The following is a 72,089-nucleotide window of genomic DNA, read 5'->3' on the forward strand; positions in this document are numbered from 1 at the left end:
AGAAACGAGGATAGTTTGTTCCTCTCTCAACCTCGTTAAAAAATGAAACTGGATGTTTCGAGGAAAGTTCCTGTTACTGAGTCAACCTCGTTAAAAAAATGAATCAGGTTCGAGGATAGTTCCTTTTCTTGTGTCAACCTCGTTAAAAGATGAAACAAGGATCGGTTATATAGGTAGATTGTAGAGGGTAGTTATGAGCATAGTTCCTTATCTTGTGTCAAGATCGTTTAAAAAATGAAACAAGGGTTTTGAGGATAGTTCTTTTCCTGTGTCAACCTCACTAAAAAATGAAACAACTCCCACGAGTCTTTCCAAGATTTTGAAAGTAAACCTTCATTTCATCCACCTGGTTGAATGCAATGAAGCTTGGGGGGCATGTACCTTGATTTGAATCATTATGCTGGGGGCATGCGAACTTATAACAAGCATAGTTTTTTGTTTCAAGCTTGCGTAAACATGAAACCGAATCCGAGCATAGTTCTTTTCCTGTGTCAAGCTCGTTAAAAAATGAAACAAATCCTCCTCTAATTGAGTCGAGAGTTTGACTAGATCTCGTAAATGTTAAGTTGTATATTTAGGTTAGTTATTTCAGTTTTTTGCATAATTTTCTTACAGTTTTAGGTCGAGTCTTTCAAATGATCTCGTAACTGAACCTTCATTTCATCCAACTGGTTGAATGGAATGAAGCTAGGGGGCATGCGCTCTAACAGTTATGCTTAGGGGGCATCAAGCACAGTTTTCTCTCTATTTCAAGCTTATGTAAAAATGAAACTACTTTGAAGCATAGTTTTTCTCTGTTTCAAGCTTTTGTAAAAATGAAACCTATCTCGAGTCAATTTCAGTTATTTTCAAGTCTCGTTAAACTCATGAAAATACCGAGATTATTTTGCTATCTTTCATTCTCGTAAAACTAATGAAAATGCCGAGTTCTTACCGTCTTTTCCTGCTCGTAAATTAAATTGAAAGTAGGCCATATGAGTACATTTTTATCATTTTTTCGAACTCATTAAAATTTACGAAAAAATGAAAACCATGAGTACATTTTTACCATTTTTTCGAACTCGTTAAAACTTACGAAAAAGTGAAACCTTAGAGTCATCTTTAAGCCCTTTCTGACTCCTAAAACATGAAAAGATTGCCGAGCATTTCTTTTACACTCGTTAAAACGGAATTAAAAGACGGTCCTCTTACAGCCCTTTTCTGACCGTAAAAACATGAAAAGATTGCCGGATTTTTGTCATTTCAAATTCGATATTGGAAATAAAACGACGTGTCCTTGATTGCTTTTTACTTTTCAGATCAGAGACACTAATCATGAAAGTACTCCTTGGTTGTAAAGATCAAGCGGTTCTCTCAAGTATTATTTTATACTTTTTCAGGCTTGGGAGACACAAATTTATGAAAAAGGTTAACCCTGGAGTCTTCTTAAGTTTTTTTAGACTCTCTAAAATTGAAAAACGCTGAGTTTCTCCTATACTGGACTCGTTAAAATTTCACAGTAAAGGACCTGTTCGATTACAAACAGGAACGGACCACTCCTTCTTAGGGTTCGAATCTAAACTAAGTTGGACTCATCCGAAGGATGAGCTTATAATCAAGCAAATGTTATCCTCCTCAAGCTTGTAAAAAAAATAAAGAGGTACTTGCCAGAAATGGTGGGGGAAAAGAGAGAAAAATGAGCCTATTTGTTATCCTTTGTCTCAGAAAAACCTTATCACCACTCTTGAACACGACACTTTTCATTCACCTGGGTTGGGAAATCCTTTGCCTAATAGTTGATCAAACCACATTGAAAGTCTTCAGCCGTTTCCAGGTATTAACATTGGGTCAATTGTCACCAAGCCATCTGTTGTGTTGTTATGTGTTCAAGAGGTCACTGCAAATAAACCATTCATCTGCAAGATACCTGTCATCCATCTTGACCATCCCTGAGTCAGTCCTTACAACTACATTTCTTCAACTTGATCTATGATTTCGTGTTGTGGGCTTGCCTGCAACGGATCGCTTTCTATCGACATCAGCTCATTATCTAGAAAGATGATCTAGAAATCGTCAGTACCTTGAAATCTGCATGCCTCAATGGCAGGTTTCTCGCCTTTGACGACGGTTTACATCATTGACTTTCGATCGAAGGATTCCGTGACATGTTCGACATCAACACATTCATTCACATCTCACGGATTGTACTGGGTACTTTGAGAACCATTGACATCACTGGTGTTCTCTCTCACACTTGTTAACAGTTTACATCATTGACTGGTAATCAAGTAGTTTCTACCATGTTCGACATCAACTCATTTATTCGCATAGATAGAATCGTACTATTTCGGGAAGTAGAAATGAAGACCCTGGATCTAGTTTCCGCCATCCAGGCTGCGAGGAGTTTTGTATTCATTATATAGTAGACTAATTATAAACAGATGGCTGCGTCCATACTGTGTCTACATGAGTCTATGATTATGATGTACTGCGAAATCATTCCTGTATCAGAGCAGTAGTTAGTTTGTTAGTTAAATTTTCAATCTGAGTATGGGAATGCCTACCTCAGCGATGATATGATCTCATATATGTATTTTGTGTTGAATATTTGCAGGTTCCGACTGGGCTCTCCACAAGATAATCCTTGAAATGATAAAGTGCTTCGCCCTTCCTAGATGATATGAAACCCTAATCTACTATAGGCTTCGCACTTTAGGGGGCAATCTGTTACACTAAAATTTTTCACCATGACTATTTGCAGTCAGTATGGCTCCATCAATTGTCATACTGTCCTCCTTGGCAAGTCTTATACCTCTGCTCCTCATGTCAAACTCCAAGAAAGAGAGAAAGTCCTTAAAAATTCAATATAACTCTGGTTACGTAGTTTCTCTTACTTTTACCTGCGTGTTCGCACCTCAAGTACATAATACCTGCGTACTTGTACGCTCTATCTGTAAAGGGGTGGGTGCGTACTCCTGTAAAGGTCAAAAGGCGCAAGTTTTACTTCAAAAAAGTTACTTGTGGTCAATTCTAGAGCATTCTAGAAGATGGTTTGACGTGGATTGAGCGCCTCCAGATGGTTCATGCATCCCAATGAAAGAGGAACTTATCCCATGAAGAGGGGAGCTACCCATTTGAAAGAGGAGCTTATCCCATTGATGGTGGACCTGATTAACTTCCTCCAAAGCATTATAAATACAGGCATTGGGCCAGAGGGAGGGGAGGTTGAAAGTTGAACATTCCTAAGGGTAGATGCTGCTGAAATTAGGACTCCCTTATAGAGCTTGAGAGGAGAGATTCCAATCCTTTCCTCGCTTCATTTGGAAGTCGGTGAGCTGATCAAAGTAGAGGAGAACTCATGCTGGACCCTGGGAGGGACCTGCACAACACCAAGGCACTGGTTGTAATGGTTTCTTTTGTTTCCAATTAATACAATTAAGTTCATTTTCCTCAACAAGTTGTTATATATAATTTGTTTCATAAACTCCTTGGTCTTTATGATGAATATGTTTTATGATATGAGTTATTCAGGTGCTATGTAATCGTTTGCTTGTTAGTGAATGCAGGCTTCAAGGAGAAGGAGCTCATCTGGATCAGAGAGGCTTGGCTGCTACAAACAGCGTTGGACTAGAGGTAAGCCTTAAACACCTGGTTGCTTTTATTTTAAATGCATATTTAGGGAAAGATAGTGCTTGATTGTTTTGTTTGTCACTAGAAAAGCCTTGTTTTCTAGGGAGGTCGGTTTTGTTCGCAAAATTGACTCTTTCCGCATGACAGGACCTTCTGGCTCTTTTCCTTGGACTCTAGTAGTTCTTGGAGGTTTTGTTCGGAGGGCTTAGCAGACAAAAACCTAATATGACAAAGAAGATTAGTGTTAGAGAACCTATGGTTTGCGAGAAAGGCTTAGGAGTTCTAGGAGTTAAGGGGTTTAGGAGTCAAGGGTTAAGGGAAAAGGGTAAAGGGTTAGGGCTGAGGGGGTTTCAAGGTTGGGGGTTGTGCTATAGGAGGTTTAGGGGTTAGAAGTTAATGGCTTAGTAGTTAAGGGTTAAGCATGGGTTAAGCACCAAGGGCTTAGGGGTCATAGGATTTAGGGGTTAATTGCTTAAGGGTTATGGTATTTAGGTGTCAGTGGGTTAAGGGGTTAGGGTTTAGTGTTTAAGGGGTTGGCAGCTTATGGTTCAAGGGATCAAGGGGTTAATGGGCTATGATTTATGAGTGTAGCGCTTGAGGGATTATGGCTTTAGGGTTAAGGGGATAGGAAATTTAGTGGTTATGGGTTAAGAGCTTATGGGTTGTGATAATGGGGCCCCTAATCCCCTTATCAAAACTATTGTGGGTTTCCTTATCAATTTCTCTCATTTCCTTCCCTCTAGGCCCCCTAGCCCCTATGCCATGAGGTCCTAAGGCCCCTTCTCATTCTCTAATGTTAGGATTATAGATCTCAGTAAACCATGCTCGAACCTCTCACTTCTACCCATCCATGCTACCCTTATGTCTCCTTGCCCGTTCAATACACCAAAACATCCCCCTCCTCCAAAATTCATGAGAATTCAACATTTGGAGGTGATCATTTAACAACAGCCTCTAAAATTTTATTTTTAATGAATTCTTTTTTTTTTGGGGGGGTGTCCAAAACTACCTCCAAAAGTTACATTGTCATGACTTTTAAGGTGGTTATGAGTTATGAGTGTATGTGTTAAGGGATTATGGATTGGGGTATAAGGGGATAGGGAATTTAGTGGTTATGGGTTTAGGGCTTATGGGTTGTGATAATAGGGCCCCTAATCCGCTTATCATAACTATTGGGGGTTTTCTATAAGAGCCCTGGTGAAAAGTTCATGTAATAAAAGTTAATAAAGGAAAAATAAGACCACGGTTAAGGGACACTTATACCAAGATAAATGTTGGGAAAAGATAACCTATTGAGCATCATTGGGTGTGTTTATGGATAAAGGGAATGGCTAAGGCTTTGGAAAGGAAAAAAAATCATTTTTGGCACATTTATTTATGAAAATAAAGGAAATTAGGAGAAAACCAAAGTGAAAGCTTAGAGGTTGCATGTGAGGAGGAAAATGAAGGAAAATAATGGAAAATGAAGAAAATAGGGGCCTGATTGATAAAATAGTTTCTAAGGATCATTTTGTAACCTTTTGTCAGTCGAGTTTTGGAGCTCTCCCATTATTATCTCTCTCTCTCTCTCACTCTTGGTCACTTAGAGTTTTCTTGGAGAACTCTAGCCTTGGATAAAGGAAGGAAGAGCAAGCAAAGGGAAAGTAAAGAAGGAAAGGATCAAGAAAGGAAGAGTAGGATCAAGAAAATTTAGTAGGAATATTTGTAGGTAACATATTGCATCTATGATTTCCTAGTCGGTTTTGACATGCATGGCTTTGCATGTTTGTGTGTGGTTCTCTTGATCTCGGTTGCATGGTTTTTCCAGGTTATGACAGTGATTTTCAACCTAGCCTAGCCTTTTTCCAAATGCCATGGTGTGTTGGGATGTTTATCCTGGTTTTGAGTTTTGGTTTTCCGGATGGATTTGAGAATCCAAGGCAGAGGTGGTCTCAAGGTTCATTCCCAAAGGCCTAGGAATCCCTTGACTAGTTTTGGTGGGATACACTGTAAAGCTTGAGGGAGGAGTCTCAATTTAGGGCCTAGTGATTTGGGTTTGGATTGTGGTAAAGACTAAGATATTGGTCTCGTTTTAGGGCCTAGAGATCCAGGATTGGATTGTGGTAAATCCTGAGAGACAAGGAGACAGAAAATTCCTAAAGGATAGTGATGGATTTTGGATGGAATTCCAAGTTCGATTCAGCTTTGTGATCAAAGCACTATTTTGGTGTGATCATGCAGTTTCTGTGAATTAGAAAAGTTGTGTACACATGCAGGTATGAATAAGAAAAGGCACGTACAATTTCCACTCCATGGTAATATAAATACAAAGGGTCTTTACCATGGTATTGACCCATAGTATTGAGCCCAACAACAGATATTTGATCTCTTTTAAGAATACCATCAGCATTACTAAGGATTTTACCTATGCTATTACATAAGGCCTAAGCTATATAAGGAGATTAATATCAAAGTGTTTGGGTGTGAAAGTGATGAATATTTCATGAATAGTTAGATCTAAAGTAAGTTTGAATATAATGGTCTATTAATTAATTGTTTGATATGAAATTAAGTATGCACCCAAAAATTTGATGATGGATTAGATCCAATACATATGAAATGACTATATTGATAATGGATTGATTTGATCTATAATATTTATGTATAACACATGTTTTATTATGTATCCTGAGAGATGGGTTTATTCTAAAGGTCTGATGTGCATCGAAGTTATAAGTCAATAGTTGTAGATATGTACGCAGGTTTGATAACCTAAAAGTTGCATACATACACGAGTTTAATGTTGGTAAGTTGCGCATCGATTCTACACTTTGGACAGATATGTATGTGGGTTTTATTCCTGAAGAGCATGTATACACATGGAAGTGTTTTGTGTAAAGCACATATATAATCTATGGTTTTACTCGATAAGACGTTTGATTAGTCTAATCAGTCTTGCATTGTTTTTGATGTCTGTCAATGAATTCTTACTTGATGATCTGGGTTTAACATTGATGTTTGAATTTGAATTGATTGATTAAAGATTGACGTTGTTGCTAGTTGTATGTTATTGAAGATATGTGATGGTTATGTGATTATTTTAGAGTAATTCAGTGATTCAGGGTGTAACTCAGTGTTTGTTTCAGAATGACATTGATTTAGTTTTAGGGCTCAATGTTTTGAGATCTATACGCAGCTATGCTTCAAGGAAGTCACGTATATACATGGATTTACTAAAGTAAAGTAGCGTATATACTCTCACATTTTATTGATCATGGTTTTTAGTTGGTTTAGTGAGTTGATGCAGTGTTTGGGTTTAGTCTTGGTATTTTGGTTACACTGATCTAATTACTTTGGTTGTTTGAGAATAGTTTGATTGATTTGGGTCTCAGTTCTGTGATTGGTTGATTCAGTTGGTTCAATGATTGAGTGATTTGTTGTAGTGATCAATTTCAATTTTGATATTTGGTATTGGGCTTAAATGATGGTAGTGGGTCCCGTCTAAAAATTTAATGAAAAGTTTCCTACAAGTTCTGATGTTTTGTATCATGTGGATCAAGTGTGAAACTTTATGAAATGAGGTCCATGGTGGTGTTGAGGGTTGGAGCCTTCAGTAAGGGAGTCAAATATTCCTTCCAGTGGTAGCTAGTAAATCAGATCAGGGGGTAGGAGCTCCCTTCTGGTGGCTCCAAGACTTGTGAGGTGCCAAGGAATGTTAGTGTGTGCCAAAACATGCCAAGGTGTGCTAGGGGTTTGAGGAGCACTAGGTCTCTCACATTAATAGAATTGATTGAGATTGATTATGTATTAAATAATATGGTTCCTACACACATTAGTGGAACTAAATATAAATGGAATTTTCTAGATAATAAACCTAACAGAGATGAATCATGTGTCGACTCATAAGAAAAATATATGATGAATCATGTGTTGACTCAGGAAAACTGTATTCTCATTACTTGAAGGAAATGGTACACATTAATTACTTATTAACAAATTGATTGAATCTAACCACTATTGCCTTAGACACATAATGAAAAAGACTCCATAACAATGGTTTTAAATTGTTATATTTTGATAAAAAAATATAGCAATAGTCACATAGTGTCACCAAAAACTCATTGGAATGATCAATGAGGACAAAATTTTTTAACCATCGCCAAAAGTAACCAAAAAGAGCATTTGTGAGGGACAATAAGATATCGTCACTAGAAGTGTCACCAAAGAGAGAATTAGTGATGGTCATTTAACATCCCTCACCAAAACTGTCATTGAAAATGGCTTTGGTGACAAACCTTAAAGGATTGTCACTATATGCACTTACAACAATTCTTTTTAAGGATAGTCACCATATGAAACAATGGTGATGAACCTTAAAGGCTCGTCACAGGCATGACCCTCATGAATGTAATTTTTTCTTGTAGTGTAGAGTCCACCCGGATGATGTAGCTCATGACCCTATGTCGGATGAATCTGTTTATCTGGCTAACTCTATTGATCCAAACACAATGTTTCTGTCTAGATCTATCGTCAGACGACCTCATGCTACTTTATGAGAAAAAACATGATCTCTTGGGGGCAGGAACACTTCAACCACTATGGCTCATTCAATATGTCATTACCAAGGTTATTTCCAAAGGATCATATGAACTTCAAGACTGTGATGGAATACCGCTTGTCAAGCCCCATAACAGACTCTATTTGAAAACATATTATTCCTAGTGCTCTAATGGGCATCTTCTTTGTAATTTTATGTATATACGTTTTTCTTCTTTTGGTTTGTCTGGATATTTTTGGCTTTTAAAAATGGTTATTTGTCTCATGCACATCTCTTTCTTGCATAGATGTTCACATCACCCTTATCATACATTGGATACGCATATGGTGCCAGTCGGCACACACGACACGTTGCACAGTTGCTTGGGTTCTTTACACACCTGAGTTTCAACTATTTAGTTCTGGAAGAGTCTTCCTTGGTTATACTACCAATAACATTGTTGAGTATATGTCGATCATTGAACTCCTTACTAAGGCTACATCTCTTGACATCTCCAATCTAGCAGTTAGGTTAGATTGTTAGGTTCTTGTTATGCATTTGACTAATCATTATCACATTCGCAATCCAATCTTGTTATGTTACTTTTTAAGGGTATGAATTTTGGAATGTGAACTTGAATCTCTTACTTATGAACACATTCCCAGAGAATCTAATGCATTAGCTGATTCGTTGAAAAATTATGCATTAGATTGGGATTTGTCACGTTCCTTATAGTTACATCCATGAGTGTATGATTTTTCATCATAAAATTTACACAAAACACAAACACATACACCATCAAAATGACCAAAAAATATATGTGTATATCTATATATATATATATATATATATATATATATATATATATATAGATAGATAGATAGATAGATAGATAGATATTGATATTGTTTCTAGTCTTTTCACATCGAAAAATCCCAAAACTTGGGTGTTTTATACAAAAATGGCTTTGCTAAGCCTCGCTCTAGCACCTGATGGCCATAATCTACTCTTGCTACTCATGCTAATAGATCATTGCTCTAACCTCCTTAGAGGCACCAAAAACTGCTCTGGTACTCCCACTGTGTGTCGCTGCATATGAATTGGTATCTCTCTCATGGGAAGAGGCGGCACACCAATGCAATATTCAATCCTTCGAGGTTCCTAGAAACCTCATCCAGACTCTTTGTGTCATCTCCCTCTTCAGTGGTTGTCGCGACCTCTATTGCTGCTCCATCCCCAGGTAGCTGATCACCCCACCTAGCATGGCAGGGCATACCCACAGGATGAATCATTGCCACATCTGTGTCAAACCAAGCTTCACGTCAGAAATTTTCACCCATAACAAAAAAATTGCATAAACTTCGAAAGAAAAAAAAATTTGATCCCTCATCCATCCTCTTACATAGTGTCCCCTACTAAGTTCCAAGTGGAAATATCAATTTTGGATTCCCCCTATAGTTCATGCTACAATACAGGTGGTCCTCAATCATGGGGATCTAGCCTTTGAGGCACTCAAAGAATGCATCCTCAAAGAAGTGTCTAATCAGTCTGCCTCTTGTCAGAGGTGCTAAGGCTGCCCACCGATCCTATCTAGGCTCCTTGGGACCGGATATACCTAGACTCATTTGAGGCCTCATCATAGGCACTCTCTCTAGTACAAAGGAAACAATTAGGGTATCATACCCAAACTCTCTTTGGGCCTGAGTCTTACATAATGTGAACTCTACTTTTACATATTAGAGAACTCCCTCACACCAATTGAACACTTACGGCTATAAGAAATCCAATTCCAGTAGCAAGTGGGCTTTTGTAGCCACATGTTGACTCTTAGCCCCTGCCAAGTGCATGATCATCCTTATAATAGACCTCAATGGTCTCGATGCTATCTACACTACTAGAATCATGTTACTTGATGAGCCCCAAAAATGTACAATTATTTGGGCTCATTCAACCTCCTAATTTGGCTTAGTCCACCATTCTCATTTGTTTATTGCAATTTTTTTGATTATTTTTATGTTAATAGAGTGAATTTGGTTAGTCATTATGCCAACAAGTCTAATGGGTGCTTTGTGTAGCCTTTTTGGTCAACTTGGAGACAAAATTGAAGGTCTTAATGAGCACTTGGCAGCCAAATTCGTGGGAGAACAAGCTAGAGGATTTGTAGGAAGGTGTCCCCCTCATTTGTGGGCCCTTACCTCGAATTATCCACCATCAGCTCGGAGTTCAAGGGCCACCGAATCAATCAGCTCAAGGACAGCCAAGCAAGTCAAGTTGGACTGCTGTTAACTACAAGTCTTGGGCAGCCAAGTCCCTAAATTTTAGGAGGACTGTTGGGTCCTCAAATTGTATAAATAAGAGGGCTTAAGACCTCATTTCAATTAGTCATTTTTGGGTTAGCTAGTTAGTCAATTTGGTTTTTGCTCTTTGTAAGCCAGTTTTGGCATGACATTAGACTTTTGATTATGAATAAAAGCAAGCAGTCTTCCTTTGTATCAATATTGTTCCTTTAGCATTTCGTTTCCATTTTCCTTTACATGCATTCGAGTATAGCTGCTGATTTAGATTTCCTGTAGTGGTTAAATAGTTGCTGATTTGGATTTCCTGTAGAAGTTAAACAGATTGGTTTTATCAGTTAGAATTGTTGTAGTTGTTTGGAAGTAGGCTGAGTAGATTAGAGTGAATAACAGTTAAAAAAGAACAGGCTGACTGTATGCTCATGATCCACCTCTTTCTAGAGGCAGGGATCGCAGACTGTGCTGCCCATTCAAAAACGTTTGCTTACATGTTAATGCTCTCTTGAACGCAGTCTTGGTGATTGATAGAAGTGTCCATGAATGTCAATTTCTTGGAATGCTTCATTACTTCAGTACCATATATCAGTTTCCTTCACAAATACATTGTTGTTCATTGGTTTAAATAAGTTGTTGGCATACGTTAATAACTTTTACTTGCAGGATTTGGATGATTTGTCTCATTTCCACCGTGCAACACTACTCCATCGTTCTCCTACCTTCCCGAACCATGCCCAGACCAACTATCCATCCACCAACGAAGCCCTTTGGTCCTCAACTACCCCACTGCTCATATCCCCTGTTTTTTGCCTTCCCTTCCCTCTATTTCCTCTAAGACAAATCTGCCTCTACACTCACCCTCATCTCCTCACCTCACTATTGCTGAGCTATTACCACCTCATTTCCATCCTACCTATTCACCCATACACTTCCTCCACTCCTCCATCACCCAAAACTCCAACCAAAGACCTTCCTGTAGAAATCCTGAGACTTCCTGTAGAAGCCCCTGCAGACTTCCTATAGAAGTCCATAACCTCGGTTGCATAGCATCCAGACCTTGTGGAACTCTCTGAAAGAATGCCAGGGATCCCTTAGACCCTTCCTGAACCTTCCAAACCTCCCTCAAAGCATTTTCATCCTGTGATTCATTCCTGCACAGTGGAAAACTAGTTAAGAGCTCTTGCATGACAATTCTCATAAATTAGTCCAAAATACAAAAAGATGTTTTCTCTAGTTAAAGGCAGTATAGACACATGCATTTGATCATCATAGAAGTGGTGGCACCTTTTCTCATAAGTTTGCATCTTCATTTCCGCATTAGTTAGATTAGCTGGTAAAATTAGGGTTTACTAGGGTTTCCATGCTTTGGTTGGCTTTCAGTTCATTTTTGCCAAGTAGATTAGTTTTCTTTGAGATAGCTTTCATCCATCATTTAGAAAGATTCTTCTAAGAGCATATAGAAGTTGGCTTGAGCCCTAGCGGACTTGTGCCAGCTGACCAAGTGACAGCTGCGACAAGAGCTAGTACTTGTGCATACAGCACCGTCGCTTCCAAGTTTGTACGAACTACCGGGTTGATAAAATTAGAGATAGGAAGCCCCAGGAGTTGTAGCATTATTGTTACAATACTGGAGCCCACCATCTTTTTGGCGTCGTTGTCGGGAAAGCGGTAGAGTATTGGTGATTGTTGCTATTCTTCTATTTTCTACTACAACCTTATGCTAAGTAGTTTATTTCATTTCCATTATGCAATTTCATTTATGCAAAAGTAGATTAGCATTTCTTGCTTTCATAGATTAGCATTTCAATTCCACAATTTCATTTCTGCAAGCGTAGATTAGCATTTCAATTCCGCAAGCGTAGACTAGCATTTCATTCCTGCAATTTCATTTGAGCAAAATAGATTAGTCTTTTCCTGCTTTCATTTCAATTCCGCATGTTCATTTTAGCGAGATAGTTAGTTGCAGTTCAATTTATTTCAGTTTTGCAAGTAGAAGTAGAAAAAAGCAAAAATCAAGCAAAAAGATTTCATTTCATGCCTTGTAGGAGTAGAGATAAGTTAGAAAAATGATTGCAAAACACCCCCACTGCTTCACACAGCCTTCTCTCTTCTTCGATGGCTGTGATTGAAGAACCCCTGGGTGGACATCAAGACATATTTGAAGAACCTCTAGGGGAGAAGAAGAAGAAAACATTCCTCTGGAGCAAATGGCTACAAGCAGAAATGTTGGGAGCAACATCTTGTCCAAAGATGAATTTGAAAATCAGATCAAAGATTTCAAGAGTGATATGAGGCAGTTTCTTGCCATGCAACTGGATACCTTGCGGATCCAACAGAAGCAAGAGGAAGCCAAGAGGGCTGTGGTCATTTTTTGTCCTAGGTGCACTAGAAAGCATCCTAGGAACGAATGTCCATTGTACTCCATAGAAGTGTGTTTTGTCTGTGAAGAATACCATCCTACAGATCAGTGCCCTTCCTTACCCAGATTCAAAGCTGCATATCAGAGAGCCAAAGGAGCCACTGAATCACTTTATTACATGAACCAAAGTTGGCTGCATGGACCTAGATCTTACCAGCAGGAACTGCAAGGGACACCCGAGACCTATTATGACCCTTATCAAGCCACTTTCATGCCTTCTTGGGGTCCCCCTGCTCATCCTTCCCGGTCTACACCTCCTCCTTGGTCATATCCTCCTTTTTCCTTCACAGATCCATATTATGCCCAACCAGCTGCTCATTCGTTTCACTCTTATGCTCAGCCACAGCCTCAGTGGAATGCACCTCATCAGGGGTGGAGGCCCCAATACAACACTCCTTCCGCTCATTTTCCTCCACCACCTGCTCATCCACAACCATCGCCTCCTCCTCCACCAAGGCAACCCCAAATGCCTACCCAACCATAATGCCATCCATCTCCATCTCAATTTCACACCTCCACTCAGCTACCCGTACCATTTCCAAAGCCATGCAATGGAGTAGCTCAACCCAATTGCAAAGTTGAGGCACAACATGTGCAAATGACTCCTCTTGAGCTCAATGATCTTCACCATAGCTCAGGAAAAGCATTGCAAAAAAGAGATCATCTTGAAAGCATTAAAGGATCACATCCAGTAAAAGAAGATTCAAAAGAGGAGATCAAAGAACCATGGGCTGCACTTGATCAAGAGAAGAGATCTAAATTAGAGACCGAGAGAGTTCCCTCATGGTTATCATCAAATCCTCCATGTACTCAAGAGAAAGATCAACAAAAAGAGGAAGATCAGAAGGTCATGATAGAAGGTGACATGAAGAATGATCCAAATCAGCAAGATGACCAAGGATATCAAAGCTATATTGAGATATGGTTTCAGAAGGTCACTAAGTTGCAGCAGTACTCTCCTCCTCAGCTATGTTTTGTACTTTCAAAGTCAGATCATTTTGTCTCTGAAAGTTGGATAGTTGTCAAAGCATGCATTCCGAGCCTTTACATCATTTTGTCTCTAATCTCGATGTGCACATGGCTCCATTGGAAGTATTCTTATACTTGAAAATGATTTTGTTTTTCAAGTAGGGTAGGGTAGAAGAAAAAAAAAAAAGAAAAAAAAAATGAAAATAAGAGAAAAATAAAAATCTAAGGTGAAAACCTCCTCGGAGGTGCCTTAGATTGGCTCATTGATTGAAAACCTCCATGAGGCGGTCAATGGGTTGAAAAAAAAAAAGAAAAGAGAATAAGATCTTTGGGTGAAAACCTCCCTTGGAGGCACCCAAGGCAGGCAATTAGGGTGAAAACCTCCATGAGGCGCCCTAGTTGTTTTTCAAAAAAAAAAGAGAAAAAAGAAAAAGAAAAATAAAGCTAATCTCCATTGCATAATTTCATGTTGCAGCAATGACATTGCAGGTTGCAAGAAGGACGTTTCATGACAGGAGGAGCACTCAAATCAAGGTCAAAGTAATTGTTCTTGTGCCTTCTACAGGAAGCTCTGTATTTCTACAGGAAACATCCTGTAGAACCTTTGGACGAGCCAAATCCAATTTCAAAAGTGAATCTGATGGTGGGAATCTGTTGATTAGGCCTACAAGCACTTGTGTGTCCATCCCTTGCCTTTCTCCATCATTTTTTCACCTCCTTGTGCTTCTCGTTGTGCTTCTACAGGAACTTCCTATAGAAATTGTGGGAAACTAGGCATGCATTTCAAAAAGTGGTTTGGCAAGCATGGTAGCTTCCTCAAAGGTTCAGAAGTCCTCCTACAATCTTCCAACTCCTCCTCCATCATCTCCATACCTGCATCACAGCCAAAATTCATTTTGTCATACCATGCAACCAAAATGCAAAGGCCTTGAAGCAAAAATCCATAGAGCAGAATTTGTTTATGCCATAACTTGAAAACCATGCATCCATTTGACAAACCGTTTTATGGGGAATTGTACAAGGTTGATGACAACATGCCTGAGCAGTTTCATGCAATTCTGGTGCACGGTTTCCAAGAAATCAGCCTCCATCACCATCAGCCATTTTTGCATTTTCTCCATATCTGTGCATCCGTTTTAAAACCTGTTTCATGGGGAGATGCACATGGGTGATAGTAGCCTAACCAAGCAGTTTCAGCCGATTCTGATGCACAGTTTCCGAGAAATCGACCTCTGAAATCTTCAGCCATTTTCCATTTTTCTCGAAATCCGTGCATCCATTGATCACGAATTTGCTATGGGAGATGCATAATGATGGTAGGAACATGCTCACCGAGTTTCATATCAATCCGATCTGCCGTTTGGGAGAAATGGCAAAAATAAGTTCTAGTTTTGTGACCATGCAGCAGCAGCAGCTTGAACGGGCAAAGTTGAACGTGAAAACGATTGCATGCAGCTTAGATCCGGCCAGAGGACACCTGCACAAGGAAAAGCAATCAGAAATCATTAGCCAAGCCTCATGCAATCAAAGAATCAGAGCATGCAGCAGCAAGAAGCTTCACAGGCAGCCGTTTGGCTTCAGGTACGTGACAAAACCTATTCCTCTATTGCATGAATCTAATTCAAGAACTGCATGAACGAATGGAGTGATGGAATTAAGCCATGAATTTAGGAAGGTTCACTTGATGTCCAGTTCTCTAGCAAGTCACGCAGCATGCAGGGGTCAGCCATGCACGTGAAAGTCAAAAAACGGACAGTTAGTGTCAGCTGCTTGAACTCCAGTGCAGCGGATCAAGAAGAAAACATACGGTTCATAAGTAGAACATGCAGTTCACGATAGCCTAACTGTCTGCATGGCCAACACATGTCTCTGCCACCTCACTCCAAAAATCACGCAGAAATCTGAGCGCTCAGCTGTTGGTCAACTTGCACTTGCAACATGATTCACTCGAAGTGTATTCAAATTCAGGTATTGCTTCCCTTTTTGTGAAGTTACATACTCTGAAATGCGAGCTCATGCTGTGGAACTATTGTTTGTCTTGTCTCAAGATGGAGATAAACGAAAATTAGCAGAACATCTTGGAGAAAAATATATGAAATGGTTAGCAAAACTTATTTCAACATCTTCAAATATGGTCTTGGCGGTTCTTCCATGGCTCTGTTTGGCAGCGTAGGTGGTGGTATTTACACCAAAGCAGCAGATGTAGGTGCTGATCTTGTTGGCAAGGTTGAGAGGAACATTCCTGAAGACGATCCACGCAACCCAGCTGTCATTGCTGATAATGTTGGTGACAATGTTGGAGATATCGCTGGTATGGGATCAGATCTATTTGGGTCCTATGCTGAATCTTCCTGTGCAGCTCTGGTTGTTGCATCCATATCATCATTTGGAAACTCTCATGATCTTACTGCCATGTGTTATCCCTTGCTTATTAGTTCAATGGGTATCATTGCTTGCTTAATCACAACTCTGTTTGCAACTAACATATTTGAGATCAAGGCTGTGAAGGAAATTGAGCCTGCATTGAAAAAGCAACTTATTATCTCCACAGTAGTGATGACTATTGGCATTGCTACTGTAAGCCTAGTTGCATTGCCTTCATCCTTCACTATCTTCAATTTTGGTGCCCAGAAGGTTGTAAAGAACTGGGAGCTTTTCTTCTGTGGTGCTATTGGTTTGTGGTCTGGCCTTGTTATTGGTTTTGTCACTGAGTACTACACTAGTAATGCTTACAGCCCTATCCAAGATGTTGTCGATTCATGCAGGACTGGAGCAGCAACTAATGTTATATTTGGGTTGGCTTTGGGATACAAATCTGTTATTATTCCCATATTTGCTATTGCAGTAAGCATTTTATGAAGGAAAGAAAGCTGCCGCAGTCGGAAAGTATTGTCATGTCAGGAACAGAAACGTGAATCAAGGTTAACCAATGGAAAAACAGTGATTTAAAGGCCTGGAAACACTTTTTCCCATCCAGCTTTGGCATGCAATATCTATTCTCGGGCAGTTCATTGTACGTGTGTGCTTTTATAATACATTAGACTTGCCATTTGTGTTGGATTCGTCAGCTTTCAGGCAGCGCAGTTCAAGGAGAAGGCACCCCCAGCCAAGCAAGTAAAATCAGTGAAATTGGTTCTACAGGAAGCTAGCAGACTGTTTCTACAGGAAGCTAGCAGACTGTTTCTACAGGAAGACAGAGACTGTTTCTACAGGAAGCCAGCGAACAGTTTCTACAGGAAAGTTTGAAAAGCGGGAAGCCAAAGGAGAAATCGGCCGAGATGCTAGCCAAGGAAGTCACCAGGGCCATCAAAGACAAGGGGAGAGATTTGGTTGCTCAGAGGATGAGCAACACTTTCAGTAGGGGGGTGATGATGAGCCCCAAAAATGTACAATTATTTGGGCTCATTCAACCTCCTAATTTGGCTTAGTCCACCATTCTCATTTGTTTATTGCATGTTTTTGATTATTTTTATGTTAATAGAGTGAATTTGGTTAGTCATTATGCCAACAAGTCTAATGGGTGCTTTGTGTAGCCTTTTTGGTCAACTTGGAGACAAAATTGAAGGTCTTAATGAGCACTTGGCAGCCAAATTCGTGGGAGAACAAGCTAGAGGATTTGTAGGAAGGTGTCCCCCTCATTTATGGGCCCTTACCTCGAATTCTCCACCATCAGCTCGGAGTTCAAGGGCCACCGAATCAATCAGCTCAAGGACAGCCAAGCAAGTCAAGTTGGACTGCTGTTAACTACAAGTCTTGGGCAGCCAAGTCCCTAAATTTTAGGAGGACTGTTGGGTCCTCAAATTGTATAAATAAGAGGGCTTAAGACCTCATTTCAGTTAGTCATTTTTGGGTTAGCTAGTTAGTCAATTTGGTTTTTTCTCTTTGTAAGCCAGTTTTGGCATGACATTAGACTTTTGATTATGAATAAAAGCAAGCAGTTTTGGATCAAATTCTGAGTTTTTAAAGGAGCCTAAAGCTCTCGGGGTTGGGCCCAACCTGAGAGCTCAGGCCTCCTTCCTTTGTATCAATATTGTTCCTTTAGCATTTCGTTTCCATTTTCCTTTACATGCATTCGAGTATAGCTGCTGATTTAGATTTCCTGTAGTGGTTAAACAGTTGCTGATTTGGATTTCCTGTAGAAGTTAAACAGATTGGTTTTATCAGTTAGAATTGCTGTAGTTGTTTGGAAGTAGGCTGAGTAGATTAGAGTGAATAACAGTTAAAAAAGAACAGGTTGACTGTATGCTCATGATCCACCTCTTTCTAGAGGCAGGGATCGCAGACTGTGCTGCCCATTCAAAAACGTTTGCTTACATGTTAATGCTCTCTTGAACGCAGTCTTGGTGATTGATAGAAGTGTCCATGAATGTCAATTTCTTGGAATGCTTCATTACTTCAGTACCATATATCAGTTTCCTTCACGAATACATTGTTGTTCATTGGTTTAAATAAGCTGTTGGCATAAGTTAATAACTTTTACTTGCAGGATTTGGATGATTTGTCTCATTTCCACCGTGCAACGCTACTCCATCGTTCTCCTACCTTCCCGAACCGTGCCCAGACCAACTATCCATCCTCCAACGAAGCCCTTTGTTCCTCAACTACCCCACTGCTCATATCCCCTGTTTTTTGCCTTCCCTTCCCTCTATTTCCTCTAAGACAAATCTGCCTCTACACTCACCCTCATCTCCTCACCTCACTGTTGCTGAGCTATTACCACCTCATTTCCATCCTACCTATTCACCCATACACTTCCTCCACTCCTCCATCACCCAAAACTCCAACCACAGACCTTCCTGTAGAAATCCCGAGACTTCCTGTAGAAGCCCCTGCAGACTTCCTGTAGAAGTCCATAACCTCGGTTGCATAGCATCCAAACCTTGTGGAACTCTCTGAAAGAATGCCAGGGATCCCTTAGACCCTTCCTGAACCTTCCAAACCTCCCTCAAAGCATTTTCATCCTGTGATTCATTCCTGCACAGTGGAAAACTAGTTAAGAGCTCTTGCATGACAATTCTCATAAATTAGTCCAAAATACAAAAAGATGTTTTCTCTAGTTAAAGGAAGTATAGACACATGCATTTGATCATCATAGAAGTGGTGGCACCTTTTCTCATAAGTTTGCATCTTCATTTTCGCATTAGTTAGATTAGCTAGTAAAATTAGGGTTTACTAGGGTTTCCATGCTTTGGTTGGCTTTCAGTTCATTTTTGCCAAGTAGATTAGTTTTCTTTGAGATAGCTTTCGTCCATCATTTAGCAAGCTTCTTCTGAGAGCATATAGAAGTTGGCTTGAGCCCTAGCAGACTTGTGCCAGCTGACCAAGTGACAGCTGCGACAAGAGCTAGTACTTGTGCATACAGCACCGTCGCTTCCAAGTTTGTACGAACTACCGGGTTGATAAAATTAGAGATAGGAAGCCCCAGGAGTTGTAGCATTATTGTTACAATACTGGAGCCCACCATTACTCACTGGCTGACTGCCTTCTGTGCAATGTGTTTGGATCAGATCCATCGTAGTCCTGGGATCCGCTCTCCCTCCTGTCAAGTTTACCCATGCACCCCTACACGATAAACTAGTGAGGAAATATATGTCATCTCTCTCAATTGAAATCTCATGGTCCCCAATCCTGAAAAAACCCTATATTTCAACCCACCGTTGGATGATCCAACTCAAGAGATCCTCCTAACTTTTCATCAAGTCAAGTCTAGCATGTTTCAATAGCCTACACCATCTCAGTGCTGCAAAACATGCCAGATCATTTAGCATTTTTTTCCTCGTGATCGTGATCTCTTTATCTGCAAAGACTCATCTTGTTGACCTAATCCCTACATCAAAAAACCCCTTGATCAATTTCTAGCTTGAAAAATCTCCACAAGAATCAAGAAAATGATTTTTTTCTTACGCTTGGCCGGCTAACGCAACCCTCCTTCCTCCACAGAGAATGCTAAAGAGCTCCTCCTTTGTGGGAAGAGCATTTAACGCACCCCACGGCTTGGGTGATTGTATTACCCAACCAAACCACCTAGGGCTCACTTAAAAACATAAAATTTCTAGCAAAAGACATAAACCAAGGAATGAAATGTAAGCTAAGGATCAATACTCTTACCTAGAACTGATAGAAAGTAAAATAGTTGCATGGTTTTCTTGCAATCGCTCAAGAAAGTTTTTCTTATTTTTCTCTCTAGAGAACTCTCACAAACTTCAAATGGTGAAATTGAGGGTTTGATTCTCTTTTTATAGTCACTCTGGAGGTATGACTCATCTCACCTAGTCTTAAATTTTGGAGCAATACATTCCTTCTTTATTTAAACATGTACAATCTCACTTTTTGTCAAATTTTAAATATGCTCTCATGATGTTCTAGTGTTTCTATGTAGAATTGACCATCCTTGACTCTGTATGAAAACATTTGTTTTTTGGAATTTTTCTCACTCTTAAACTGAAAAAAAAAAAACCCGACTTATCTTCTTCAGGCTTGTAAAACTCCTACGAAGAATATTTTAGCAATTCTTTTTACCCCCTTTTCTTGCTCCCTAAAAATGAAAAATACATATCAAGTTAACTTCATCTAACTCATTAAAATTTCACAAAGAATATCGAGTTTACTTCATCTCCTCATGCTCATAAGAAAATGATGAAGATGTATATTGAGCATAGTTTTATACTTTATCCAAACTCAATGGACTAACTTACAGAAAAGGAATTGTGTCAGGTATACTATTCACCCTTTGTTTCACACAGTTATCAACCATGACAAAGGTACCCCTTGGATTTGTATTTACGATCTTTTCAGACTCTCTAAAAATGAAAAGACCACCGAGTTTACCTCTCTAGACTCGTTAAACTTAATCATATTGTGAAAATTTGGATAGAACAATGGCTCAATATACATATTCTGAAGGATCTTTTGGCAAGAGTATTCTTGTGAATCCCTTGAACATGGTATCCCCTCAGTAACTTCATTTTTGGTTAGCTTCTCATTGAACCTTACCATCCTATGTGTTTAGTCTTGATACCCTGATGATTCTTGCATCCTTGTATCCTAACATTCTTTGGTGTTCTTGAGTCTAAGATGTTTGGTAGCCCTGATGTCATGCCTTCTATTTTTCAAGGGAATTTCCTACTCTCTTCTTCTTGTATCAACCATACAATCATATGCATATACTTCCCTCGGTTCTTTTCCCCATTGCTCTAATGTACCTCCAAAACAATCATTCTTGTCCCATTTTGCATCAAATGATGTAGGACACCTTATTGCCTACCTTTGACAGATCTCCTCCTATCGACTTCAACATATTATCTAGGAAGAAAATATAGAAGCATATCAATGCCCTAGAACTTGTAGTCCTCAGAGGTAGGTTAGCCTACATTCAATTGGGGGTTTTCACCATTGGCTCCTGGTTGAAAGAATCTATGATTGTTTGACGCCAACAACTTTTATTCACAATAGCTAGATTGTATTGTACATCTTGGAGACCATCATCATTATCAGTGTCCATCCTCATGTATGTTAAAAATTTTCATCATTTACTAGTAATCAGGTGATTTCTAACATGTGCAGAAATATGTTGTTCATAGAAGCGGAGCCCAAGACCTTGGGTGAAGGCTTACATCACTCAACCTTGTTTCCTCTCTCAAGATGCATATATTGTTTTTGGAGACAGCTCATCAGATTGATCATATTATGACAAAGCTTCCACATCGTGCCTATCAGTGGACATGATAGTCATATGTCTCATGTGAATCACTCTAATTCAGCTACTGAGCATGGGAATGCCCAACTTATGACATGTTCTTATATATTTGACATATGTTGTTGTTTTCAGTTTATAAAGTATTTCGGCCATCATATTCTTCTTAGACCTCACACTTTAGGGGCATCTGTTATACAAAAAATGACCTCCTCATCAGCTCAAGGGAGAAGGACACTTTGACAGGAAGAAAACCCTAAGTTACAGGCCCATTTGCCAAGGTAACGCCCCCCAAAAATAGAGAAAGAGTGTTAAAATGCTTCCTATGACCCAGCAAGGGGCATTAGTTCCTAGTTTAACACTTTGTTTTTCCTAAATGGAAGTGTTACTATATTTTTATGAGGTTTTGGAGGTCAAAGCATGAGTTGGCTGACTGAAACTCCACTTTTCACTCAGATTTCAGCTCAAAAAGCTGGAAACATCCACCTTAGTCTTGTCTAAGGAAATTGATAATCCTAACAAGATCATATAAAATTGGAAAGAGCAATAAAGTGAGGAAAAATCTAGATTTTTCCTCAATGGAACTTATGAATAAATTGGCAAGGATTGAGCCTCTCCTCATCTATAAATTAGAGGCTAGGCCATGGTAACAAGGATCTAAATTTAAGCATTGTTTTTCTACCAAGAATTTGATCAAGAGAGATAGAGAGAGGATCTAAAGAGCTAAGGGAAGACTTGATTCAACAAAAATGGTTGTAATCATTCTTCTCTCATCTGATAATATAGATTTGCTCTGGTTTTTTCTACTTGATTATGTTGACACCTTCTTTCATGTGTTGGTTCAATGGCAAAGGTGAATGTTATCTTAGATGCATGCTAGTTTTATATATGGTTATATGTTGGTGTTTTTAATCCTTAAGGTTTCATATGCTGTGAAGGTCACTTCATGTCTTTTCTATTTGCAGGTCTTGATCTAAGAGCTGGTAGAGGATCTTTCCCTTGTCACACTGAAAACTCCAGTGGATCTACACCAAGGACTGAAAGGTAATACTTCTATTTTACTTTATCAATTCCTAGCTTAACATGAGTATTTGCATATATCTCTGAAAAAATGCAGGTCACCTCATTTCGTCTTCCTTAGGTCTCGAGAAACCTGAGAGGGTTTTCTATCCACAACCGCCCATGCATTAATCCCTACAGCAATTTCTCAAAATAGTGAAATCCTTTTCTCCATAGTCTTTGAATCGATTTGTGAAGCCTTGCAACTAAAACTTGAGGACTCTCTTCACCCTTTTTCTATTGATGCCCTTATGGAGATTTACCATAAGATTTCTTTCTCATAGAGAGCTCATATTTTTTAGTCATTCTTACCAAAGAATTTTGAATTACCTAAGACAAATCCATCTTATCCCTCTGCAATGTTTCCTAAGATGTCTAGGCAGGTTATTTCCATGGTTTCTTATTTGTTAGGATATCCAAATGATCAGTGGGTAGATGAGGTTATCTTAGGGTTCTTATCAGTATTTTGATCTGGTAAGAAACCCTCAATTATGTTCACTTACAATCGTTTTTTATCATATGTAATTCATGATTAGTTCCTAATGTTTAGTGTTGAAGGATCATTCAAGCACTAGTCAATTTTGCTTTACTTGTTTTTATATCATCAGTCAGAAAGGTTCAAGTTTCATTTACAGAAATTGGACGCTAAAGGAAAACAATAGTTAGTGATTCATTGGACTTCATTACTAAGGAAAATTTTTGAATATTTCTCTTTCAGTTACTTTGTCAATAAATTTTTCTATATGATAGTCTATTTGTTCAGTAGTGATGCATTTACCAAGGTTTCCACAGAGATTAAAAGGATTTGACATTTGAGTGAGTAGTCTAAAGTTGGAGGCTACTATTTATAACCTAATTTTTACAGAGATTAGAATATATGGTTGTGAGCTTCCACCTTACAAACTACCAATGTTCCTCCCCATGAGAATTTTTTCATTAGAATATATCAGATAGATGATGAACATGGATGATATTCATTTTGTTTCTAAGAAGAAAAAAACTCATTTTAAACAGAAGTCTGCACCATATGTGCACATTGCAAAGCATGAAATTGAAGAGTATGCTAACAAATAAGAATGGAAAGACAACACACTACAACAAGTTGAAGGACAAGTTTCCATTCAAACAACATCAGAAACTCCTAGACTAAAAGAAAAGGAATTGAAAAGACCGAGAGAAATCATATCCCCTAAAGGATCATAGTTTTAAAAAGCAGTGTTCAAAGTGTTTAAGAGAAAAAAGTTTATAAATGTTGAAGTGGAGTCATTAGAAGTCCAAACATCTAAAGAACCTACCATAATCATACTTTCAGTAGAACATGTATTCTCATTACAGCAAATAGAAGAAACCATTATGGATTCTCCTTCTTCTTCTTCTTCTTCTTCTTCAAGACAACAGAGTATTTTTGCAAAATTCTTAGAGATGAAGAAGAAAAATGAGGCATTAAAAAATTCAACGTATGCAGAGTTCTGGAAATAATCTTCCACAACTTAGACCATGTTACTATCTGCCTTAGATAGTGAAAGAAGACAGTTCCAACTTAAATTTATGGAACCAAAGGTCGTTGTCCCTAAGAGCATTGATGATTATAAGAGCTTCGTATTTTCATTTGTTAATAAACAAATATATCCTATAGATCAAATTGATCTCCATAAAAAATTAGGAGAAATGATCTATACATCATTGAATAGTTCTGCCATGGCATCATCTAAGCTACAGGCATCTCTAAACAACATCCACTCTCAACTGAAGCTAGAAAATATGTCTTCTCTAGCTAAAGATACCAAGATCAAGGGGCTAGAAGATCTAATTTTAAAGTTAGGATTAAATCCTAAAAATGTAAAAGCAACTGAATAAATAATAAAAAGAAAAAATGCAGACATCCAAGCACTAAGGAAAGAGATAAATTTACCAACAACTGAACATCCTCAAACATTGTCGGCTTGAGGAGGCTTAGACCCAGATTCAAAGTTAGTTGCACTAACTAACAAATCCCGACACTATCGGCCCTTCTAGCAATAGCTTGCATAGCGCAGGCTACAGTGTCACCCAAGGCAGTATTGGGGGATGCTAGAACCAGGTTTCTATATCTAGAGGGATATGTGATGTGTTTCTATAAAACTTAGGGCTTTATCTCAACATTTGTGAACCCTGATCCTTGAGACCTGGAACTTACAGTAAATGATAGTAAACAGACTTATATCTTTTGCCGATTTCACTGATCATGCATAACATCATATAAATAAATAGATCTATGTCTTCACAAATCTATTAAGTACTTTTCCTTATTAAATGCATTCAACATATCAAAAATACAGTGAATTCATAGATAAAATAGTGATACATAGGTACACAGGTAATTCTTCAAAAGAAGCCTTTTAATATGCTCCAGATCTTCAATTATAGCTTCTCCCAACCCTGCGCACATAGCTGTAGGGGCCCACGCACTTAGTTTCTAACTTACCAAGGTCCCTGTGCACATAGTTGCAGGAGCCTTCCCATTCGCCCAAGTATTGAATAGATAAAAACAGACTCAACCCATGCACTTATGTTACTTGTTATCTTATGATTCTTTTATGACTTCCTTTTATATTCTTCTTCATTACAATACCATGGTCCACGAACCATGGGTGGGTCTCAAAACAACTTGACTCTTAACAAACTAAGGGGATTTGACCTTCCTAAATCCCCTTTCACTCCTATCAACCTGCACTACTCGCGCTCTGCTCCTCAAAATGTGGAGACTTTACAATTTTAAAAAAAACTTAACAAAATTTGACCGAGGGGACCTCGTCCCAACAAGCCCCCAACACAAAGTCGTGACTCGTCTCGAGTCACTCTACTGGTGTTGCCTCAACCTTTTCTTGTAGGTTGTTGAATTATATCTCCAATGCTTGAAGATCTTTTGTCCCTTGTCTGGTGGCCTCGCGAACTTCCTCAACCAACTTCTTCATTGTTGGACCTTCCACTAGAAGGCCCATGGTTATCTATGTCTCGTGCAAAGCTTTTAGGTTTTCTCTGAACAGTCTGTGAAAGTTGGCTTGCCTCATTGGCCCATGGTTGTGTCTTTGAGGAAATGATAGAGGCCTTCCGACGCAGCTCATCAATCTGGGTCTATATGAATTTTCATTCTTGAATTCTAGTTAACCTTTGAATAGGTGCTAAGGTCCACCTTGTCGCCTTGCTTGCATCAAACTACACTTTCTTTTTGCATATGTCTACTTCGATCATCTGTAAGTGTGGATTTTCCTGCAACGAGGTCCACATCTCCATGGTATGCTCAAAAAATTGGTTGTACTCCTTGACTACAACACCCAGAGTGGTCATATCTTTTTTAATATCAGCCTCGCACTTCTCTCTGACTTCCGTAGGAGTGGTTGGTTGTAGCTTTATTTGAAGTTCTAAAATCTGCAACTATAACTCAAACTGTACTTTTCTAATTTCTTCCTTGGATTCCTTCACTGCAGCAACCAACTTGTGAATTTTATCTATGGAGGCCACCTCTTCTGGAATTTGGAGCACAGGGAGCTCACTGCACACTTGGGTAAGGATGGCCTCTAGTTGATGATTTCGCTACATCATTTCATCATAGGCCTACAAGGCCTGTGCTTTCTCTACAAAAATCTATTGATTGTTATTTTTTAGCTCATCAATAATGAACAAGGCTCGTTTCTCCCAAACACGGAGCTCATCTGAAACTCCTTGGTGTAGCTCATGCGAGATCTGGATCGGTAGTGTTACAAGGTTGATACTTAGATTTTTCCAATACTATATGCGCTCCTGGTCATCAGCTGTCTCAAACTGGAGAGAGCCCCCTGGTAGTGGTATTTCTCAGAGCTCAGATGTAATTTCATCAGAACTAAATTTCGGCATGCTCGCTTATCCCATGCTCACCTGGATCATCCTGTCTGGACATGCAATTCCTTCAGGCCCTATTGTAATTTTTCCAATACCTAGTGGTACTAGTCCTCGATGTGTCCCCATATAGTTTCTGTGGCGAAGCAGACATCATCACCTATCTCATCAAGGTCCCCCTACATGAGGACCAATGGTGTCATACGCACAGCCTTATTGGACTTCTCCTTCTTGCAAGGTCCCATTGACCTTTGCTTATGCCTCTTCCTAACCATAAATGGGAACTCTAAGTACTCTGATCCAAGGTAAGGGTCTCTGTCCTCTTCTTATTCATCTCCGTTTTTGACCTCTACATCAGTGCGCTCTGTCCCAGGTTCCTCGAGGTCAATGGTGACCTACAATGTTGTCACTTGCACAACTTTTTCCTTTTGTGCTTCCTTCTCTTTCATAGAAGACTTTTCCTTTTGTGCTTCCCTCTCTTCTATAGAAGCCTTTTGTGCTTCTTTGTCTTTCTTAGAATCCTTTTGTGCTTCTTTCTCTTTGTCTTTCTAGGCCGTTGTTGGAGCTGTTGTTTTCCCCGTATCTCCTTCTACGCCCATAGTTTTTCTTGCAACGTCACCAGATAAGGTGAGCCAATCGCTCGGCCATTTTCTGATGACACCCATAATGTCATCATCCACAGCTAACTATGGCAACTTGTGCCATGTTCCTGTGGCATCCTTCTTCACGCGTACGGAAGATTGTGAAATTTTTTTTTGAAATATGTGATATTTGTGTACTGCGCATGTAAACAAGGTGACAACCGTGGCCATTGGTTGATCACCATCTGATATTGTGACTTGAAAAACACCCAAAAGATATTTGTTTCTGTTATCACTCAGGTTGTCCTTAAGCTCCTGAAAGGATACGGCCGAGGTAACCACAAACCAATCTTTGGACTGCAGGTTCTAGCCCACCTACAATCAGAGAGGGCTCTCTCTTTCTGATTTAGCTTTGTTGATGATGATTTTAGGCTAGTTATTGGGTTCAAGGGGTTTTGTTTGTGTTTTGGTGGGAAGATTGATGCTTTCAAGTAGAGAGGCAAAGCATAGTGTGGTAAGTTTCAAACCATTGGGCGTGGAGTCATGGAGTAAGACTGCTGGTGCGTTTTCTTGGTCACAAGAGAGAATATGGAGCAAGCTAGCTGCACATGAAACAATGATTCAAGGTAAAGAGATGGATTGAAAGGCTAAGGAATGAGAGGCAATTAAGAATCTCTCATTCAGGTTAGTAGGGGGAAGATAAATGAGCCTTATCTAGGAGCAGCTAAGAATTCCTAGATAACAATCATTCATATGTGAAATAGATCAAACATGAGCCATAAAAGAATTCATATTTATGCCTAAATCAAGAGGAAAAACATTAAGAAGCCACAAAAAATGAGCATAGAGTGAAACTAAGCAAATTCTAAACCAATCCTTTGTTCTGTAACTTGAGCATATATGAAATTGAAATAAAAGAGGTGAGGAACACTTATTGATTCATATTGCAGCACAAGAATTCCAAATTCATCCTTCAGAAACCATTAACAACACATAAAACAGTCCGTTCTCCAAGCTTTCAACAATCTTTGATTAAGAAAAATATATCAGATATACAGTGTGAGTCTCTCTTGAGGATTATCAACCAACCAACCCTTTTTACAATGTAGAGGGTGGTATATATACAAAAACTTGATACAAAAATATCTAGATTATGCGTTAATAGCTCATAACTTCTTTACCAACTCTTAAGGAGTGGTTGATGAGAAAGTAAATGCTGAAATAAAGACGAATGTAACAGTTGTTCTTTTCTGTCAGCGAATGTTGACCTTTGAGTTCATTCGAGTCGGTTGGATTGCGCTTTCAAAAATCCGCGCTCATAGGCTCGTCGTCCTAGCTCTTTGCTTTGTGACTGCTCCAACCTACTCTACGTGCTCCTTAATTGCCCTGTCTGGTATTTGCTGCTGACCTGTAGCTGACCAAGATTTTGAAATAAACAAAAAAGGGGCAAAAGCTGAAATTACCTGGGCAAAATGGCCAGCATTGCATGCCACCAATCCTCGGGAGGTAACTGATGCTTTTGTATTTTGACAAGTGTCTCATCGGCCTCTGTATACTTGTAATAGTTGGGCAGCATCTCAAACAAATGGTTAACTTCATGTTCCATGTAAAATAAGTTTTCCAGCCTATCATAGAGAGTCTGTCCTGAAGGAGGTCCTGCTTGTGCTAGAGAACTTGATGCAGCAGTAAGCTGATTTGTGACATAATTATTGAGCCTAGTTGCATATTGGTCACGTGTCAATAACTTTCCAGTGCTGGTCAGTAGGCTGGGAAATCCTTTAGTTTGTAGTGCTGCAAGATTTATTTCAAAATTGTCTACATCCCTTTGTATTTCCCAACATCTTGCTTCTAGAGTTTGCACAAAGCTTCTCAATGTGAGCACCCTCTTTGTTGTCAATATGGCATCTGTTCTATTCATGATATGCAGTGCTGCTAGCTCTTCCTTAGTCTAATGATTTAGAAAATTGATCATTCTGTTGGCCTGCTCAGGCATGTTTCCCAATGCTGCTTTGGTTCTCTGAGTTTCAAATTGAGCAAGGCCAATTAGTTCTACCTATTCATACATTGCCTGAATTGACCTCCATTGGTTGGTGATTGACTGATTAATTTTGGCCCACAGAATCTTCTTTATTTCGGCCAGGGTTTTGTCCAATGACAACTCTTTCTCCCAGGTTTTAACTTTGTCCTTCAGGGCCTTAATTTCCCTTGTCTGCTCAGCCACTATCATCTTGGACTTATCATATTTTTCTTCCAGTTTGGCCAGCTTTTCTTTGGCCTCTTTTATCTCTGTTGCTTGCAGCCCTAGCTCCTTGACAACTTTTGTCAATTCATCCATGCTCATGCTAGAGTCAGGAGTTGTTGTTGTTGCCGGAGTAATTGGAGGGGTCACTGCTGCTGGTGCAGGAGGAGTAGCAACAACAGTTGGAACTATTTGAGGTGGCTGGGAGGCCGACTCTCCCTGCTTTTCTTGTAGTGCTCTCTCTAATTCTCCTTCCATATCAATTACTCTCTGGTTCAATTGCATCATCAAATCCAATGTATCCTCAGCTTCTTTCTCTTTGACCAGTTCTCCTCTTTGAGGGTGCTTAGTAGGAAGCAACCTCAATCGCTTTTTTAATGCAGCAATATCATTATCTTTCTTCTTCATAAGGGCCCTCACACCCTTAGGATCCTTAGGATCATGTCCTAAGTCAATAATAATGTCCTCCATTGTTTTAATTCTGTTGTCTTTGGCTGTAGAGGACATTCTTTCCAAGTCAAGCTGAGTGTTTGTATTCTTTAAAGATTCCTTCAAATCATGGGCTAATGTGGCCTTCTCTGCAAGGGTGGCATAAACCATCTCCCCTGTTTGCTTATGTAACTCTATTTGATCCATAGGGTGAATGTCCTTGGCCAGGACCTCTAACATTGTCTTAACAAAGTCTGCAGCTGACTGTGGCTGTTGAACCTTGGGCTTGAAGTGGCTAAGAACCATCTTTTTTTTTCTTGATATCATATGCTGCCATCAACCTTTCCTGCTTGGCAGGTGTTGCTTTAAGAAATTGGTCATACAATTGCAGTCTTAATAGCTCATTTTGAGCTTTGATTTCTTTGAAGCTGGCTTTGATGCTAGCTGGTCTCTTGCCTTGTTATGTGGAGGAAGACACCTCCATGCCGTGTTGCCTGTCTTGCTCTTGCTGAAAAGAGCTTGTAGGTGTATTCTGGCTTGCTTCCCTTCTCAGGCTTTCTATGACCTCTTCACTGACCTCCTCCTCAATTGGAGGATCAACTCTTTACCTCTTAGCTTCGGGCTGCTATGTAGACCCACTAGCAGGTGTGGAGTCTTCTCGGTCTCGTTTTCTGCCTCTTTCTTCATTGATAGGAGTCTGTAACACTAGCATTTTGGGTGCCTGTGTTTGTTGTGGAGGGGCCTGTTCTTGGGAGTATTCCATTGAAGTGACAGGTTGTTTCGTGACCATTTCTTGCTCTTTCTCCATTGGCTCTTTACCTTTACTTGTACCTTTTGTTGATGTAGATGCTCCTTGGGTAACTTGTAGAGCTGGGGCTGTAGATGTACCCTCTTCAACTTGGTATGGCAGCTTGAAAGTTACCTGGTCAGCAGAATCCAAGTCAAGAGTTTTTTCAAGATCTTTAGCAGTTTGCTCCAAAATTTCCTCCTGAGTGAATTCTTCAACTAAAGTGCCTTGTGCCCACGCATCTTGATTAGCATATTTTTCAATGTGTGGGATTTTGCAGTGTTCATAGGGTGTCAATCTATATTTGACTCTTCTGGCATTAATAAAGCCAAGCGGGTCATAAGGGACCCACCAGAAACTTCTTTTCAACTTAAGTTGATCCTTGAGTATCAGGTCAGCATCTTGCCAACCTTCCTTCTTGTTCATGATGAAGGGGCCTAGGTGGTATTTAAATTTCAGTTGAGCCTTCTTCTTGGTGCTGTGGAAATGAGTCAAATCTGAATTGATAAGTTGCTTGTAGTATTCCAAGGCAAACAGCCTCATTGGTACATATCTTGGGAACCTGTAAGGACAAAGCTCGCAACCATAGATTATGATGACAGTGTGATCCTAATATAGGTACCAATCACCTAATTTGTAGTTCTTAGATAGCTGAAATATCTTCTGAATGTCATAAGTTATTCTGGGAGGGGGGGCTTTCATCAAGAGGCAGGAGACTGGATAAGCAAACTAGTCAATGAACTCACAGTATGAGTAAGGAGAATGTTGGACTTGATGGAAAACTGATGACCAGAAGACAACAGATCTCCTTGCTCCCTTTGAATCTAATTTCTTGATGGGAAACTGGAAGCTTTCAGACTGATAATACATGAACAAATGATAGATGTATGAGGAATATTTGAAAACTCCCTGCCTATCTAGCTTAATGAGCTGGTCATGGATTTTATTTGCTATGAACTTGGCATAATTATGCTTGACAGTAGGAGGATGTCCGTGGCTGAATGAAGACAACATAACCAACACTGTCTCATCTACATGTTCACTTGTTGTAAAGCCTAACACATAGGATATCATGTCTACAAGTATCTTGCCTACCTCGTTGAAATGGTCATAAAGGAATGGGGGTGGTTCCTTAGGTTGGCAATCTGCCCTCATGAATGTCTTAGCAATTCTTTAAATCTTGGGGCTAGGGAGCCAAGCGGCTTCTTCTAGCAAGTTATTCATGGAGAAGGGCAATAGTATCTGAGTCTGCTTGAAATTCAACATCTGGTTGATGGAATCAGGAGTGATGCAAAAAAGTACGCTCCCAGATGGAGACTTAACAGCCCTCTGACTTGGCTCATAATTTGCAGCACATAGGTGAATAATATCAGGAAAATTATTGACAGAGGGGAGGAAATAATGTGGAAAATTGGACTCCCATATGCCATACATGTCAGAGTTGTTTAAAAAACTGTTTCTCAGCTGGCAGTAGGTATGCAGATGATTCCTGTTCCCAACTAGGTCTTGAATAAGGTAATCTGTGTCAGCCAAGGCCATTGACTCAAGCTCTTTACTTGGTGGGTTCATGGGAGTGATGTTCAGAGCAGATGGAGTGGCCATTACGCAGCTTTTGAATGCTTGAGCTCAAAGGAGGACTAATGCAACAATTAGCTAACAAACTTGCTTGAAAAAATTAGCAGAAGTAGGTGGAACTGAACTCAAATGCAACAGTAGCTTGACTGCTTGGAAGCTTATGCTGTGAGAGACCAACTTTGCGGAGTTTTGGGTCAACTTCCCTTCTCTTAGTGAATTCTCTGGAGCTAGAGACCATGAGGAACAAATGTAATGGGGCTGAGGACAATTATAGTTTCAGTGGATTGACTTAAACAGTGGAATAAGGTAAAATAGGGCAATGCTGAGCTACTGCGAGATTTTTCCTGGAGGCCGAGCTCTAAACGGAACTTGCCAGTGAAATTGTAAATGGGCACAAGGTTTACGAGGCTTTTTCTGAAGTGAAGGGTTTCCAGTGGTTTTGAATGAAGATTTAAGCGTGGCAGAGCTGCCAATTGGGGAAATCTGCAGGCTTACAGTATGTGCAGTGGATAAAATGAAGAACAGGAGCGAAAAAGGGGAAGATATGACAAATACCTGGTTCAAACAGTGCCGAGAGTGGACGAGTTGGAGCAACGGTAGGCTATGAAGCCGAATTTGCAGGTTGCGGCAACTCAGCTGGACGTTTTTAGCTTTGGGAATGCAGAGAGTAGCAAGGAAGAACCAGTACTCAAACAACGGGTCAATAGAAATGAAAAAACAACGGTCATTCGCGGGCTTTTATGCAAAAAATAGTTATTTGGTGCTTTTGGCATTTTTCCCGAATGACGTCAGCATGATGGCCTTGGCGGGTCCCGGGTAAGAACGGATGATGTGGCAGCTGACACCGTGGCAGGGTGGGGAGAGGTCAGGGATGAGGTGGCGAGAAACATGGTACAATAGCGGGGCGCAGGAAGGTGACGCGTGGTGAAACGTGGCGCTGATGTCATGTAGGCGAGGGTGGTATCTAGGTTGTGTTGCACCGTTTTAGCGCCTGGGTGGTTTGGGAGGAGGGGGATTTCCACAGTCGAGAGGGAGATGCATGGCGGGAGTACGACGGTAAAACTGCCCATCTCCCGGGCGCTAACCCTCGGCATGTCGGGGCATGAAAACACCCGTCCACCGTAGATCTTGGGGGCACCAGATCTGACGGCTGGCAGAACAGATGAGATGGCGGAGGGATAATGGACCGGGCCTGTGGCGCATTCAATTAATTTATTATATGGCGGGGGTTTAAACATTAGGAAAGTGGGTTTATGGGTTATAAGCGAGCGGTGTAGATATTTACAAGAAAAACTTTAGGATAGGGGAGGATTATAGGTGCTGTAGGGTTAGGGTTAAGGAGGAAAGGTTATTAGTCTGACCAGATGTCATACTAACTCCAATTAGGATGCGGATGGGTTAGTAGGAGCCCCAGATGGACTACTGCTTCCCGAACTTAGAAAAATATGGCTATAGTGCCAAGGGGGGGTTATTTAATATTTTTGGGATTTTATATAGCTTTTTGCATAGTAGGGGATAGGGAAGTGATTTAGGGAGCTAAAAAATAGAGTTAGAGGTTAATATGAGTTTATGAGGTGAAAGTAGAGCGGAAGACTAAGTTTGAGAAGTAAAACTTAGACATAGGGGTAAATGGGAGTGAGAAGTGATTTTACATAAGAAATGTGGCTTCTTTTCATTGAAGAAAGCCAACATTTACCTTGATGTTTCACAGAAATGAAGTAAGACTTGGACTTATTGGGCAGATCCCAAGGTCCTTTTGGGGGATCTTAGTAAGAGACTTTTTAGGGGGAGTGAAGGGAAATTATACATGCTTCCAGAATTCTTCCATCAAAACACTACTTTGCTACCTCTGCCACTGATGAGATGAGCTTTCTTTGTCAAGGCCAAGACTGAAGATCATCTTGCTTTTGCAACCCCAGGCTACCTACCCATCCTAATACACCTAGCATTTCTGTTACTTCAGGAAGGGTGCACCTAGACTTGCAAACCCTGATTTCTTCTTTCTTTTTAACTGCTCTCCTATCTAAAAACTACCCTTATTGCTTCCAAGGGCCCAGATTAAGTAGTTGGGTGCCTTCATTCTCTACCTAGTTACTAATCTGCCAAGCTTAAACTGTTTGGAAATATTTTCCTTTTCTATTCTACAACATCAATTTAAACCTAGGGAAGCCAAGCTTAGGCTGTTTGGCCTTCCCTTAACTAAGAAATCTTTCAAAAATGGAACTTTTGCAGCATGAAAAAGATGAACATTTTTGGCACTTCCACTGTCAATCATGAAATATGAAACCTATTGCAATAGGAGGCTAACAGTGGCTCCACTTGGGGATGGCTTTTCCTTGTGAAAAGTCAAGAACAGCAGGTCAGACTGCCTTAATCTTCAATTATTTGTTGTATTCTAGAAACTTTCCCTTTGCTGGCTACTTTTATTATATATATGACAGCAGACTTGAAGGGCTTAGTGCCTTCACTTCGGGCTTCAACTGCATGAAGCTGCTATCCAAACAAAAAACTGAAATCCTACCTACCTACCCTAATCATCACCTATTTGCTGGTTAGGTAAAACGAAACAACCAGTGCAACCACTTAAGCACTTGTAGAGAGAAACAAATTGTTTGGCTTACAGTTGGTGAAATCAGAAACTTTGTTTGGTCATGTGCCCCCATAATCAAAATTGTGACATATAAAGGCCACTGCTGAACTACTTGGTCCTCATAGAGAAAATATGTTAAAGATTTTGAGTGGAGAAGATCCTCCATGTAATCTGCTACAGGATCAACAAAAGCATCATGTGGGATAGTTTCTTTTGGATCTTCTTGGTCTGATGGAACAACTGTATCCTTAGTAACAAATTCTACAGCCAATACTTCAGTCCTTCTCTTGAAAGCTTGATTATCCTCCATCTGTAAGTCAGAAGGTAGTACAATTTCCTCATGACCTGGAGAAGGAAGATTTTGAAAAAAATTTTTAGGATCGTGAAAATCATATGACTGGATTTGAGAATGCAAAAGTTCAATCTCATTTTCATGTTCTTCCACAACTAAATCAAGAAGACACATTTTGATTTGAGGCTGTTGTATTGCTTTGACCTTTAACAACACCAATCTAAAAAAAAATTCATCAAGTTCATATTCTGATAACAACTTGCTGAATTCATTTACAGCTTGTTCAAATTCACCTTCCACACACCCAGTCATCCTATCTGACTATTGTTACTTTGGAACGGGATTAATTGGCTATAGTGGTATTCTGAAACTTGAAGCTTTTGGTCTTTGAACAAAAAATATTCTGACATTCCCTTTTCGGGTTCATTCCTCCAGTGGAGTCTTGTTTGAAAATAAAGTGGAGTCACCAGGTGGATGATCAACTTTGGAGTGCCTGATCTCTGTCCACCATCACGGATCCGAACTGAACTAGTAAAAAAGGTTATGAAGGAAACAGATGACGTTCTCCAGAAAATGAGAAAGAAACTTTTGAAGGTCTGATTCTTTCCCAGTGGAGCTTTCCAACTTGATTTTTTAGATTATCTGAGGATTTTCCCCAGCGGAGTCGCCATTATGTTATCACTCAGGTTGTCCTTAAGCTCCTGAAAGGATACGGCCGAGGTAACCACAAACCAATCTTTGGACTGCAGGTTCTAGCCCACCTGCAATCAAAGAGGGCTCTTTCTTTCTGATTTAGCTTTGTTGATGATGATTTTAGGCTAGTTATTGGTCTCAAGGGGTTTTGTTTGTGTTTTGGTGGGAAGATTGATGCTTTCAAGTAGAGAGGCAAAGCATAGTGTGGTAAGTTTCAAACCATTGGGTGTGGAGTCATAGAGTAAGACTATTGGTTCATTTTCTCAGTCACAAGAGAGAATATGGAGCAAGCTAGCTGCACATGAAACAATGATTCAAGGTAAAGAGATGGATTGAAAGGCTAAGTAATGAGAGGCAATTAAGAATCTTTCATTTAGGTTAGCAGGGGGAAGATGAATGAGCCCTATCTAGGAGCAGCTAAGAATTCCTAGATAACAATCATTCATATGTGAAATAGATCAAACATGAGCCATAAAAGAATTCATATTTATGCCTAAATCAAGAGGAAAAACATTAAGAAGCCACAAAAACTGAGCATAGAGTGCAACTAAGAAAATTCTAAACCAATCCTTCGTTCTGTAACTTTAGCATATATGAAATTGAAATAACAGAGGTGATGAACACTTAATGATTCATATTGCAGCACAAGAATTCCAAATTCATCCTTCAAAAACCATTAACAACACATCAAACAATCCGTTCTCCAAGCTTTCAACAATCTTTGATTAAGAAAAACATATCAGATATATAGTGTGAGTCTCTCTTGAGGATTATCAACCAACCAACCCTTTTTACAATGCAGAGGGTGGTATATATACAAAAACTTGATAACAAAATATCTAGATGATGCGTTAATAGCTCATAACTTCTTTACCAACTCCTAAGGAGTGGTTGATGAGAAAGTAAATGTTGAAATAAAGATGAATGTAACAACTGTACTTTCTGTCAGCAAATGTTGACCTTTGAGTTCATTCGAGTCGATTGGATTGCGCTTTCAAAAATCCGTGCTCTTAGGCTCGCCGTCCCAGCTCTTTGCTTTGTGACTGCTCCAACCTGCTCTACGTGCTCCTTAACTGCCCTGTCCGGTGTTTACTGCTGACCTGTAGCTGACCGAGATTTTGAAATAAACAAAAAAGGGGCAAAAGCTGAAATTACTTGGGCAAAATGGCCAGCATTTCCTGCCACCAATCCTCGGGAGGTAACTGATGCTTTTGTATTTTGACAAGTGTCTCATCGGCCTCTGTATACTTGTAATAGTTGGGTGGCATCTCAAATAGATGGTTAACTTCATTTTCCATGTAAAATAAGTTTTCCAACCTGTCATAGAGAGTCTGTCCTGAAGGAGGTCCTGCTTGTGCTAGAGAACTTGATGCAGCAGTAAGCTGATTTGTGACATAATTATTGAGCATAGTTGCATATTGGTCACGTGTCAATAACTTTCCAGCACTGGTCAGTAGGATGGGCAATCCTTTAGTTTGTAGTGCTGCAAGCTTTATTTCAAAATTGTCTACATCCCTTTGTATTTCACGACATCTTGCTTCTAGAGTTTGCACAAAGCTTCTCAATGTGAGCACCCTCTTTGCTGTCAATATGGCATCTATTATGTTCATGATATGTAGTGCTACCAGCTCTTCCTTAGTCTGATGATTTAGAAAATTGATCATTCTGTTGGCCTGCTCAGGCATGTTTCCCAATGCTGCTTTGGCTCTCTGAGTTTCAAACTGAGCAAGGCCAATTAGTTCTACCTGTTCATACATTGCCTGAATTGACCTCCATTGGTTGGTGATTGACTGATTAATTTTGGCCCACAGAATCTTCTTTATTTCAGCCAGGGTTTTGTCCAATGACAACTCTTTCTCCAAGGTTTTAACTTTGTCCTTCAGGGCCTTAATTTCCCTTGTCTGCTCAGCCACTGTCATCTTGGACTTATCATATTTTTCTTCCAGTTTGGCCAGCTTTTCTTTGGCCTCTTTTATCTCTGTTGCTTGCAGCTCTAGCTCCTTGACAACTTTTGTCAATTCATCCATGCTCGTGCTAGAGTCAGGAGCTATTGTTGTTGCCGAAGTAATTGGAGGGTTCGCTGCTGCTGGTGCAGGAGGAGCAGCAACAACAGTTGGAACTGTTTGAGGTGGCTGGGAGGCCGACTCTCCCTGCTTTTCTTGTAGTGCTCTCTCTAATTCTCCTTCCATCTCAATTACTCTTTGGTTCAATTGCATCAGCAAATCCAATGCATCCTCAGCTTCTTTCTCTTTGACCAGTTCTCCTGTTTGACGGTGCTCAGTAGGAAGCAACCTCAATCGCTTTTTTAATGCAGCAATATCATCATCGTTATTCTTCATAAAGGCCCTCACACCCTTAGGATCCTTAGGATCATGTCCTAAGTCAATAATAATGTCCTCCAATGTTTTAATTCTGTTGTCTTTGGCTGTGGAGGACATTCTTTCCAAGTCAAGCTGAGTGTTTGTATTCTTTAAAGATTCCTTCAACTCATGGGCTAATGTGGCCTTCTCTGTAAGGGTGGCATAAACCATCTCCCCTGTTTGCTTATGTAACTCTATTTGATCCATAGGGTGAATGTCCTTGGCCAGGACTTCTAACCTTGTCTTAACAAAGTCTGCAGCTGACTGTGGCTATTGAACCTTGGGCTTGAAGTGGCTAAGAACCATCTTTTCTTGATTGATATCATATGCTGCCATCAACCTTTCCTGCTTGGCAGGTGTTTCCTTAAGAAATTGGTCATACAATTGCACTCTTAATAGCTCACTTTGAGCTTTGATTTCTTTGAAGCTGGCTTTGATGATAGCTGGTCTCTTGCCTTGTTGTGTGGAGGAAGACACCTCCATGTCGTGTTGTCTGTCTTGCTCTTGCTGAAAAGAGCTTGTAGGTGTATGCTAGCTTGCTTCCCTTCTTGGGCTTTCTACAACCTCTTCACTGACCTCCTCCTCAATTGGAGGATCAACTCTTTGCCTCTTAGCTTCGGGCTGCTGTGTAGACCCACAAGCAGGTGTGGAGTCTTCTCGATCTCGTTTTCTGCCTCTTTCTTCATTGAGAGGAGTCTATAACACTGGCATTCGGGGTGCCTGTGTTTGTTGTGGAGGGGCCTGTTCTTGGGAGTATTCCATTGAAGTGACAGGCTATTTCGTGACCATTTCTTGCTCTGTCTCCATTGGCTCTTTACCTTAGTTGTACCTGTTGCTGATGTAGATGCTCCTTGGGTAACTTGTAGAGCTGGGGCTGTAGATGTACCCTCTTCAACTTGGTATGGCAGCTTGAAAGTTACCTGGTCAGCAGAATCCAAGTCAAGATTTTTTTCAAGATCTTTAGCAGTTTGCTCCAAAATTTCCTCCTGAGTGAATTCCTCAACTAAAGTTCCTTGTGCCCCCGCATCTTGATTAGCATATTTTTCAATGTGTGAGATTTTGCAGTGTTCATAGGGTGTCAATCTATATTTGACTCTTCTGGCATTAATAAAGCCAAGCGGGTCATAAGGGACCCACCAGAAACTTCTTTTCAACTTAAGTTGATCCTTGAGTATCAGGTCAGCATCTTGCCAACCTTCCTTCTTGTTCATGATGAAGGGGCCTAGGTGGTCTTTAAATTTCAGTTGAGCCTTCTTCTTGGTGCTGTGGAAATGAGCCAAATCTGAATTGATAAGCTGCCTGTAGTATTCCAAGGCAAATAGCCTCATTGGTACATATCTTGGGAGCCTGTAAGGACAAAGCTCGCAGCCATAGATTATGATGACAGTGTGATCCTAGTATAGGTACCAATCACCTAATTTGTAGTTCTTAGATAGCTGCAATATCTTCTGAATGTCATAAGTTATTCTGGGAGGGGGGGCTTTCATTAAGAGGCAGGAGACTGGATAAACAAACTGGTCAATGAACTCACAGTATGAGTAAGGAGAATGTTGGACTTGATGGAATACTGATGACCAGAAGACAACAGATCTCCTTGCTCCCTTGGAATCTAATTTCTTGATGGGACACTGGAAGCTTTCAGATTGATAATACATGAACAAATGATAGATGTATGAGGAATATTTGAAAACTCCCTGCTTATCTAGCTTAATGAGCTGGTCATGGATTTTATTTGCTATGCATGGCTGAATGAAGACAACAGAACCAGCACTGTCTCATCTACATGTTCACTTGTTGTAAAGCCTAACACATAGGATATCATGTCTACAAGTAGCTTTCCTACCTCGTTGAAATGGTCATAAAGGAATGGGGGTGGTTCCTTAGGTTGGCAATCTGCCCTCATGAATGTCTTAGCAATTCTTTCAATCTTGGGGCCAGGGAGCCAGGAGGCTTCTTCTAGCAAGTTATTCATGGAGAAGGGCAATAGTATCTGAGTCTGCTTGAAATTCAACATCTGGTTGATGGAGTCAGGAGTGATGCAAAAAAGTACGCTCCCAAATGGAGACTTAATAGCCCTCTGACTTGGCTCATAATTTGCAGCACATAGGTGAATAATCTCAGGAAAAATATTGACAGAGGGGAGGAAATAATGTGGAAAATTGGACTCCCATATGCCATACATGTCAGAGTTGTTTAAAAAACTGTTTCTCAGCTGGCAGTAGGTATGCAGATGATTCATGTTCCCAACTAGGTCTTGAATAAGGTAATCTGTGTCAGCCAAGGCCATTGACTCAAGCTCTTTACTTGGTGGGTTCATGGGAGTGATGTTCAGAGCAGATGGAGTGGCCATTACGCAGCTTTTGAATGCTTGAGCTGAAAGGAGGACTAATGCAACAACTGGCTAACAAACTTGCTTGCAAAAACTAGCAGAAGTAGGTGGAACTGAACTCAAATGCAACAGTAGCTTGACTGCTTGGGAGCTTATGCTGTGAGAGACCAACTTTGCGGAGTTTTGGGTCAACTTCCCTTCTCTTAGTGAATTCTCTGGAGCTAGAGACTGTGAGGAACAAATGCAAAGGGGCCGAGGACAATTATAGTTTCAGTGGATTGACTTAAACAATGGAATAAGGTAAAATAGGGCAATGCTGAGCTGCTGCGAGATTTTTCCTGGAGGCCGAGCTCTAAACGGAACTCGCCAGTGAAATTGTAAATGGGCACAAGGTTTACGAGGCTTTTTCTGAAGTGAAGGGTTTCTGATGGTTTTGAATGAAGATTTAAGCACGGTAGAGCTGCCAATTGGGGAAATCTGCAGGCTTACAGTATGTGCAGTGGATAAAATGAAGAACAAGAGCGAGAAAAGGGGAAGAAATGACAAATACTTGGTTCAAACAGCGCCGAGAGTGGACGAGCTAGAGCGAAAGTAGGCTATGAAGCCAAATTTGTAGGTCGCGACAGCTCAGCTAGACGTTTTTAGCTTTGGGAATGCAGAGAGTAGCAAGGAAGAACCAGTACTCAACCAACGGGTCAATAGAAATGAAAAAAAAATGGTCATTCGCGTGCTTTTATGCAAAAATAGTTATTTGGCGCTTTTGGCGTTTTTGCCGAATGACGTCAGCATGATGGCCTTGGTGAGTCCCAGGTACGGACGGATGTTGTGGCAGCTGACACAGTGGCAGTGTGGAGAGAGGTGAAGGATGAGGTGGCGAGAAACATGGTACAACAACGGGGCACAGGAAGGTGACGCATGGTGAAACGTGGCGCTGATGTCATGCAGGCGAGGGCGGTATCCGGGTTTTGTCACACCGCTTTAGCGCCTAGGTGGTTTGGGAGGAGGGGGCTCCGCCACAGTCGAGAGGGCGACGCGTGGCGGGAGTACGACGGTAAAACCGCCCATCTCCCGGGCACTAACCCTCGGTATGTCGGGGCATGAAAACACCCGCCCACCGTAGATCTTGGGGGCGCCAGATCTAATAGCTGGCGGAACAGATGAGATGCTGGAGGGATAATGGACGGGGCCCACGGCGCATTCAATTAATTTATTATATGGCAGGGGTTTAAACATTAGGAAAGTGGGTTTACGGGGTTATAAGCGAGCGGGGTAGATATTTACAGGCAAAACTTTAGGATAGGGGAGGATTATGGGTGCTGTAGGGTTAGGGTTAAGGAGGAAAGGTTATTAGTCTGACCAGATGTCAGACTAACTCCAATTAGGACGCGGATGGGTTAGTAGGAACCCCAGATGGACTACTGCTTCCCAGACTTAGAAAAACATGGCTATAGTGCCAAGGGGGGGTTATTTAATATTTTTGGGATTTTATATAGCTTTTTGCATAGTAGGTGATAGGGAAGTGATTTAGGGAGCTAAATAATAGAGTTAGAGGATAATATGTGTTTATTGTAGAAATTTTGAATAATTTAACACATATTCAACAGAGATTATCCTGATCATGTACTATTGCGGAATACATACACAATACATAAGCTCCTCTACGTTGATCATCAATATAGCAACATCAATAACAATAAAACATCAAGAGCATTCACACATTAACACAGTATGTATCCCGGGGAAAGCATCTCGCTAAAAACCCCAACTATCTGTATATTAATGATTGAGTCATGTAACATTACATAGAATAATACTTCTCACAAGTATATCCACCTCTGTTACACACAATACAGCTCAGATCTGATCTCCAAATCTCTTCCACTGCTTGCCTGCCTCCACTGCTCAATACCTGCTCAAGAACTGATGAGAATGGCTCACCAAACTCGTTTTTCACCTGCAAAATAGTCACTCACACTTTGTTGGACGTGAGCACAAGCTATAATGTGGGCAAATACGTGAGCAAACTCATTGGCATACTCAATCCCTTGATTGTGCAAGATCTGGTGCACAACTATAGTCACAACTGATAGCAATCTGATTCTCTACCACCTGTCCCTATTGAACTGAACATGCACTGACATGCAACTGAGTTAACTGATGTATTCATTAGTTGTATTATGAGTTAATAACTTGTGAATTAATTAATAACTAATTCACCCAACTCATCTCTAGTCTATTTGCCAGTTAGACTAAATACAACCAGTTTAACAAAGCTAAACTGAACACAACTCCATCAACTCCACAATCAACTCCACCAAACTCAACTGATTGAGTTCTAACTGAAGTCATGCATGCAACAACTCAACTGACTCATAAGAAAAGCGTATTTCCTTCTGACAGCTGCATGTGCCACCTCTGTAGCTCAAACTGAAGTGCTCCAAGAGAATAAGATTATGTTTATAGTCCAAATATTATTGTGAGATAATAATATTTGACTTTTCTATTTTTGACAGCCAGTCTAAAAATAGACTTTGATCACTCACACTGTGATCACTCACACTTCCATCAAAAATAGAAGTCCATCTATTTTTTTTCCCAACTTGATCAATCATCCATAAACAACAACCTGCAATCCATAGACATGATCCATATGTCTAAAAATAGACATAGTCTAAAAATAGGCTTGCGCCAAAAATAGCCTGCGGGTCCACTTAGTGAAGGCGACTCTTTTCATTAAGCTCCATCATCTTGTTGCAATCTCAACACTCCCTATTGACAAGATATGGATTATCAGCAACCCCTATCCTACCTCGGTGGTACTCGAATTTGCTCCTGGTGAGAGCCTTCGTCAGAATATCAGCATCCTGATCCTCCATTGGAATGTACGAAAGTAACATGATCCTCTGCTGCACACAATCTCTGATATGAAGGTACCTAATGTCAATATGTTTAGATCTATCATGAAATATAGGATTAGCCGAGAGTTTAATGCAACTCTGGTTATCACAGTAAATCACAGTAGGATCCAAATGAGAACCAAACAAACCAACTAGGATCTTCCTCATCCATATAGCCTCGCATGCAGCCAAACTTGCTGCCATATACTCGGCCTCTGCTGAACTGAGTGCCACGGATCTCTGTTTCCTGCTGTACCAAGAAACTGCTATCGATCCAATACTGAAGACCCCTCCTGATGTGCTCTTTTTGTCTGTTGGGCTCCCTGCCCAATCTTCATCCGTGAAGCCACATAGCTTCACCTCATCCTCCTGTCTGTACCACAAACCATATCCCAATGTGCCTCTCAAGTAGCGCAATACATGCTTGCCCGCCTTCCAGAAGAGCTTGGTAGGCTTAACCATAGCTTGTGAAAGCTGGTTAACTGCATAGCATATATCAGGTCGTGTATTGACCAAATACATCAGCGACCCCACCAACTGTCGATAAACAGTGGCATCCACTTCTTCTCCTGAAGTGGCATCCTCCTTCCTCCAACCTCCAGGAAGAGGAGTATCAACAGGCTTGCAGCCATGCATGTTGAACTTCTCCAGTATCTCCCGAGCATACTTGCCCTGAGAAACAAACAGTCCACCACTGCGCTGCCATATTTCCAATCCCAGGAAATAGTGAAGGAGGCCCAAATCCTTCATCTCAAACTCTGTAGCAAGATCCTTCTTGCATGACAGTATCAACAGCTCATCACCCGTTAGAATCAAATCATCAACATACAGTACAATGATAAGCAACTTACCCTCCACCACAATCTGGTATAGGTTCGGATCCGCCTCGCTCTTGGAGAATCCAAGTCCTGTGAAATAGCTGTCTATCCATGTGTACCAAGCACGTGGTGCTTGCTTCAACCCATACAGCGATCTCTTGAGCCTGCACACATGCGACTCGCTGCTGAAGAATTCAAAGCCTTCGGGTTGCTCAATGTACACCTCCTCCTCAATGACTCCGTTGAGGAACGCAGTCTTCACATCCATCTGATGAATGTGCCATCCCATCTATGCTGAGAGAGCAAGAATCGTCCGTATGGAAGAATACCTTGCGACAGGTGCAAAGGTCTCCTCATAATCGATCCCCTCAATTTGTGAAAAGCCTCAGGCAACAAATCTTGCCTTTTACTTCTCCACACTCCCGTCAGCTGCCTGCTTAACTTTGTAGATCCATCTCGAACCCACCACTGATTTCCCTTCCGGTCTAGGAACAATCTCCCATGCACTGTTTCTGACAATAGAATCATACTCTTCCACCATGGCGTCTACCCATGCGGGATCCTCCACAGCTTCCTTGAAAGAGGATGGCTCAGTCACAAGACACTTGCTCATAAGAGCCATGTATCCAGTGTACCGATCAGGTGACTGTCTCTGCCTGTGTTGGGCTGTAGGTGGTCCTACAACTTTCTCTGCATCTTGAGCCAGTTGCTCAGCTTCTGTCAAGCGCTTTCACCCTCTGATGGTTGGCGCTGCATGAGTGGTCTCTTCCACTCCATGAACCTCGTCCTGTGGCTGATCCACGTCCTGAAGCTCATCCTTAGGAACTAATAGCTCCTCATCTGCATGCAAGTGTAGCTCCCTCTCAAGTGAACACTTCATGGCTTTCTCCTCCTGAAATTTTATATCCCGTCGCACAACAGTTTTACCACTGTCTGGCAAATACACACGATAGTTGTGGGGCGTATCAGTGTACCCCACAAATATCCCAACCTCTGTGGTCGGCTCCAACTTCTTCCTGGCATCCTTCATCACATGCATGTAAACGTTAGCACCAAAAATCCTCAAATGAGAAAGATCAGGCTTCTTACCAGAATAAGTCTCCTCAGGTGTACTCATGCCAAGTATCCTATGAGGACAACGGTTCTGCACATAAACTATTGTATTGCATGCTTCCGCCCACAAGTGAAGGGGTAGGCCCTGATCATGCAACATTTCCCGTGCAGCACCCACAATCGTTCTGTTCTTCCGCTCAACTACCCCATTCTGCTATGGGTTATGGGGAGCTATGAGCTCTCTACGAATCCCTTCTGTCTTGCAGAAATCCTTGAACTCATCCGAGATGTATTCACCACCATTATCGCTCCTAAGAGCCTTCACCTTCTTCCCTGACTCCTTCTCGACCAGTGCTTTGAATTCACAGAACTTTGAATATGTCTCGCTCTTCTTCTGCATGAAGAAGATCCAGCACTTACGAGAGAGATCATCAACAAAAATCACATAATACCTGTGTTTTGTTGTCGAAGCAACTAAGAAAGGTCCACACATGTCTGTGTGAATTCTCTCAAGGATCGTCGTGGCGTGACTATCCTTCTCGTGAAAGGTGGCTTTCACAAACTTCCCCAAAGTACACCCCTTACACTGATCTGACTGCGCAAGTGTGCCTTTAGGAATCCCTGTAGTGATCTGCTGCAGTATCTTCAAGGCTCCATGGTGAAGGTGACCCAATCTCCTGTGCCACAACTCGCCATCATCCCGGCTCACCAATCCTTCTGTCTTGCTTGCCATTGTTGCGCATCCATCTACATGCAACTGATAAAGGTTCCTCACTCGAACCCCTATCTTCCGGGTCTCACCAGTTGTCTTGCTGCGCAGGAAGGCCTTTCCCTCGCTGAAAACAACATCATACCCCTTGTCTTCTAACATCGCCACTGAGATGAGATTCTTCTTCAATCCTAGAACATGCATGACTTCCTTCAATACAAAGGGTTTACCAGACTCCCTCTCAAAGGAAATGGTACCGATACCGGTCGCACTGTATCTACCATCATCGCCCATCTCGATGTGCACTCCAAGGTCTTTGTCCTCCAGATCAGATAACAAATCTCTATCTCCCGTCATGTGAAAAGACGCACCACTGTCCAAGAACCACACTGATCCCATCACACTTGAAACCAAACATGCGATCAATGAAAAATCAAGCTCAAACTGAGAAGCTAAGGCCTCTCCCCCTGCAGATCCAGCAGCTTTCTTGTTCTTCTTCTTCTGCGGACAATTTGTGGCATAGTGTCCGTGCTGGTGACAGTGAAAACACTTCACCTTGGACATATCCTGCTTCTTGCCTTTCGCACCAGACTGAGAAGCTTTCTTGCTCTTCCCTTTCTTTGCTTTGGCAGCCAAAGCACAATTCTCTTCATCAGATACCTTTGATGAAGATCCATTCTCACCTTTATTGTTACTGAGTTTATCCTTGAGCGCCAGGTCGCTCTTGCTTTGGAATAACATTTGCAATCCGTTGAAAGACATTGCTGCGTTGTCACCAAGAAAACACTGCTGCAAATTCGAATTCCACCAGCAACCAACTCAACTTCTTCCGATCTAGAATTCGTGAGAACAAAATATTTCTCGTACAGAGATTGACTGTATGGGCATTCACCAGATATCTCACCTTCCAAAGGAAGGATGAATCCAGAGGCTACCTGGACCGATTACAGACTCTGCCTAAAGAAATAGAATGTAAACACTTCCTGAATAGTAGATCTGATGATCAATCCTCGCTTGATATCCTGTGAAAATCTCTTCTACAAATCAAGCTGCTCCGATACCATGTAGAAATTTTGAATAATTTAACACATATTCAACAGAGATTATCCTGATCATGTACTATTGCGGAATACATACACAATACATAAGCTCCTCTACGTTGATCATCAATATAGCAGCATCAATAACAATAAAACATCAAGAGCATTCACACATTAACACAGTATGTATCCCGGGGAAAGCATCTCGCTAAAAACCCCAACTATCTGTATATTAATGATTGAGTCATGTAACATTACACAGCATAATACTTCTCACAAGTATCTCCACCTCTGTTACACACAATACAGCTCAGATCTGATCTCCAAATCTCTTCCACTGCTTGCCTGCCTCCACTGCTCAATACCTGCTCAAGAACTAATGAGAATGGCTCACCAAACTCGTTTTTCACCTGCAAAATAGTCACTCACACTTTGTTGGACGTGAGCACAAGCTATAATGTGGGCAAATACGTGAGAAAACTCATTGGCATACTCATTCCCTTGATTGTGCAAGATCTGGTGCACAACTATAGTCACAACTGATAGCAATCTGATTCTCTACCACCTGTCCCTGTTGAACTGAACATGCACTGACATGCAACTGAGTTAACTGATGTATTCATTAGTTGTATTATGAGTTAATAACTTGTGAATTAATTAATAACTAATTCACCCAACTCATCTCTAGTCTATTTGCCAGTCAGACTAAATACAACCAGTTTAACAAAGCTAAACTGAACACAACTCCATCAACTCCACAATCAACTCCACCAAACTCAACTGATTGAGTTCTAACTGAAGTCATGCATGCAACAACTCAACTGACTCATAAGAAAAGCGTATTTCCTTCTGACAGCTGCATGTGCCACCTCTGTAGCTCAAACTAAAGTGCTCCAAGAGAATAAGATTAAGTTTATAGTCCAAATATTATTGTGAGATAATAATATTTGACTTTTCTATTTTTGATAGCCAGTCTAAAAATAGACTTTGATCACTCACACTGTGATCACTCACACTTTCATCAAAAATAGAAGTCCATCTATTTTTTTCCCAACTTGATCAATCATCCATAAACAGCAACCTGCAATCCATAGACATGATCCATATGTCTAAAAATAGACTTGCGCCAAAAATAGCCTGCGGGTCCACTTAGTGAAGGCGACTCTTTTCACTAAGCTCCATCATCTTGTTGCAATCTCAACATTTATGAGGTGAAAGTAGAGCGAAAGACTAAGTTTGAGAAGTAAAACTTAGACATAGGGGTAAATGGGAGTGAGAATTGATTTTACACAAGAAATGTGGCTTCTTTTCATTGAAGAAAGCCAAAATTTACCTTGATGTTTCACAGAAATGAAGTAAGACTAGGACTTATTGGGCAAATCCCAAGGTTTTTTAGGGGGATGTCAGTAAGAGACTTTTTAGGGGGAGTGAAGGGAAATTAGACATGCTTCCAGAATTCTGCCATCAAAACACTGCTTTGCTACCTCTGCCACTGATGAGATGAGCTTTCTTTGTCAAGGCCAAGACTGAAGATGATCTTGCTTCTACAACCCCAGGCTACCTACCCAGCCTAATACACCTAGCATTTCTGTTACTTCAGGAAGGGTGCACCTAGACTTGCAAACCCTGATTGCTTCTTTCTTTTTAACTTCCCTCCTATCTAAAAACTACCCTTATTGCTTCCAAGGGCCCAGATTAAGCAGTTGGGTGCCTTCATTCTCTACCTAGCTACTAATCTGCCAAGCTTAAACTGTTTGGACAGCTTTTCCTTTTCTATTCTACAACATCAATTTAAACCTAGGGAAGCCAAGCTTATTCTGTTTGGCCTTCCCTTAACTGAGAAATATTTCAAAAATGGAGCTTTTGCAGCAAGAAAAAGATGAACATTTTTGGCACTTCCACTGTCAATCATGAAATATGAAACCTATTGTAATAGGAGGCTAACAGTTTCAATGATGCAGTCAAGATCCTTCGTTGGGAACTAGTTATGCTCAGGTGCCCTCCATGCTACTAGTGTGATCAATAATAGTAACCACGCATAGTGGAATGCCTTTCCATCCTCCTGGGCCTCACAACACTCCACCAGGAACTCGTGACAAAGGTACTTTGCCCAATGGTATTTCACCCCTTTGTTGCAGTGTGCAGCTAAAGATACTATTAGTGTTGGCACTTCATCGGAGTGACACTTCCGCATTATTTTTCCTACCAAAATCTATGCAGTAAACTACACTGCTCCATCTGAGATAGAGCTAATGGTGTAGCATCGCAACTTCTTCACCAAGCCAAAGTATCTCTTCATCTAATTTCTAAGATTCTTCTCCTGCGACTTCCCCACAAAAGCGTCTACGGGGTTCGCACCCTGATAAGGTAACAAGGTGATTCTATGGACTAGCATATCATCAATTGGAATGGGCCCTCCCAGCCAGAGGCACCCATCATGAACCAGTGCCAATAATTGACACACAAAGATAGTATTAATTATATTGTGGCTAAAGTGTGGGACCCACAACATATTGAGCAATCCTTCGCACTTAATTTCGGCCACCCACTTCATTGTCTCAAGCCTTGTGACACCCGCCTCCTCTTAGTAGACCTATTTCAAGTATTTACTAGGTTCCAACTGCAGAAACTTCGCATGAACGCCCAGATCCCAGTCCTCCGTCTTCAAAAATGGTACTTGGGCCAACAATTCACCCTCAATAGGTACTTCCTCTGGCAGCAATGGTGTGAATACTTTGTACTTCAATGAGTCAGGTTCCTTAGTGACCTTGGCCAATCATCAAAGTAGACCTCCAAAAACTTTTGAATAAATTCCTTAAAGGTTGCGACTGCAACCGTAGAAAATATCGCAGGGGAATTCTTAAGTACAAAGGGCATAACTGGTGTTGGCTTGAGGGGGACTGACCCAGGTTCAGTGTTAGTTAGCCAAACAAATCCCAACACTATTGGCCGTTTCAGCATCAGTCCACAGAGTGCGGAGTGAAGTCTCACTCGAAGCAGTATGGGGGGATGCTGGAACCAAGTTTCCACACCCTTGAGATGGTATGATGTCGGTTATTCCCAACTATTCATGCCTTCATGCAGGTTGCTTCGCGCTCTGTTCTACCCTTCAGTACCTTTGTGAAGTGTTATAATCAGCTTGCGCACAGCCCTAACCAGGGGCTGAAGTCCTTTCGCGCTACTAGGGTAGCGAACTGCGATATTTCCCCAAACTAGGCTAAGTATCTTACTTATCTTATTATAAGATCTTAGTTAGCTTCATGTAAATAGATGTTATTTCTTGTGTTCACTTAACCAATATAGTTATAGACATTCGTGCAACATATAAGCATTAGAGGTGAAATTCATACCTAATATAACCGATGCATAAACAGGAAATAAGATGCAGAATTTATAGAATAGTTTTATTTATTAATACTTCCAGATGATTACAGACTCGACTCACCCTACACACTTAACTACAGGGGTCTGCGTACTCAGCTGCAGACTATTAGGCCTCTGTGCACTCAGCTGCAGAGACTCTACCTATGCTACAACCCAAAACTTAGACTTACACTTCAGAGCTATCTCGCATACATCTTCATTGCTTGGACATTCTTGCTTATTCTTTCTACTTAGAGATTAGCTCTATTTATAAAATCCCATGGTCCGCAGACCATGGGTAGATATTCTATAGCTGGCATTACATTATCAAAATAATGGCGGACAACCATATGACTCTTTAACAACTACATGCTCCACACCCACAAAATGTGGAGTATTTACATTGGAATTACAAAATTGGACCAAAATTTGGGATCTAAGCCCCAAAACTGCCCTTGGGGGATCCCACGCCCAACAACTGTATACTAGAAAGAGCCTCATTCTGTGGCAAAGGTAATCTTACGTTGATCCTCTATCACGATCTTGATCTGGTAATATCCTAAGAATCCATCTGTAAAAGAGTAGACTTCTTGACCGCCAACGTTTTCTAAGTCTTCATTTGTGAACGGCGTAGGGTTGGATCATGTATGCAAGCATCGTTCAACTTCCTTAGATATACGTAGATTCTTATTTCACCCTTTATCTTCTTCTCTTGAACCACCATAAGGCTAACCCACTCTGATTCTTCTACAGGTTCAATAATTCCTGTTGTGAGCATCTTATCTAGTTCCTCGTGCACATTTTCTTTATATTTATGATTGAACCAGTATGGGCGCTGCTTTATTGGCTTCACATCTAGCTTCAGAAAGATCTTCATAACACCCAAATCACCTACTATCCCCTTCATATCAAAGAACTTTGTTGGAAACAAGTCCTGATTTTCCCGCAATAACTCCGTGACCTTGTCAACTATGTCATCATCCCAGTAATCACCTATATTCATGAGCTTCAGTTGTTCTTCCGACCCAATGTTCACTTTCTTGGTATTCAACGGTTTTTAAATGTCATGAACCTCTACCTTAGGCCCAGTGACTTTGTATTGTCCCTTTAACTTAGGGATAATGATATTCCTGGGGTCGTCCTCACTTTCTTTGTTGATAACATTATAGCATTCCAAAGCATGGCGGAACTATGTACTCCAGTCAGGTTGTACCCATGTGACAAGATCTACAGTTGTTCTGAATATCACAGCCTTGATCTCCTGTAATGCTTCATCAATACACTCGAATTCGTCCCCAAAACTGAATGTTAGCATAAATATTTCCTACAGAACTTCCCACTCCGTGGTTCCACGTCGCAACTCTATTTCTAAATACCAATTCTTCAGAATAGTATCCAAGGTATAGAAAAATATATGTACCCATTCAGACTACAGTTCTTCTCCCCATGCTTTCATCGAACAAGCTAGATTCTCTCATGGATCATCTTTCCATGTATATTTCTCACAAATACATGTATTTACATATCCAAATCTCAACTTCATCATCCTATGGTACTCCTTCCAGTACAAAAAATTGTTCTTATGAGTACCCCACCGTTTGGTAGGCGTATCTCTGAGCGCGAAGTCTAATGCCTGGAACCAATTCTCCTCCAGTATATCCTTTCAAATTTATCAAGAAACAAATTGACATCTTCTAAGCCATCATAATATGGTAAATTGTGTACCTCAGTGGATATATAACAGAGTGATATAGTAATTTTGTTACATCACAGCGTTAACAGTTCGTGCAATCTATTATGCCAATGCTCGAGCTCCTCATCTAAATCTGAGTTGCAGGAGTTGTCATTTTCCCAAGTAATTATTCCATCCTCTATAGGGTTGATCCAATCCTCATTATGTTTAGTAAGCTTATAGATCTGTTAAATATCATCCTCCTCATAGTAATCCTGAACTGGTTCAATATACTGTGCACCCTTGACCATATCTAATGGAACAATGACTCTTAGTGCCTTCTTCTCAAACATCAGGTTGCGCTTCTTCAAGTTGATGACTGCATTCATATCAAATTCCCAATCAATTCCAAGCAGTGCCGGGTAGGGATTACTTTCATCCACTATTTCGATTACCTCAAAATCAACTATAGCACGTGCCCCTTCAATGTCAATAGTTACTCCATGTAGGTGTACCATAGGAATAATCTTTTGTTGGTTCATCATTCGCAGTTGAATTAGGGACCACTATAGCATTGCTTTCCCATTCTTTCCCAGGTATGTTTAGGAAAAACATTCGCATCCAATCCCAAATCTAGGATCTCCTGGTCCATTTCAAATTCCCTAATTTGTGCAGTCCTTTTCTTACATTTGTCTACTTTATGTACTGTGTGTTGTTCAAGTAGTGGCTTACCCTTGCTAGCACAGTTGTCTATTAACTCTTGCAGTCCCTCCACTACTTTCTAGTCCCTTAGGAACTTCATGCAAGTCTACAAGAAGGATTTCAATACTGAAGGATTCGTTTCCTGTGTAGTGATGACCTCTTCAGGCTTCTCCACTCATACACTCTGATTATTTGATGTGGAAGCTATTGAATCCATAAAGCTCTTCCTCAACTCCATAAATGTTTCTTTCACCTTATGCAAATCAAATTTAGTATCCTTTTCAGCAGTTATGTGCACCCACAAATTTTCTTCTAGTTGATTTCATGTGGATTTATCTTCCTCGGTAGCTATATTGCTTTGCGTAACTATATTAATTTTGGGGCCATCCTCACGTGGTTCTGACCTCATCATCTAGATGTTATGAATGGGTTGTTGGTTCTTCTTCTCTTGCATGTTTTCGATGAGTACAGGACAATCTTCTATGATGTCGTCAAACTGTTGGAAATATTGATAAGACGGGTGTGTCGATTTCTGACAATGTCGCACAAATTGGCATTGTTCCCCACAACTGTAACGAATAATCTTTTTGTGACCTCTTCTAGCTCACCCCCCTCATCCTTAGAATGCTCCACTTGTTGCAAGTGCGCCTTGATCCTAGTGAGGATGTGTCTCAGCCTATACTCTATATGTCGGAGTTCTATCCATCATTAACTTATAGCTTTGACAATTGCAGTCATCATGGCCTACAGACTTATAGAAATTTCAAAATAGTTGTTGGGGAGTCTGCACAAACCTATGCAACAAATGGAAATTGCTTGTTGAGTGCTTTCCTATTATTTGGTAGATAGGGCCCCATGGCCCTACACTGTTACTTGATCCAACGGTATTTTCCGGCTTAAGGGGGATAGGACCTCCCCCTATTAGATAGTTATAATATACGGGGCAATGATCCTTGTCACAACCATTTCCCCTACATTTTAAGCACCATACTTCAAAATGGGTCTCAATTTGGACCTCTTTCCCCTTTTTGAAATCCTGCAACTCCATATGCAGGTTAGCCAACTGCAATTGAATCTGTTGCACTCCCATATTCATACCTTGAATAGGCGAAGCCTCCAACTTCATAGCAATTTCTAGTGCTTGAGCTTGCGATCCAACCAGTTGCTATGAAAATGGTAATCTTAAATGAGGTAACAATGAAGCAATATACCAATCCTTATGTTTCTCGTCCAAGATCTATAGATTAGCCTACTGTAATAGATATTTCAACATTTGATCAAAATCCCATGCAGATTCATTCACCTTCTGCTTAATTTCTTTGACCTCAGTCATAGACTGTGCTTGAGACTTAGGCTTTCTAAATTCATTATTCAGCACATCTTTTGTGTCTTTCAATGATGTAGTTAGATGAGTCGTATTGTACTTAATATACCAACTCAGCGCCTTGTCTTGCAATGCCATAACCAACTGCGCTTTCTTCATATCATCATTCGTTATCTACTATGACTTCCACACAAAATTTGCTACAAACCAAAACTAATCAGGTTCTTTTGTCCCCAAACCCTTGAATATAGGATTCCTCATAGTGTTCGCCATACTAAATAGCTAAAGTGGAGGTGGAGGTGGGGGCGTAGGTGTGTGAGGTAGAGGTTGTGGTGGAGGTGGAGTGGATGGATGTGGTATTCCCGTGGTGCCCTGATCTACCAACTGCAACGCACCTCCGGGAATCTTTGGACTATTACTTTCTTCTTTGCTACCAGATGCTCCCAAGAGAGGACTATACTCAGCGATAGTATCTAGATCTTTTCTGAATTGTTTCTCACTTGCGTAGCTCCCATCAAGTCTCTCCTAAACATTAATTTATCGGTATAACCCGTTTCTCACACAATAGAATTTTAATCCAAGTTTTCAAAGACTTCGGATACTTACCTCATGGTCCTTTAAAAAATCAACGTTCAACTTCGCTATAACTAGCAAACGTATCAATCACAACCTCAGTAATAAATCCACCTAAAATACTATCAATCCAATAATCGACAACCTTCGTAACCCTTTTTTTAATCCTTCTAGGTGCTTCACTAACTCTGGAGTCCACACAATAGGTTTATCCAAATTCCAGGTAGGTTGATCATCCGCTAGTTTAACCCACCATTCATATAATTCACAAAGAAAAGAGAAAAAAACTTTGTGCTCCTCTGTATATAGATATCTCTGCAACCACTGTTTTCTCAACAGGCGTGGATTCATGTTTTCTTAGGCTACAAACTCGTGCAGCTTTCGATCTATTCACTTTTCAATCTCCTTCTTAGTTAGTATCCACTTATACCACATCACACGTCCCTTAGATAGATCTCGGTCCTGGAAACAGAGCCATTTGTTGGCTTGAGGGGGCTTCGATTCAGGTTCAGAGTGAGCTGTGATAACTAACAAATCCCTACACTACCACCCATCTAGCAACAACTTGAGTAGCGCAGGCTGCAGTCTCACTCGAGGCAGTATTGGGGGGTGCTAGAACCAGGTTTCTACATCCAAAGGGCTATGTGATGTGTTTCTTTAAAACTTAGGTCTTTATATTGACCTTCTCAAACCCTAATCCTTGAAACCTAGAACTTACAGTAAACATACTTCTATCCTTCGCCAATTACACTAAACATGCATAACATCATACAAATAAATAGATCTATGTCTTCGTGAATCTATTAAGTACTTTTCCTTATTAAATTCATTCAATAGATCAAAAATATAGTAAATTCAGAGATAAAACAGTGATACACAGATACAAAGATAATTCTTCAAAATAAGCCTTTTATTATGCTTTGTATCTTCAATTACAACTTCTTCCAACCTTGCGCACACAGCTACAGGGGCCCATGCACTCAACTGCAAACTTATCAAGGTCTCCATGTACATAGTTGCAGGAGCCTTCCGCTTCACCCAAGTACTGAATAGATAAAAACAAACTCAACTCATGCACTTCTATTGCTTTCTATCTTATGACTCTTCTATGACTTCCTTTTATATTCTTCTTCATTACAATACCATGGTCTGCGAACCATGGGTGGGTCTCAAAACAGCTTGACTCTTAACAATATAAGGGGCTTTGACCTTCCTAAAGCCCCTTTTGACTCCTATCGACCTACGGTACTCACGCTTCGCTCCTCAAAATGTGGAGACTTTACAATTTTTAACAAAACTTACCAAAATTTGACCCAAGGGACCTCATCCCAACACCAAATCATTGAAGTTGTTAAATCATGCTTTGGGTAATTCTAAAAACCATTTTGTTTTTGAACTAGTAAGAGTTCACTGGAAAAGACAAAAATGAATCGAATCATCATTTAAGGAGTTTGAAGAACATAAAAAATGATAAGTCATGATATGCTTAGATGGGTCTTCTCCAAGATTCTCGTTGAACTTGGGAATATCACTCAGCAGTTTAGCTGGAATAGTCAACCACCAAGGAGAATGATATATTGGATCATTGGTAAGATCAGAGAGATCTGGTAACTCTAGTGTTGTGATGAATGGAAACTACCTATTGAAGTCTATTTCTGGGGACTAGTAATCTTGTGGGTAAAGTTTAACTACCATTTGGGATATTGTGGATAAGATGGAATGGGTTGAGCTACTGGCACTTGCATTCCACCATGGAAAGGAAGAGTCTGAAAAATAGGATAACCCATACCAGGTTTCCCAGTTCCATGAAAAGCTTGATAAGGTTGGAAAGGCTAACCTTGGATGTATTCAACTTGATAAGGTACTTTTAGTATGGTTATTGTTTGGCCAACATGGATTTGTGGTATACCTTGTAAAGGTTGTCCAGATGGAATTTGCATCATTCATATAGCAGGTTGACTTGTTTTTACCTATGGAATTCCTTAAATAGGTTGATTTTCTTGTACTTAAGGTATATTCTGACCAAGTTGATTAGGTGGGGTTTGTAATATACCCTGGACAAGCTAGGTAGATGGGATTTGAGGAATCCCATGTACTTGTTGACTAGTTTGTATTTGGGTTATAGCTTGAATAGGTTGAGTTGTTTGAAGTGTAACTTGGGAAAGTTGATTAATAGGAATTTGAGGTATAGACTAGATGGGTTGACAAGTAGGAACTTGAGGCATAGCCTAGATAGGTTGATAGGTTGGAACTTGAGTTAAGACCTTAATAGGTTGACCATACACGGGTAGGGTAACCTTCGAAGGAGGAGCAACCATTCCTAGAAATGAGGCACCTGTAAGAAGAGGACTTCTGACAATCAGAAAAACAACTTCTAACATTTGATTAGCAAGTGGGAAAATTCTAGCAAGAATTTCCCCCCTGCAGGTGGATAAGGAGTGAAAGGAGGTCACCAACCCCCAATAGGAGGGTACCCGGTATAAGATGGAGTGGCTTGTTCTTGTTGGAATTATGACTAATGTGTTGTCCTTGATGGAAACATACTTGATGAGTTTTCCTTTGATGTAAACCTACTTGAAGAATTTTTCAATGGGAAATTTTTGTATGTGACAGAAAAGGAATATCAGTTCATAGGCAGAGGAATAATAAAGATGAAGTTGTAAGAAGTATACATAGGTTTGGTGAAGCAAAGTCAAGTATACGCAGGTTCTATGAAGAAAATTCATGTAAATACTCAGATTTGGTGAAGCAATGTAGAGTATACATAGGTTCTATGAAGAAAAGTTGTGTACACGCGCGTGTATGAATAAGAACAAGAAGAATACCATTGGCACTAGTATGGTTTTGACCTATCTCCTAGGGATAAACTATATAAGGAGATGAAGACCAAAGTACTAAGTGTGTGGATGTGATGAAGATTTCATGAATAGTTATATCCAAATAAAGTGTGCATGTAATGGGTTGTTAATGATTTTCTTGATTTGAAACTAGGATTGCACCTAGGAATTTGATGATGGATCAAATCCAATAGATCTGAAATTACAATATTAATTATGGGTTGATCTGATCTGAGATGATAATGATTTAACGTGTGATTATTCTATGTATGCCAAGGTCTGGGTATATCTAAAGTTTTGTTGTGGAGCGAAGGTATTGTGTCATCAATTGTAAATATGTACGTGGGTTTGATAAGTTGAAAGGCGCATACACATGGGTTTCACAATGGTAAGTCACTTATCTATTCAGATCCATATGTGGCATGTGGAAATTCTTTATGGAAAGTGCGTATATAAGCTAGGGTTTTGTTGAAAAGGTTGTTTGATCAGTCTAATCAGTCTTGTTGTGTTTCTGTTTTCTGTCAATGAAGTCTTACTTGATAATTTGAGTTTAACAGAGATGTTTGAAGTTGAATTGATCGATTGAAGAACTGATGATGTTGCTAGCTATATGTGATTGAAGACATGTGATGGCTTTGTGATTATTTTAGAATGATTCAGTGGTTTTGTGTGTGACTCAAATTTTATTTCAGAATAATAACGATTCAGTTTCATGGTTCAATATTTTAATATCTATACGGGACATGCCTAATGGAAAGTGCATACAGACGCAGGTTTTCTTAAGTAAAGTAGCGTATATTCTGATATTGTATTGATTTGGGTTTACATCTGGTTCAATGATTCAATGAAGTGTTTTGGTTGAGTATTGGTATTTTGGTTATAGTGATTCTACTGCATTGATTGGTTGAGAATACGTTGATTGATTTGGGTCTTAGTTTATTCATTGAGTGGATTCGATGATTGAGTGATTTTGTGTAGTGATTAGTTTCAATTTTGATATATGGTATTGGGATTAAACGATGATAGTGGGTCTAGTCTGAAAATTTGATGAAAAGTGGCCTACAAGTTGTGATGTTTTATAGCAGGTGGATCCAGTGTGAAAATTTATGAAACGTGGTCCATGGAAGTGTTGAGGGTTGGCGCTTTCAGTGAGGAAGTCGAAGCTTCCCTCTAGTGGTAGCTGGTAAATCAGATCAGGGGGTTGAAGCTCCCTTCCAGTGGGTGCTAGAGAATAAAAGAAGGTTGTGTCCTTCTATAGGTGGGTGCCTGCATGCTAGTATGAGTCTGTGCTAGTACAAGATTGTAAGAATATTTTATTTATAATAAAAGGAAGACAAAGACAACAACATTAGTGGCTTTCTCCCACATTGGGTTTCCACATAAAAATCTCGATGTTCATATGTGTTGATGTGTTTCTTATGTGTGATAGTTTATTTTGTTCTTTCTACACATGGTTGTTGTTTAACTAATGTTTAGTGAGGTTTTCATACACTGGTTCAAGTTAAATAGATGATGACTTAACTAAAAAATAATTTTACTAGATATACACTAGTTATCTGCATAACTGTAGGTTTTAACCCCGTACAGAAATTACCTGCATACGAATTCTAAGAATAGAAAATAAACAATGTGAGAGCATAACACATAAAACACATATACATAGATATTTTCCCATGGATCCCAAAACCGCGACTACCAGCTTGATTTTTCATTATGTTCCTTTCAATGTTACAATACATATATATACATGCCAAAGAACCCAATACCATGGACCGAAAAGCATCGCGCCAAAAACAATGTGCGAAAACCATGCACAAAACCATAGGTAGGTCTACCTACCTAATATAGGGTCCAATAGAATTTTCCCCGAGCCACTGCCTCGAACCCCATAAAGGGGGCCTGACTGCCCCCCTCAAACCCCCTGACCCCCCTGTTGCACAATCAACGCAACAAAGGGGGGCGCTTCACCCCCTCTTTAACCCCCCGGTTAACTAGGTGGGCTAGTCGTTGAAAGAATATAACACAACCCAACATTCTCCCACCTGTTGTTTTCTTTCCACATGAGAGCTTAGCCATTTATCCAGCCCTGCAATGCCCATTGTTTCTCTACACCAAGGTAAGTTCTCAGAGCTCACAAATTTTTTCAATGCATCTGCAATATTCTTCAAAGTGTCCACCTTTACCAGAAACACCTTTTTGTCTTCTATCATATCCCTCACAAAGTGATACTGAACATCAATGTGCTTTGTCTTTGAATGATAGGCAAGGTTCTTTGCCAATAAAATTGCACTTTGGCTATCAGAGTCTATCCTTATAGCTCCCTATACTAACCCCATACTTGAACAAAATCTCTACAACCAAACTTCTTCCTTTCTTGCATGAGTGGCTGCCATGTATTCTGCCTCTGTAGTTGATAGTGCCACTAAAGATTGTTTCTTACTCATCCAAATGACTGCACCTCCAAATAGGTTAAACACATAATTACTTGTAGATATTCTATGATCGAGATCTCCAACCCAATCTGAATCAACAAAGACACAAATATCTAACACTTAGTCCAATCTTGGTCTTCCTTGGTAGCACAAGCCATAATAACTAGTGCCATGCAAATACCTGAAAACTCACTTCATTGATGTCCAATGCTCCTTCCCTAGTTTTGACATAAACCTGCTCAATACTCCCACTGCATGTGCAATGTCTGGTCTAGTACATACCATCACATACATCATGCTACCGACTGCACTTGTATATGGAACACGGGACATGCCCTCTTCCTCTTCTAGTGTCTTGGGACACTGTTCAACAGATAATTTCACATCTCTAGGAATAGGAACCTTCACTAGCTTACTATCATGCATATTAAACCTCTATAGTATTGTCTCGACATAGTTCATCTGGTTTAAATAGAGCTTCCTCTTTTCCCGATCTCTTTTAATTTACATTCCCAAAATATAGTTTGCATCACCAAGATCTTTCATGTCGAATTTGGAGGACAATTGGGTCTTCAAATCCTAGATAATTTCTTTGTCATTTCCAACCAGCAACATATCATCCACATACAAGACCAGATAAATAACATGATCACCAATTAATTTAAAATACACATAGTGATCTACTTTGCTTCTGGTGAAGCCAAGTCCACATATAAATGTATCAAATTTCTGATACCACATCCTTGGTGAATGTTTTAACCCATACAAAGATTTCTTTAACTTCCATACAAGTTATTTCTTACCCTTCACCGCAAAGCCTTTAGGTTGCTTCATGTAGATCTCTTCTTCCAGATCCCCATGAAGAAATGTTGTGTTCACATCCATCTATTCTACCTCAAAATAAAAAACAGTAGCAACAGATAAAAGTAATCTAATAGAAACTACGTTGGCAATAGGAGAAAAAATATTACCAAAATCAATTCCAGGCACCTGGGAATAACCTTTTTCTACCAACCAAGCTTTGTATTTCTCCACCTTTCCTTCTGCATTTTTCTTCTTCTTGAAAACCCATTTGATGCCAATGGGTTTCCTTCCAACCGGAAACTCCACGAGATCCCAAGCCTCATATTTGTGTAAAGATGCCATTTCATCAACCATGGCCTCTTTCCAGAGTTTGTCATCCTCTGAATCTACTGCTTCCTTCAAAGTTCTGGGATCATCATTAGTAAAGATAAAGAAAAATTTGAATAGAAAGTAGATGGACTATACCTTTTTGATTGCCTTCTTTATCGAACTGATCTTCTCACAACCGGAGTTTGTGGCTCTTCATATTTTGATTACTCTTCTGTTGTAGAGTCTGATTCTTCCTCCTTTAGCTCAAACTCTATCTTCTTAGGTTCCTTTGGTTGGAATTCATGTTTAATAACATCTTTCACCTCTCTGAACACCACATCTCAGTTGTACACAACCTTCCTTGTTACTAGGTTCCAAAGTTTATAACCCTTTAAACCATCCTTATACCCAATAAAGATGCATTTTTCTGATTTACTATCCAACTTTGTTCTTTACTCCTTTGGAACAAGTACATATGCATCGCATCCAAATACCGTCAGATATGAAAGAGAGGTTTTCTTACCAGTCCATACCTCTCGTGGAGTATTATCCTCCAATGTTGATGAAGGTGATCTCTTGACCAGGTAACATGCAGTCTCCACTGCCTCTACCCAGAATTCATGTCCTAACCTGAAACCACTCAACATGCTTCTTTCCCTTTCCATCAACATCTTGTTCATTCTTTCTGCAACTCCATTTTTCTCAGGTGTGTATGGAGTAGTCTTCTGCCGTTTTATACCACACTTCTTACAAAATTCTTCAAATTCCTTCTTGCAAAATTCTCCACCATTATCTATCCTCAGCATCTTTATCTTCTTCTCTATCTAGTTTTCCACCAAAGCCTTAAATTATTTAAACCTGTCAAAGACTTCAGATTTCTTCTTAAGGAAATATATCCATGTATTCCTTGAGAATTCATCTATAAATGATATATAGTACACTGACTTACCCAGTGATGGAACCTTCACAGGTCCAAACACATCATTGTGCACAAGCTCTAATATATGTTTCGCCATCTTACCACCAGAGGGGAAACTCACCTGATTCTGCTTCCCATATACACAATTTTCATAGAAATCAACATCCAGAGAGCTATTAGCCATACCTTCTACCATACCTTTACCATGAAGTATTCAAAGGCCCTTCTCTCCAATATGTCCAAGCCTTTGATGCCATAGCATGGTCTTTTCTCCAGAGACCACTAGATTTTCTGCTCCACTTTCAAGAACCACATAACTGTTGCACCCATCAAAAATAGTTCTACCTTGCAGCTTGTACAAAGTTCCAATCCGAACTCCCCACATCAATACCAGTGCTTCTCGAACCATCTTGCAATTATCCTTCTTGAACACTGTTTTTACACCTGCATCATCCAACTTACTTATAGAAATCAGATTTCTGGCCAATGCAGGAATATGCAGAACACCCGGAAGTGTTATAATCCTTCCACCTTGCAAATTCAACTTAACGTTTCCGTGACCAGCAATTTTATCCTTCCTATCATCCCCCAAGAAGACATCACCACCATCATATTTCTCATATTCGCAGAACCACTCTCTATGGGGAGTGAAGTGAAAGGATGCACCTGAGTCAATCAACCATGCCACATGATCTACATGTGTACATGAAGAAGGCAAGTACACATCCCCACCTTCATCTGAGGTGGTTTTCACCTCTACAGAAGGAGCATCATCAGATCCCTTTCCTTTGTTAAGAGCTTTAGATTTACAGTCCCTTTTGTAGTGCCCTTACTTTCTGCATTTCTAGCACACCTTTACAGGTTTTCCTGGAGATTTAGATCTCCCTCTAGATTTAGATCTGACACTCGATGACTTGTTTTTGTTTCTATTCTAGGACTGTCATCGTACATATAAGGCATCACCATTCTGGCTCTCCATATTTTTCCATCTCATCTCCTCCATCAGCAAGGATGAAACTATTTCATCAAACTGCAAGGCAGTTTCATTGCTACCTATTGCAATAACCAGACTATCCCACGAATCTGGTATAGAACACAAAAAATTGATGCACTTATCTTCATCTAAAATTTTAATATCAATAGATAATAACTCACCTACCATAGTATTAAATGTGTTCAGATGGTCTGTCACCAAATCTCCATATTTTATCCTCAGATTATACAACTTCTTTCATAGGAATAGTTTATTCTCTAGAGACTTATATTGGTACAAAGTCCCTAACTTGTCCCACAAAGCCTTTGTCATAGCTTCCCCTAATACATTCAGCAATACTGAATCTAAGACACATAATCATATTGTGCTCTTTTCCTTCTGATCCAACTTCTTCCATTCTTCATTGGACACTCTCGTTGGTTTAGTACCCAGATCTACTGCAATCCACTGATCTTTATCCACCAGCAGATCCTCCATCTTGAGTTTCCACAACTCAAAACTTTGACCATTAAATCTCTCAATATTTATCTTTCCACTACTCACCATCTTCTTTCACCACCAGAAGGGATCCCGCAGATCTCCCACTAAACAGGGCCTACCACAAGCCTGAGCAAAACCCCTCATCAAAAAAGGTGTCCCCTTGAAGCAAAAAAAGCTCTGATACCAAATGTATGTTTTAACCCCATACAGAAATTACCTTCATACGAATTCTAGGAATAGAAAGTAAACAATGCAAGAGCATAACACATAAAACACATATACATAGAGATTTTCCCCTGGATCCCAAAACTGGGACTACCAGCTTGATTTTTCGTTTATGTTCCTTTCAATGTTACAATACATATATATACACACTGAGGCATCCAATACCACGGACCAAAAACCATCGCGCCCAAAATCATGTGCGAAAACCATGCACAAAACCATAGGTAGGTCCGCCCACCTAATATAGGGTCCAAAAAACAATTTCCCAGGGGTGACCCCGTAGAGGGGGACTAACCACCCCCCTCAAACACCCTGTGACCCCCCTGCTGCGCAATTGGAGCAATGAAGGGGGGGCGGATAACCCCCCGGTTAACTAGGTAGGCTAGTCATGGAAAGAATATAACACAACCCAACAATGACAGTCACGTACCTACGTGGGTTCCTTTCAGTAAATTCTCTTACAAAAATCTAAATATGGAATTGAAAAGTTTAGAGTTTTCAAAATACTGATTCACCCCCCCCCATCCCTCTCAGTATTTTTCCCAACAATTGGTATCAAAGTAGGTACTTCGGAAGAAGTATGATCGCTTGAAGGAAGATTCATAAAGATGAGAAATCAAGAGGGGACAACATCTATTAGGCCATCATTGTTCAATGGAACTAATCTACTTTTCTCGAAGGTGAGAACAACAGCTTATTTAGAGTCACTTTGAGAAGACAGATGGGGAATCATTGAAGGAGGTTATCAATACGCATCCTCCATTCCCCATAGATGAAGAAAAAATGAGGAAGTATGAGATCAATGTAAAGGTTGTCAATGCTCTATTAGAAAGCTTGACAGAGTCAGAATTTGTCAAAGTCATGCAGCTGAATACAAAAAAGTCTATATGGAACAAGATCATCCAAAGCTATGAAGGTGACACCAAGGTAAAACATGCCAAACTTCAAACTCTTAGAATTCAATATGAAACTCTCAGAATGCACTCAAATGAAAGTATCGCAATTTTCTTTCTTAAGGTAGATGAGATCATGAATTCTATGAGAAATATTGGTGAAGAAATAAAATAATCATCATTGGTTGAAAAAATATTAAGGTCTCTAACTCATAAATCTGATTCAAAAGTTTCTTCCATAGAAGAAATGTAGGACTTGAATAATCTTACAATTGTACAACTTCATGGGATTCTAACAGCTTATGAAATGAGAAAATTGGGTCCCTCATACATCAGAGAATTTGAATTCAATGCTACTATAAAAGGAAAAGAAAAGAAAGAATCAGGGTATGCATCAAAAGAAGAAGAGGAAAACTTTGTAAAGAAACTCCAAGTGGGTACTGGAAGATTCAGAGGTAAGCTTCCCTTCAAGTGTTTTTCTTGTGGTAGAGTTGGTCATTACGCTGCTAAGTGTACCTATAAAGAAAATCATGAGAAAGCGAAATAAGTTGCAAAAATAGATACTAGAAGTTTTGAAAACAAGATAAGTTTTTATACACATGAAGATAGTGATGGTCTTTCAAATGGTGAAGAAGGTGAGTCTGATCAAGAATGTCAATTACTTATGGCATTTTAAGATAGAAGTAGTAATGAGTTTGATGCCTTAGAATAAAAGTATATTTGTATTGAAAACTTCGACAACGATGTATCAGAAGTAGTGACAGTTACATACGTCAGCAAATATTCAAGTTTGGGAGAAACCATCTTTTTATTAGTCAAGAATTAAGAAGATGGTAACAAAGAATTATCAGGTGTGAGATTTTTCTCTAACTACATTCCAGTTCCTTGTCTATGCAAAAATGATAGTGATGATGACAGTGAAAAAACTGAACTTTCGCTCATGGGTAAAAGTGAAAGTAAGCACTCTAAAGAGAAAATAGATTCAAAAATGATGCCTCTAGAAGCAGAAGATCAAGGAAAGTTAGAAACAATGGAAAATGCAGAGGTTCCTATGCTATGCAAAGATAATTATCAACAATGGAAAGAAAAAATGAAGTCTAATCTAATGAACCTTGATGTTTGGTATCTAGTTTGCAATGGCTACACAAAAATTCCTCCATCAAACGAGGAAGTGAAAAAGAATAGTAAGGATTTGAGTGACATATTTTGTAGCATACCTGATTCAACATTAAATAGTGTTATGCATTGTATGACTGCAAAGCAAGTGTGGGATAAGCTACAAGAAATCCATGAAGAAGTCCCAAAGAAAGGTTCCTCATCAAGGGAACTACCAGGTAATTCTATCCTTAACAATGTGTCAACCTTTTCTATCAAATGGCATTGTTGATTCAAAAGAAGACAGGTTAGAAGATATTTTTTTATCTTAGAACAAAAATTGATCTTGCTTTGAAAAACATTGATAATCTTAAAGATAATTTGTAGGCATATGATAACAAGGATCATATTAAATCAATATATGCTACTATGGAATCTAAGTAATATTGTGAAGGTCTTGAAGTGGAAATCGTCTCTCTAAGAGAAGATCTTGAAAAATCAGATAAAGTGAAATGAAGAACTACTTCAATCATCTGAAGAACAAGAAAATGGGTTGAAAGAAGAGATTCTCAAATTCAAGAAGCTAGTTGAGGAAGGAATTAGGGTTAAAGAAGGTATGAAGAAGTAGTATCTAGAAAAGGAAAAGTTGTACCAAAAAATGGAGGTTGAGTCAAACATCCTAAAAGTTAAATTAGAAGAAAAATATAAACATTTTCAATTTCAAGAAAGTACTAAGATTTTGGATAATATTCTTAGTAGTCAAAGGTCTCCTACCATCAAATCTGGTCTTTATTTTCATGAAACTATTGAAGGAGAATATAGTTCACAAGTTGAGGCAATGAATTTAAAGAGTAACAATGCAAAACTTGAAATGCTCAACACCGATATAAGAAGTCAACTTGGTCAACAACCAAAGAAAGTGAACCTTCAAAGAAAATCATTTACTCCTAATTATAGAATGTTAATCGATTCTCCCCTCTGATCAATAATGTTTAATTTTCTAGCTATCATAATTATGGACATGTTGCAGCCAATTGCATAAGTAGACTATTTCAAGCTAATAACCACCTTCTAGGTTTTAACCCTGTACAGAAATTACCTGCATACAAATTCTAAAACACAAAAAATAAAAAATGTGAGAGCATAACACATAAAACACATATACACAGAGATTTTCACCTGGATCCCAAAATGGGACTACCAGCTTGATTTTCATTATGTTCCTTTCAATGTTACAATACATTTTTATACATGCACAGCAGGGGGGTCACAGGGTGTGCAGAATCCCCCCCCCCCCATCTGGGTGGTTTGAGGAGGCTGGGTAGCCCCCCTCTACAGGGTCCAGGGCAGCGCCCCGGGGAAATTTTTTTTGGACCCTATATTAGGTTGGGTGGACCTACCTATGGTTTTGTGCATGGTTTTTGCACATGGTTTTGGATGTGATGGTTTTCGGTCCATGGTATTGGATGCTTTGGCATATATAAATATGTATTGTAACATTGAAAAGAATATAATGAAAAATCAACCTAGTAGTCCCAGTTTGGGATCTAGGGGAAATCTCTATGTATATGTGTTTTATGTGTTATTCTCTCACATTGTTTATTTTCTGTTGTTAGAATTTGTATGCAGGTAATTTATGTACGGGGTTAAAACCTACAATTATATGTGCTTGAAGAACGAAATTCTCGCAGATATGAGAAGGAATTAGACTCAGAGTAAAAGAATATGGTTCCCATTGCAATCCATTATTCTTAAGAGAATACTTCTATTAGTGACTGTAGAAGTGATGTGAGGTACTTGACCTCATAATAATAGAACATTATTATCAGCTCCACATGATCAATAATCTCAGGGGGAGCTGAAGTTGTGAAGTTTCGGTATTTCACTTTCTGCACGTGGATCCTATGAAGACAAGTCACGTATATACACAAGTTCTGATCTGAAGAGTCACATATGTTTGTATATGATGTAGAAATAGTGAGACAGACTCAAGAAAAGGCTCTGATATGCTTCATTCAATTATTATTTGGCTTTCATGTTCTAATGGTTGATGGTTACAGTCTATTGATGCAATGTAGAAGTGGTTTTGGCTTTTATGAGTTGTTGATTCCTTGATGGATAACTGATTGATGAAGATACTTTTATGTTGTTACTGATATATGAGATGATATGATTAGATCTAATGGTGACCAGTTGGCACGAGTTTAGGGGGGGAATTTTCTATGCTTCTGATAATGTATTGTTGGCATTATGTTTCCTTTAGAATTCATCGATACATAATGATGCTTATCAATGGTGGTGCTGCTTATGTTCTTGAAGTTCTTGAATGATGATGCATGGGTTGCTAATTATGGTTGATTCTTATCTGTTGTGGAAAGAACATGTATATCTTGTTGATAATATTGTTATCATGGATGAAACCTATGGGATGAGTAGTTGATTATGATGTCTTCTTGAGTTGCATAATGGTGAAATAGCTCTTGATGAAGTGGTGTTAGTGTGATAGTTCTTCTTTCATGAATAAAATGGTGTTATTGCAGGATTTCATGAAGACATATCCTAAAGGTTACTACAGGAGACATGGCATACTTGGTCACAAGTTGATGGTATTAAATCTACATTGTCTTATCTTACAAATTGATGATGAAAATATGCAGGTTGTTGCTGATAGATGCTTATGGTGCAGATCCTACATAGTATATGATGATTGTTGAAGACTATCTTGGTCTTGTTACCTCACTATAATGGTCTTTAGTCTTGGTTATAAATGTCATATCTGTCATTTGATGTAAAGGTGATGTAAATGTTGTGGGGAAAAATGCCTATTTAGGACGATCCTATCCACCTAAGGTGTGACAGCGCCTTAGCAACAAACGAATACAGCTATCATGATTTCTTCCTTTATGAAATATGAAAGAGAGGAGATCGGCAGACTTACCGTTGTCTTTCGGTTGTCCCTCGAACTAAATCCTCTTCTCTTTGTGTGTCCACAGCTACTTGCTTCCTCACTTGATCAAGAGAACAGCTACCTGTGACAAGAGAACAGCTACTTGCAACAAGAGAAGAACACAATACAAAGGCAAATATACATATTCATAAATGATTCAGGATTAGAAGTAAATCAAATATACTAATGCAATCATACAAAATACACCAGCATATAGGAAAGAATCAAGATAGCTTTATTGAAAGTAACAGGGTTCAGGAAGAGATACAACCCATAGGGCTCCAACCCAGCATCTCCTTCCCAGCAGAATGGAATTCCTTCTTCAGCTCCTTTCAAAGCATAACACACCCAATATTTCTAGCCACAAACCAACAACAATTCTTTGCAAATACCAAATTCCAGCCTCTCTAGACCTCATGAGAGAGATCTATATATAGGAGTTTTGGAGAAAGGATGAGTCAGCTTGATGCTGGTATGAAGCTGACTAGTGTCCTCTCCCACTTCAGTTGTTGAGTCCACTTGGAGGTTCTTGCCTCCACTTGGAGATTTGGAACCTCTTACTCATCACCAGTCGAATTCCCTGATCCAAGTGTCATTTTGGAAGCTTCCTGGGCATTGACACCTTGAGGAATGACTGTGCCACTTGTCCAAACTCGCCCAGCGCAGGTAGCCTTCTTTGCAGTTGACATTCAACACAGGTAGACAGTGGAGCAGTTGACATTCAGCGCAGATGCTCAGTGGAGCAGTTGACATGATCCAGAATTGCCTTGTTTTTGAGTGTTTTCAGGTGGAGAACTTTTGTGAATTGCTGTGGTTACTTGGCCTTGTTCCTCTAGGGGTAGGAACAACATGTTTAGGGACTTTGGATCCCTTGATTATTGACATTTCATGCTCAGTGATGCAAGGCACAAAAATGTCTATAACAGTTGCCCCCTAAAGTATGAGGCCATTTATCGGGTGAAATGCTTTATCCAGGAGGGTCCGAAGTTCATCCATCTGCTGGGAGGAGACCTGTAATAAAATACAATACAATACATTATGATTCATACTGCTTTCATGATCTAGCTGAGGCGGGCATTCCCATGCTCAGCTTTATAAATTCATCTTGGTACATAGAACAAACGATCGTCTGATGGTAGACTGATAATTTTGGTGAAAATTATCATCCTTTGATTAGGATGATCATCTGCTGCAATGATGTACATGTCAAATGTCTTTATCTTTCCTGAATATATATCGCAGCCCGGTGTTGAGTCGTTAATATGCCATTATTATTGTCACTTGTGAATGTTTTTTCCACCCATTTCTACCATTCTTCATCATGCCATTTATTATAATTTATCATTTAAATCCATTTTATTAATTATTTATGCTCTCATGAATAAATATTATTTATTCTCCTTTATTTCTAATAAATTGATGATTATGCATTATTTTACCAATGATAGTTCTAATAAGTTGGTTATAACATTATTCACCATTTTTAGCCTCCAAGGTAACTTCCAGATTGAAGATTTGATTTTTAAATCTGCCAACTCAGAAATTCGTTGGTTTAAGGAGTGACAGTTTTGCGGTTGAGATTTTGAGCAAATGAAGACGAATTTGGAAAATCCGGAACATGGGTTTTGTCCAGAACGGGCCCAATTATCTTCATGAAGAACAGTTTGCCCAAATTCGGCTTGTACAGGGAGAAACGCAGGGTTCTTTGAGCACGATTTTCTCAGATTTGCAGTTGCGGCCGCCCTCCAAATCTCAGCTGTAAACCCAAATTCGTCTTGCTTTTGTTGAAGAGATGAGAGGGAATATATTTTCTTGTTGATCATCTGGTTAGAATCAACCCAAATTTGTAAAACAAATCATGTTGTAATTATCTATGCTCTCTGATCTTTCTCTATTTAAATGAGAACAAAGATCAGAGAGGGGGGGATTCGAAGGATGGAAGAATGATAGAGAAATGATGGACAATGATGGTGGATTATTCATGATAGGATAGGGATTGTTGCATGCTGTAGCTTTTGCTGTTGTAATGATTCCACAATTGGCTGATTAATAAATGAATTGGGAGTTGCTGTTCATTTTTCTCATCCTGAAGTAATCCCGCAGTATCCGCTGGCGGCTAAGGGCCCAGCCTCTGGTGGAGTACGCTGCTGCTATTGTGTATCATATCTTTACAATTGCTGCTGTATGATATATTTTCATGTGTGGATTGTTTATATAGTTTAGTAATCTGATGTATTTGTTATATGTTGTTCAATGCTCTGTTACGACTAATTCATTAATGGTTTCATTCAAGAAGTTTATGTAAGTGACTCTATGTTGCGTAATGAATCTTTTCGGAGTTGATTACATGTTCACTATTTAAACCGATCGTTTCTGTTACAGAGCTTTCATATTAAATATTGCTATTGGATTCATTTTGAACTCTTATTCATGGGAACCTGAAAGTAATATTATTTCATTTGGAAACGGAAGTCATGTTCTTTGGAAACATCAGATTGCTATAATAAGTGTGTTGTGTAAATATGATAAATGCTGTTCCATAATTCATTTGTAAATATCTTCTCGTAAAGTAAAGATCATTGGAATTGCTTTTGAAGATTGTTATTTTATTGCAAAATGTGAGTAAGTTGGTTTTGACTCGCGAGATGTAGTTCTTTTGATTGATGTTTCATTTACTGTTGTTCTATTTCCTTTTGTTATTTCATTTTTACTTGCTGCCATTCCATTTCCTTGCATTTATTGCTTTGGTGTGAGAGAAGGTCCAAGGTTGTCGTGAGCCTCAGCAGACGCTACCATGCTCCCAGATCCATGGTCCATACTCTATTCCATCAATTTCTAGAGGAAAGAGTTATTGCTACTATATCCTCGATTGATGATTGTTTGAATGAATTATTTTAGTTTAGAACATCTTAGTTTCTTGTTGTTCCAATTAGATTTTGTTTCAAGCATTCATTTACTTGTGGGTTTTAAGCACTATACTGCGAAACATTACTCTTAAGTAAATAGCCGCCTCAGACAGAGTACACTCTTGAAATAAAAAGTCATCCCTGGGTTGATAATTAATGTGAAGGTAATTAGGAGTTTAAAATACACCTTTTTATCGCTCCACATTTTGGCGCCGTTGCCGGGGAGAGTGTAGCCATTTCTAAAGAGTAGTGTGAATTTGATGACTGCCTGCTAGGGAAGAGTTGGATCTTAAAAACGGAAGGTAAGAACCTGCGTACGGAGCATGTAAAAGCCCTGCTCCCCCGTCCGCTTTCCAGCAGGACTGTTAAAGAACCTAGAGTAGAAATAGATGTTTGAATTTTTGTGTGAATTTTTGTTAAAAAAAATGAATCACATGATTTCACTTAAGTGGTGATGTAAGCACCACCCATTTCACTAACTAATTGACAGGAACAATTGAAGAAGGAGCCTCGAAGAAACACATGAAGAACATCTTCTATTATGGTAAGAAATGGCTCACGTTTCTACTTTTGAATTTCCTATCAAAGATCTAGGAGGAGTGACACAAATGCACATAATTCCCCCATCTTTACCAAATTTTCATGGTTTAGCAAATGAAGATCCAAATACATTTTTATTTGAGTTCGAAATACTTTGTAGAGGATATGATTATTGTACTAATGATCAAAGATTGAAAGTGTTTCCTCTTACTCTAAAAGGAGCAGCTCTCCGATGGTTCATGAGCCTAGGTGGGAATTGCATCCAATCATG

General features: G+C 39.8%; 1 pseudogene; it reads left to right on the forward strand.

The window, feature by feature from the left end:
* Window positions 1-15,901: 15,901 nt before the first annotated feature.
* LOC149259654 (pyrophosphate-energized vacuolar membrane proton pump 1 pseudogene) lies at window positions 15,902-16,663 on the forward strand (annotated as a pseudogene).
* The last annotated feature ends 55,426 nt before the right edge of the window (window positions 16,664-72,089 follow it).

This window comes from Pinus tabuliformis, chromosome 6, assembly GCF_031772625.1.
Source record: "Pinus tabuliformis cultivar Carrire ecotype Pingquan chromosome 6, CPIR1, whole genome shotgun sequence".
Taxonomy (NCBI): Eukaryota; Viridiplantae; Streptophyta; class Pinopsida; order Pinales; family Pinaceae; genus Pinus; species Pinus tabuliformis.